Here is a 72089-nt window from a genome sequence, read left to right as displayed (position 1 = left end):
CATAGTCAGCAGTCAAAGGTATGGTCAGTATAGCCAAAGTATTAGTCCAGGCAGCAGGAAAGAACATGGTCCATAAAGTCCTGGCAGAGATATGGTCAGCACAGCCAAAGTATTAGTCCAGGCAACAGGCATAAATATCAAACTTAGGACCTGTTTCAGAAAAGAATGGGACAGGAGTAGAGGCTTATCCCACCCAATTCTCTTTGAAGCCTCCGGGCTTCAGACCCTGATCTGGGAATTGCAAATCTCATAGAAAACCAAAAACAGTTTTTCTCTACTTAGAACACTATTTTGAAGCCCTTCACATATGTGAGACCCCTGTGTGAAACTGTCCCCATCTTGGAAGCAGAGGAAAACTGTTGTGACAAAACATCAGCACTTACATTCTTAGTACCGGGTAAGAACGAGACTGCGTAATTGAAGCTTGACAAACAAATAACCCATTGCGCCCTTCTAGGAGAGAGGTGTTTATCCTCAGACAAAAATGTGAGATTCCATGGAAAAAGAACTGGCAAAGTGGTCCCTTTGGGGAGATGATTCCATCCCCTAAAGGCTAAAATGATCGCTAACAACTCTGTCCCCAATCTCATAATTGCATTACACAGGAAAAAGTCTGTTGGAAAAGTAGCCACAAGGATGCATAGCGCTCCAACTCCAATCTCAGATGCATCAACCTCACACACAGGAGTAGAAACAAAGGCAGCCTTGAGACTCTCAAAGGCATTAATGGAATTCAGGGACCAATTCTTTGGGTTACCGTCATTTCTGGTCATATCAGTCAGGAGTTTGACCAGAGATGAGAAGTTACAAAGAAACATAATAATAATTGGCAAAGCCTAGAAAATGTTGCAATGAACGTAAAACCAAAGGTCACCTACCAAGAAAATTCCTTTTGCAATTGTATCAGATCCCACCAACTGTGTGACTCATAGAGGATTAAACATCCTTCTACTAAGAAATTCACTTTTTACTCCATGGCCCATAAAATGTATTCCCATTAGACCATTTTTTTCACCTCGGCCCCACGTATCCCCTACATTGTTGAATCTGACATCTCTCCCATCCCATGGTCTGATCATGCCCCTATCATACCCCATCATCTTGTCCCAGACCCCCTCCAGGACATGTCGTTGGTGCCTTAATGACCACATCCTACAATCTCAGATCATCCGAACCAAATTAGCTGCAGATTTAAAGGAATTTTTCCAACTCAATGTAGGATCGGTTCAGGATTATTCTACACTGTGGGAGTCACACAAGGAATACTTCTGTGGTGCTTGCATAAGGATAGAAACAGACTTCTGCAGTCCCTAAAGGCTGACTTACTGGCAGCGGAGCGTCAGCTTCTGTGTAAACCCACAGTGTTGAAACTACACAGGAATATAAATAAAATCCTTAAACTTTAGCAAGGCAGCCAAATACATATTATGGGCAAAACAAATTTTTTATAAATTTTCTAACAAGCCCCACAGGATGTTAGTCAACAAATTACGCCCACATCCATTGCACTCCTTTCCTGATTTCCTTCATCAGGCTGATGGAACTAGGACTCACTGCCCCCTTGCGATGTCCAATATCTTTGCTACCTTCTACCATAATCTATACAGCTGTCTAACCCCCGAAAGCCACTTTAACTTCACTCAAGATAACTTTGACAAGTTATTTTCCGACCTAGTGTTACCAAAACTGTCCTCCTCAGATCTAGTCAAACTGAACACAGCTATAACTGAAGAGGAACTTTCAAACACAATCAAGGAGCTTCCAGTCCATAAGTCGCCAGGTCCCGATGGATTAACTTATTTCTATTACAAAACGTTCCTAGATATTTTGACCCCTCATATGTTAATTCTTTATGGTACTCTTTTTAAAGGACAACCCCCCGAACCCCCAGTTTTCACACTCCTATATTTCCATTATTCCTAAATATGGTAAAGACCTCTCCATTCCAGATAATTATAGACCCATAGCTCTATTAAGTTTGGACTACAAAATATTCACCAAAATACTTGCGTCTAGATTATGCAAATTCATCCCTAAATGAATTAACAAAGACCTAGTGGGTTTTGTCCTGACTAGGCACGCGGGGGACAACACACGCCGCAAAATAAATTTGATTGACCTCCTCCTTAATCAGACCTCCTTCCCGCTCAGAAATTGCCCTAAGCCTGGATGCACAAAAAGCTTTCAACAGGTTAAGTTGGCCGTACATGTTCTCCATCCTGTCAACATTTGGTTTTCGAGGCACTTGTTTTAAAGCATTAGAAGCATTCACAAGTTACAGCCCAGGTTCAGATGCCTTCCTTTCTGTCGCCTCGCTTCCCCATGACTAATGGCACCTGGCAGGGATGTCCACTTTCTCCATTGATTTTTATAGTATGCCTTGAACCCCTCGCTGAGGACATTTGTGGGGTGGTGATGCGACAGAGGGAATGCAAGTTATCACTGTTTGTAGATGACATATTGCTAACCATCACTAACCCACTGTTATGCCTCCCCTACCTACTTTCCTCTTTTGGTGCCATATCAGGATATAAGGTTAACACAACAAAAACTGAGGCCCTACCTTTGCACATTCCACCAGCTCTCCTGGCCCAGCTTACAAAATCCAACCCCTAGTGATGGTGCTCCACTTCCCTCAAATATTTGGGAATACATCTGACCCCCACTTATTCTTCTATCTACTCTGAAAAATAGCCCCCCCGATCCTAGATATCAATAGATCCCTTCAAATATGGGCAAAATACCCCCTGTCTCTTCTAGGTAGAATCAATGTCCTGAAAATGTCCATTTTACCTAGGCTACTTTATTTTTTCGAAACCTTAACTGTCGCCATACCTCTAGCCCAACTCAAAGCCATTCAAGGGGTTTTCTAAAATTCATCTGGAATGGAGTCCTCTAAATGCATAGTGTAGAGGGAGACATTCATTAAAATTCTTATGCTCTGGTACAAGACCCCTGAGGTTATTCATAAATGTAATCCCTCAAGCTTAGCGATATGTTGGCACTGCAGGCTCAATATAGGTTTGTTGCTCCATATCTTCTGGCAATGCTCTCTGATACAACCCTTCTGACATGAAGTGATGCTATTAATTCAGAAAGTGGTTGATGTGTCCCTTCTGCTTGACCCAATACACTACTTATTGGGCCTCCCCTTTACTGGTATTGCTAAAAATGTTAAACAGTTGATGTCTTACATCCTTTTAGCTGCTAAGAGAGTTATCCCACTGTGCTATTCTCCCTTCTTGGCCCAGATTCCTCCAACTCATAGCTGATATCCGAAGAATGGAATACCTAACGGCTACTGTACATGATAATATCCCAAGATTCAATAACATTTGGGAGCCATGGAATCAATCGGGAATATGGGACACCTCTACCAGACCCTATATCTTAAGGCAGGGGTGCCCAACCTTTTGAAGAGCGAGGGCCACTTAAGCGACTTGGTAACCAGTCGCGGGCCACAATGAGCGGAGTGGGCAAATGGCAGCCCACTCTACTCCATAGAGCCCACACTTTAATTTATTTTTTCAGATCAGATTGGAGGTAGGCGTTTGTAAATGGACACAAGACCATTTACATCTGCTATTTCTTAGAGGTGAATGGAGGGTCCAATTGGGTCTGACTGACCGTGTCAAAGGGGCTTATGGCTCAGTGCAGGTAACCCACAGGTGCATTGCTCTGCACCTGCCGATCAGTTTGAAAGCATCCCAGTAACCACTGCAGAACAGATATGCCCATATATACACTGTGATTTTAGTAATAAACTTACCTTTAACAACAGTATTTTATTCTATTCCATCCCAGAGCAGGAGGTTGCGGGCCACATCAGAGGGCTCCACGGGCGACATGTGGCCCGCCCGGGCCACTGGTTAGGCACCCCTGTCTTAAGGTATACAATTAATTACCTCCAAGCCTTCCTACAGGTCTCCCTTCTAAGGCCATACTATATGGTACCACTTAAGAGCTCCCTGATTCTACTTGTTCATTGCATAGAACATTTTGTATGTATGACCTCTGTATTACTAATCAGCTTGTGTTGTAACAGATCACAGCACAGTCAGGGAGGCGGTCACCTGTGCGCGTTCCACCTATTCAGAAGCCCAGATCACAAATCAGATATATTTGTGTGGGGTGGTCGGCAAATGGTTAAAGTTTGTGTGTTTTCTGGAGTGAAAATGAGGTGAATGACTGAGGAAAATTAGAGATTTGGAGAGGAGGTAGGTGCATATTAACACCTCTCTGCCACTGCCTCTGGCCCTATAGGAGAATCTGAAAGCCAGGAAGTGGAAACAGGCTTCCTGATTATATGACCACTGTGGCAATGAATTATAGGAAGCTACTAATTATAAACAATGATCAGACTGTGGTGGGAACAGAAAGCATTTTCCAATGGATATAAAGGTGCAGTGGCTCAGTTTTATGGCCTACCTGCCCAAGCCCTGCATATATACAGTGACCAGTTGGGGTCTTGTAGCTCCCAGTGGTAGTGCCAAAACAGTGAGTTTACTCCATGCCAGAAGTAGTTTTTAGGGCTTTCCTGCCCACTTTTATTTAAAAGAAAGTCAATGTTCCTACAGGTATTTCTTCCCATGCAGGGGGTTCTCAACATCAATTCAGCCTCCTGGCTCTCTTGGTAGCTTTACTGCTTCAATTAGTACCTTTTAGTCTTCCTGACCATCATACACGTCTCAGTGTTCGTGAATGGAAGCTGTACCTCAGCTATATGTCTTTCCTTGCAGCTTCCTGCTGCTCTAGCCCTCATGGACTCTCTCTCAGGCTCGGGTTTTGGTCTGTCCTAACCTGGACAGCATGGTTCAGACAAGCACCTCTCACAGCTCCCCTTATACACTGACCCTCTTGGAAGGGTGGGGCACTGAACTCTTTGGCTCTAATATGAAGGCAGCACACACTTCCATCATTAATGTACATGCTTCCTACAAAATCTGGCCTAGACTGCTATATTAAACAGTGGCACAGGCTCACCTTGCCACAATACTTACAGCCATCAAGAATAGGTTAACATGGAATATGTCCTCTTAGATTCCAATGTACCTTTAATATTTATCATTATTATTATTATTATTATTATTATTAATTGAATATTTGCATTATTTTTATATGCTTTACATGCACAAAAAGGATGCTATAATAATGGTCAAATAATATGTAGAGAAATAAATGATGAACATATGGTTTTCTTTCCTCTATAATAAGAAAACATTATTAATCAGAACATGCCGATTGTTGTATGTTCCAAGAATTATATCTCCAAAACAGCCTCAAACTAAATTTAATATTTGTAATGAATTATGAGATGAATCTCATTAAATATTTCCTCTTATTTCTTGTACATATATGACTAAAATGATGATGAGATTTTAAAACAGTTTTGGATATACAATATAGCTGGGTTGCATATGATGGGTGAGGTTGTATTTCTTAACATAACCCTTTAAAAAAAGAAGCAATAGGGTTTGATCAATCTTGTTTGAAATGCTTGAACCTGTGTTCAATGTGTAGCAGGTGCCATAGGTATTGGACCATAAGCAATGTATTTTAGGTATATTGGATGAACTGGCTCCACAAGATCATACTAGAGAGACGTTTTCCAGGGATCTTTTTTAAGTTTGCAAACTTATTTTATTCTATAGGGCTTCTGGTAAAAAAATATAAATAGTGTTTGGGGGTTCAGAAGTGTCAGAAGTTGTCCGGTTGGCAAGTGGGTAAATATGCATTCTCAATTTAAAAAAGTACCTTGTTGTTCTCAGTATCCTCCAAATATCTAAATTCCTTTTTGCTTTCTTTTAGCTTCTGTGATTTGACTTCCTGTTGAACGTGGACATGTTGGTTCTCCATGGTCCCACTTGGAACATAGCCACTCTCTCTTGCTGGAATTTGAAGTGTGCATAGAACAGTGCATTTGACTCCAACTAACTTCCACCAACAAACCAGCAAAAGGGAAGGGGAAAATGTATGGAATGTGTTAATACAAAAGCAACGTAGTAAAATTTGCAAAACATTGGAAATATCAAGAAATTGTCAAAGTACATACCCATATGCAGCAAAGAGAAAGCCCCATATGCAGCAAATGCCACCCCTTATATCCAGCAAGAGACACCCCTTACCCAGAAAGAGACATCCTCTCTTATCAAGCAAGAGACATCCCCCTTATTACCAGCAAGAGACATCCCATATCCAGCAAGAGACATCCCATGTCCAGCAAAGAGAAATCCAGGCAGCCCAATATCTAAGCAGCGTTAATAGACAGCCCCCGTCCAGCAACACTGAATAATTAACTTACCAAAAAAGCAATGTCTCCACAAAGTAGACTAGCACATTATACCGCAGCTTTTCCTAACAGCTGCGACTGGCGCCAAAAAGGAGCAAGCAATCCTCTCCTACAGAGAGAGGAGAAGTGCAGATGATTTCACTAACTACGCCTTCCACTCTGTAAGGGCTTCAGCTGGCACTACAGAAGCTGTTTTAGCTTATGCGGCCACCAGCTTACCTCCGCGGCTGGCGACCTAGTAAAGTGAATGATATAGAAAAAATGGGGGACAACAGCCATGCAGACCAATTTGAAACAGTGTGCGGTGTATGGTTTGAGCACTGACAGGCTGAACCCCCACCCTTTCAACCTCTGCAACAATGCTGGCAGCACTCGTACGTCTATTCTCCATTGAGCCTTACAATAAAGTACCAACTTTTAAAGGAGATAACGCACATGCTGCTTATTTTCTCATACCCTTTATGACCTATGGACTGGCATTCGGTGGACTAGATGCTACCACTTCCATTACTTGTCTCAGAGGAGGATTTTCCGTGGAGATTCTGAGGAGCTTGGAGGTCGGAGGATCCAGCATAACCCCTGCAGAGGTTTATATCTGCAAAGGCAATTTTAGACCTTACATTCTGAGGTCCTACGGTTCTGACTGGCATTCGGTGGACTAGATGCTACCACTTCCATTACTTGTCTCAGAGGAGGATTTTCCGTGGAGACCCTGAGGAGCTTGGAGGTCGGAGGATCCAGCATAACCCCTGCAGAGGTTTATATCTGCAAAGGCGATTTTAGACCTTACATTCTGAGGTCCTACGGTTCTGGTAAGGGTCCCCCCTTTACTACTCTGGAGAATATTTCATCGCTGTGGTGGTGGATGACAGCTTCATTTCTTGTCCTAGACACATCTATCAGTTTATGCTTGAAGTTCTGACGCTTTCTCCTTCTTATTGGACTGTTTTTTGCTCTGTCTATCCGGAACAATCCCTATGTGTGGGTACACTCTGATCTGTTTAGATACACTGGTTGTCCTGTATTGGACATTTATTATCACTAATTATCTATTTTAGCACTCATGTGCTAAAATATCTCTTGATATAGATGTATGCTCATTGAATTATCTGCTTTTTGAGTTTATTCACTGTTTTTACTCATTGAATGAATGAAAAACTTATATAGCGCGACGCATGCAAACTGAATCGCCTCTGGGCGCTAGTTGTTGCTGTCTTTCCAGAGCATCAAAAAAGCAGAGTTTTGATCCGTCTTCTGAAGGTCAGGTGGTTTTCCTCCAACCTAATGCTGGTTGGTAAAGCGCTCCATAGTTTAGGACCTTGTACCGCAAATCTTCTTTCTCCCTTGGATTTGTATCTGGCTTTACGTATCTGGACCAGATTTTGGTCGGTGGATCACAAGACGCGATTGGCGTTGTGGCCTTTTATCTTTTCGCATAGATATTGCGGCGCCTTTCCGTGGATGCACTTATGTGTCAGACAAAGTGCTTTAAAAGCAACCCTGTCCTTTACTGGCAACCAATGAAGGATTCTCAGCGAAGGTGAGATTGATTCCCATGTTTTTTTTCCCAGTCACCAGTCTGGTGGCCGTGTTTTGAACGACCTGCAGACGAGCGATTTGGTACTTTGGGAGCCCGAGGTAAAGGGCATTTGCATAGTCCAGTCTGGAGTTCACAATTGTTCCCACCACGACTGCTATGTCTTCTTTAGGAATAAATGGAATAAGTCTGCGTAGTAGGCGCAGCAGATGATGAGATTTGCTGACTACTGATCCTATTTGTGTGTCCATTGTCATGTGGGAGTCGAAGATGACACCGAGACTTTTGACTTTGGAGCTAGGGGTGATGGTTTTGCCCAGAATGGGCGGCGGTATCCAGGTTGTTGCTAGTTGATTCTTCCGACTGGCGTGAAACAGAAGAAGTTCTGTTTTGGAACTATTGAGTTTGAGATAACTCTTTGTCATCCAGTTTTCTATCGAAGAGAGACATTTCTCTAAACTGAGATGATGATCCTTTGTGTTGCAGATGCGAAAATACAATTGCGTATCGTCTGCATATGAGTGATATAGTAGTTTTTCGCTACTAATGATTTCAAAGAGAGGGCGAAGATAGATATTGAAGAGCACCGGTGACAGGGGGATCCCTGAGGGACTCCGCATGATACCGTGCGTTTTTCAGAAGTGAAAGGTCCCAATTTCACTGTTTGTGATCGGTTTTCTAAAAAGGAGGAGAACCATGATAACTCACCTTCTGCGACTCCGGCTACCTCATCCAACTGTGTCAGTAACAGTTTGTGGTCTACCGTGTCGAAGGCTGCACTAAGGTCCAACAGAACCAGGAGACAAGATTCTCCTTCGTCTGCGGCCTCAAGGGCGTCGTCCCATATTTTGAGCAATGCTGTCTCTGTCCCGTGTCCGGGACGGAAACCTGATTGAAATGGATCAAGTAGATTATAGGTATCCAGATGCTGTTGCAGCTGTTGTACCACTACTTTCTCCATTACCTTGGAGAGAGCGTTGAGGGCTGTTATGGGACGGCGATGAGTTGGGTCCTTGGGGTCAAGGGTAGGTTTCTTCAAGATGGGCTGGATTGTGCCCTCTTTTAGCTGGGAGGGCACTATGCCTTCCTTAAATGACTTGTTTATAAGCTGCGTGATGGACGGTGCCAGGATGTCGGCACATTCCTTCAGCAGTTTAGTGGGGATGATATCATTAGGCGCTGTGCTGTTTCGCAAAGTACCAATGGTATTTTTTGTGGCATCGATGGAGATGGGGTTCAGAGTGAACTTTGTTGGTTGTAGAGCATTTCTTTGGGTGCTGAGTGAAAAATCGAGGGGGGTATTGTTTTGCTGAATGCTTTCCCAGATTTTCTCAATTTTATTGATGAAGAAATCCGACAATTCACTGCAAAATTCTTGGGTGTCTGAAATGGGGGCTTCAAGACACCCTGGATTCATGGTCTGAGTGACCAGCTTGAAGAGTTCGCGGGGGCGGTTAAGGGAGCTGTCGATAGCCTTAGAAAAGTAGTATTTCTTGGCTTTGAAAATTTCTTTATAGTATTTTATTGTTATTTCCTTGTAGATGATGAGGTTCATCTCTGTGACGCTTCTTTTCCAGGCGGCTTCTGCCCTTCTGCGCTCTTGCTTCAGCACCGACAGCTGGTTGTTGAACCAGCTTGATTTATTTTTCCGGATGTGGGCTTTGCGTTTTGGTGCTACTATGTCGGCTGACTGTAGTAGGGCTGTATTTATGGCCTCCAGTGTTTCTGTGGCAGTTAGGAGTGGTTGTATTTGCTTGCAGTTGCAGAGTAAGGGTTTCCATGAATGGAAGAGGATTTTGAAAGGCTGTTTTGGTAATTGCAAGGTGAGTCTTGTGGATCACCGCTAGGCCTCCTCCTCTATGCCCTATTCTGTTTTCAGTTATAATACAGTAGTTTTCTGGCACCAATTCTCCCAGAATGGTGTTACAGTCGGCTGTAAGCCAGCTCTCTGTAATGAAGAGGCAGTCTAAATCGTATTGTAGTATGAAATCGTGGATTTCTAATCGGTGTTTTACTGCCGATCTTGTATTGATCAAAGCTTAGGTTGGGATGGGTGGTTGAATTCTTTGACAGTCGATCGACGATCGACTCTCAAAAGTTGCTCAATTCTTAGGGCCTTTTTGGTGACGGTTGGTAGTGTTGTGGCAAATCGCCTCAAATCCCGAATGGTTTTTGCCGAGTAATGCAGATGCTCCATGGTCCACCGTCACCAGGGGGGGACGGCGGTCGGATGGTGGTGGAAGGAAGAGTCAGTGAATCCTCTCTTCCGACTTGATCCAGAGGAAGGCAAAAAAAACCTGACCAAGCTATGCCAATGTGCTGGGCAGGGAAAAAAATTCCTTCCTGATCCCTAAAGGCGATCGGTACAAACCCTGGATCAAGTGATTATTGATTATGAGGGAATGGAGGTGAGAGATATCTCTGTTACTGGGTATGTATCAGGAGGGTGTACCAAGATGGCCGCCGACACAGGTAAAAAACCCAGGCAGGGGGGCTATCTGCTGGGTGGAATTAATACCAGAGAGGCAGCTGGTATGATTAAGTAGAGTTTGGAGGTGGATGGGGTCTTCCAGGTGTGAGGGGGGTATGGTGGGCAGTTCTGGGGATGTTTCTAGGTGTATCTGCGGAGCGGCGCTAGGCCGCGGATGAAGCCGCGGTCTTTCCTACGGCGTGGCTGCCGCGAATCAAGCGCGGCTGGCACGGAACAACAGAAAAGCGGGGAAGCAGCGGCGAGGGGGGGCGGCGAAGGGGGGATGCCTCGATTGAGGTCGGGGATGCGGTTGGAAATGTGGGGGTGAGCAAGAGGGGGAGAGCCGCAGTGTTTTGCTGATCCGGCGGCTTGTCCTGAAAAGGACGGCCGCCAAACGGCTCAGGGGAGGTGGATGGCCCTGAGAAACAGAGGCCTACCTGTTTAGTCTGTGGAGAAGAAGGGCCCAAGGGGGAGGAAGCAAGCTGTTAATCCTGGGTTCCTGGGAAGCTGGAGGCTGGAAGCAGGAGGCTGGTGTAGTTGATCCTGCAGGAAAAATAAGCACCTGCCTGCCTGCCTAGCTGTGTGCTGTGCGGGGTGGTTAGTACTGGAGGTCAGGTGAGAGGAGCTCTCAGGCACACGTCCGTCTGCTAGACCAATGTGCCTGCTGACTGTCTACAGGTTATCAATGTCATTTACACTTATCCAATTTTTCATTTTATTTGGTACCACTTAGCACAACTATTTGTTCATTTAATGCTTTTTTTCATGATTATCACATGTTTATGTTGCTGCTTTGGTTTTGTCAATATATGTTCATCAATATTGTTTTTAGCTAGATCAGCGCAGGAGTAAACCCCCTTTTCGTCTATTCTCCAAAGACAACCTCTGGATATGCCGCTGAGCACGTGCACTCAGCCTCTTTGGTCGACCATGGCGAGGCAAGTTCTGAGTGGAACCTGTCCTGTTAAACGGCTGTATGGTCTTCAAATAAGAATAGAAGGGCTCTTGCGCTATCGATACTGGACACTAGGGGGCACTGCTGCGATCACCTGATAATCTGTCCTCGCCAGAAAAATGGAAACGTGAATGGGTGATGGTGATGCGCTGTGTAACTAAAATAAACAAGGGAGTGATGCAAGACCCACCAACTGGGTAAATGACCCCTTGGTGCAATATTACATATTACATATACCGTATTTATCGGGGTATAGCACGCTCCCGCGTATAGCGTGCACCCCTAAAGTTGCCCGAATTCCTGTGGAAAAAAAGATGTTTTGTACTTACAGTTTTGGTGTCTTGCGCGGCGTCCATCGGCGGCCTCGGGTGTCCTCTTTGTCGGGTCCGGCGTCCTTCTGCGGCGTCCTCGCGTCCTCCCCGCTTGTTTCCCGCGCCGAGTTTGAATACTGCACCGACATATACCGAGTGCAGTACACTCGTGTATCATCGGGCAGGCTCGGCAACTGTCGCGCTGACGTCCTGTACGCTCAGGACGTCAGTGCGAGAGGCACCGAGACTGCCCGAAGATACACAAGTGTTACTGCGCTCGGTATATGCCGGCGCAGTATTCAAACTCGTGGCGGGAAAGCGGGTATCGGCGTATATCGCGCACCCACGATTTTGCCCTGATTTTCAGGGCAAAATAGTGCGTGGTATACGCCGATAAATACGGTAAATGAATGGGGGTGAGGGTGTACCAAAATATAGCAACAATGTGAACTAATGCAATGGTGTAAATACACAAACAAGCATATAAATGAGTAAAATAAAGTGAAAAATCCACTGAGAACACAAAAAACGTGAAAAAGCAACACACTTGTAAATAAAGTTCAATAAAGTCTAATAAATAGTGATTCCAAGAAAAAACAAAAAGTCCAGTGTTTGGGAGGGCAAACTTCAGTGCAGACACCTCTTGTGGTACTAAAATGCTCACCTCAGAGCTATAGCACGGATAGCCCAAAGTACCACAGGTGTAGCCTCAAAGCTGCAGTAAGAGTTGTATGTAGCTGGGAAGGGACTCCACATTAGATTGGCATAGAACAAGGAAAAAATAAAGGGATAATAGCATGATCCTGTAGGAGTACTTTGAAAAAAGATGATAGATCACATATACATGCACTCACATGGAGGCCATGGATAGTGGGCCTATCTCCAACGAACACTGAGTTCGTATACTGGTCCTGTCTGTATTCTTAGGAGTTCCTGAGTGTGTATAGAGTGTCACTCTTCTGGTTCTTACACCTCTTGCCTTGTCCCGTAGTGTCTGGTGTAATACTCAAAGGGTATGGGTGAAAGGAAAGAGAGGGAGACCCATGGTGCAGTACCATATATTAAAATATATTACAGGATAAGAATAAAAATAAAACTCACATTTAAAATGAAGGGACAATTCCAAAAACCAACGAGCGGCGAGCTCATCTCCCTGCCATCAGAGCGTGTCGGATCACGTGCACTCAGCCTCTTTGGTCGACCATGGCGAGGCAAGTTCTGAGTGGAACCTGTCCTGTTAAACGGCTGTATGGTCTTGTCCAGAGTGCTGCAGCTCAGTTTAAGGGTCTTGGCAATCTTATTATAGCCTAGGCCATCTTTATGTAGAGCAACAGTTCTTTTTTTCAGATCCTCAGAGTTCTAAGGTGCCATGTTAAACTTCCAGGGACCAGTATGCTCCCCATTCCCACCTGAGACCTTGTAACACTAGCGAGTCACATGACACCGAGAAGGGAAAATGGCTAATTGCAATATTTTTTACTTTTTGCTATAATAAATATCCCCCAAAAATATATAAAAAAACTTTTTTTCCCTCAGTTTAGGCCGATACGTATTCTTCTACCTATTTTTGTTAAAAAAAATCGCAATAAGCGTTTATCGGTTGGTTTGCGCAAAATTTATAGCGTTTACAAAATTGGGGATAGTTTTATTGCATTTTTATTAATTATTTTTTTTCGTGACTGCGACATTATGGCGGACACTTCGGACAATTTTGACACATTTTTGGGACCATTGTCATTTTCACAGCAAAAAATGCATTTAAAATGCATTGTTTATTGTGAAAATGACAATTGCAGTTTGGGAGCTAACCACAAGGGGGCGCTGAAGGGGTTATGTATGACCTAATATGTGTTTCTAACTGTAGGAGGGTGTGGCTGTAGGTGTCACATCATCGATTGTGTATCCCTATAAAAGGGATCACACGATCGATGACGCCGCCACAATGAAGAACCGGGACTCCAGCGGCGATCGGGTCCACGGGTCCTGCGGTCCCAGTCACGGAGCTTCAGACTGGGTCACGGGCACGCACCCGTGACCCACGGCTGGGCACTAGCACAGGACGTACCTGTACGTGCATGTGCCCAGCCGTGCCATTCTGCCGACGTAAATGTGTGTTGCATTATTTTGAGTGGACAGCAAATTTACACTGATCACGGCTGTAATGAATTGTCGGGTCCCAACAAAATTGCTAATTTTAAAATCTTATATGCAAGTTATTGTTATAAAAAAGTGTTTGGGGACCTGGGTACTGCCCCAGGGGACATGTATCAATGCATTTTTTTTAAATGCCCCGTTTTTTTTGGAAGCAGTGATTTTAATAATGCTTAAAGTGAATAAATAAAAGTGAAATATTTCTTTAAATTTCATACCTGTGGGGTGTCTATAGTATGACTGTAAAGTGGTGCATTTTTCCCATGTTTAGAACAGTCCCTGCAGCAAAATGACATTTCTAAAAGAAAAAAAAATGTAAAACTACTCGTGGCTATAATGAATTGTCGGGTCCCGCAATACAGAGAAAAGTCATTAAAAAAATGGCATGGGTTGCCCCCCAGTTCATTACCAGGCCCTCAAATCATATAAAAAAAACAAGGGGGGGTCCCCCCAAAATTCCATACCAGGCCCTACAGGTATGGTATGGATATTAAAGGGAACCCTGCGCCAAATGAAAAAAAATCCATACCAGACCCTTATCCGAGCACGCATAATATGCAATTTATTGTCCTAAAAAGTGTTTGGGGACCTGGGTCCTGTCCCAGGAAACATGTATCAATGCAAAAAAAGTTTTAAAAACGGCCGTTTTTCAGGAGCAGTGAATTTAATAATGCTAAAGAGAGGAGCTGCCTGCTGCGCTCTGGACGGGTGGATCTTCTCATCGCTGGACCGGACCACTGATCACCCGTCGCTGGAGAGATCATCTGTCGCTGGATAGAAGACCACGTTGGAGCGGGGGGCCGTGCCGAGAGTGGATTCACATCGCTGGATTTTTTTTTTATTAATAAAGGATTTTTTTCTACGGTGTCTGTGTGTTTTTTTTAACTATTTACACTTCCTTCGTGAAATGGTAGAGATACAGTGTACCCCATTACCAATTCACATAGGGGGGGGCAGGATCTGGGGGTCCCCTTTGTTAAAGGGGTCTTCCCGATTCTGATAAGCACCCCGCCCGCAGACCCCCACAACCACCGGGCAAGGGTTGTGGGGATGAGGCCCTTGTCCCCATCAACATGGGGACATCCTCCCCATGTTGAGGGCATGTAGCCTGGTGCGGTTCAGGAGAGGGGGGGGCCGCACTCTGCCCCCCCTCTTTTCTGCGGCCGGCCAGGTTAACGTGCTCGGATAAGGGTCTGGTGTGGATTTTTGGGGGAACTCCACACCATTTTTTAAAAAAAATTTGGGGTGGAGTTCCCCTTAAAATCCACACCAGACCTGAAGGGTCTGGTATGGATATTTGGGGTGAACCCTACGTCATTTTTTTTTTAAATTGACGGCGGGGTTCCCCTTAATATACATATCAGACCTGAAGGGCCTGTTAATGGAATTTGGGGGGACCCCCAGCTTTTTTATTTTTATTTTTTATGAATGAATCATCTCTGAATTGCCAGAGCCGACAATTCATTAGAGCCGCAAAGCCGGTTTTAAATGCCTTTTTTTCTTTCAGAAATGACACTTTGTGCAGGGACAGTTCTATGTACGGGAAACATGCGCTTTTTCAAATGCTGACTTTACAACCCCCTAGGTACGAAATTTAAAGTAATATTACACTTCTATTGTTTCACTTTTAGCATTATTAAATTCACTGCTCCTGAAAAAACAGCAGTTTTTAAAACTTTTTTTTGCATTGATACATGTTTCCTGGGACAGGACCCAGGTCCCCAAACACTTTTTAGGACAATAACTTGCATATTAGCCTTTAAAATTAACACTTTAGATTTCAAATGTTCGAGTCCCATAGACTTTAACGGGGTTCTAAAGTTCACACTAACACTTGGTGTGTTCGCAAGTTCTGATGCGAACCGAACAGGGGGGTGTTCGGCTCATCCTTAATCAGAAGTTAAGGTTTACAGAAGATAATGTACATAAGGCAAACAAGTATGAAAAAGATATAATAAAAAACAAAGCTTTCCAAAGCACCAAAAAAAGGGTTTCTCGCATTGGTACGTGTGGAAATCTGTCATTTTAACAAGTTATTTTTCACATGCAGCTTGGGTATACTTACAAGTACACCCCAAAAAACATTCTGCTGTGCCTCCCGAGTGTGGCAATACTAGATACATGAGACTGTTTCACAGCCAAGCCACCCAGAGGGATCCACAATCCAAGGAGCACCTTTAGGCTTTCTGGGGGGTATAAATTACACTTCTAATTTCCTGACTATCTATTACATTTTTAAGGCCCTTGTGGAAACACAGATAAAATTACCACATTTTGGAGAGTAAGCACCCCAAGGTATTTTAAGAGGCATGGTGAGTCTTTTGAAAACCTAATTTTTTTGCCAAAAGTTTTTTAAAAATGCAGAAAGATTTATTTTTCTTTACATGAAATTAGCAATTCCATAAGATATTGCTCACACACTGAATATGTACACGCTGAGTGTTACATATGTTTAATTTGTTTTAACATATGTCCTACATGTTTTATATTTGATTGACTGATCACTATTTCTTAATACTAGTTATACTCACTAAGGGCCAGATTCACAGCGGAGATACTCTGTCGTATCTCTCAGAGTATCTATGCGACTGATTCATAGAATCAGTTACGCATAGATAGCCCTAAGATCCGACAGGTGTAATTGTTTTACACTGTCGGATCTTAGGATGCAGTACTGCGGCTGGTACTGCAAATTAGGAGTTACGGGGATCCAAGACGGTTTTTCGCGTTCGCTACGTCGCTGCTAGTCTAGTTTCCCGTTGCAAATTTAGTCGTCGTTTTGGGTGCCCTAACTTTACACAGAACACTTATGTGCTGAATAAAGTATGGCCATCGTTCCCGCGTCGAAATTTAAAAATTCACGTCGTTTGCATAAGACGTCCGGGAATACGGAAGTACACTACGCACGTCGCCGTTCGAAAAAATGACGTCACTTCGCGCTAAGCACGGCGGGAATTTTGAAACGGAGCATGCGCAGTAGGTCCGGCGCGGGAGCGCGCCTAATTTAAATGGCACGCGCCCATTTAAATTACGCAGGCTTACGCCGGAGGCTGCCAGCGTAGGTTTTTATTGCAAGTGCTTTGTGAATCAGGCACTTGCGATGAAAACTTGCGGCGGTGTAACGTATACGATACGTTACGCCGCCACTAGTCTACGTGAATCTGGCCCTTAGTCCCTTTCCCACTTACCCTATACAGTGCAGCATTACCCCCCTTCTGTGACACAAATCAACCCGTTTTGTCAAAACCAATGTACTGTAATGGTCACCTCTGTACGAGTGATCATGGAATATAGCTTAGTATATCATCACCTATAGTAGTCCCATTTGCTATAAGCCAAGCAAGCCTAGCCTATTGGCACATGACTGCCCCCAGGAATGCCATGTTCACTGGCCAGGAATTACAGGAGGCTGAAGAAAGAAAGAAAGGAGTTATTTTGGTTCCAGAAGTGCAGTTGTCCAAAGGGGGTGGCTAGGACAAGTTTCCCAGCGGGAGGTGAATGGTCACAGAGATGACGCAGTAGAAAACAAATCTGCCAGGAAACTATATATTGTTTACTATTGTTCATGTGATTGGTAATTATCTACAACGATCACAAAATATCAGGGCCGCTCACAACACTGCTGGGCACTCCCAGGGAGTGCACACAAGCTGTGCATGTGGGGGGATGTACGGATAAGTCCACCAATATTGACACTGATCCCATGCAGCTGTTTATGTACTTATGTACTATGGCCAGATGGAAAGTGGTTAAAGTACAATCAACCAATTTTCTTTCAGGTAATCATCTATGGACTAAATTGTTGCTTATCTGCTCTTATTGTATGAAACACAATAAGGTAAGTTTTTATTTTTTTTCTCTATCATGCTTGCCTCTTATCAACTCCCTTGCAAGACATTGATTACATTGCTTTTAATAATAATTGTTTCACTGGAGCAATTTGAAGGCTCGTTCACATTGGATGTGGTGCTGTGCATGTTTGCTAAATTCTTTGGCATGAGCAAAATTCAAGGACAAGAGAATATTTAATTGGTTTCACATTAATATGTTTGATTGTTGTGCATTAGAAAATTGTCCTGTATGCTGAACATTGGGTGTCTTTATCTGCATTATGTCCTTTAGAGTATTGCCATTATTATGAAAACAAAAAGAAGCACAAGGCATCTGAATTGCATGTCAATGTACACCAAGCAACACATGCTCTTATTATGGGGGTATTAGCCCTAGCTGTAATATTTCCTTGTCAAAGTATCTTTATTGAGTTGATAAAGAATTGTACAAGCATAGTGAAGAGAACAAGTTACAAGGAGAAGAAACTCTTTAACAAACAAACATAGTCATTGTACATTGCAAAAGTCACTTATTTCAGTCATCCTAACAATGTATACAGTAGCAATAGTGACTGAATAACTGGCTACCTAGGTTCACTTTGCATTACTTCTTTTAGCCATTGTACGCTAAACTGGGCCTAGGGCCATGTCCCAATGTACAGTCTTTTGATGCAATCGTTGGGAGTTTCAACGATATTCAACATTGTGATAGTAGTTGCGAAAACAACATTGTTAAGCTAAGAACATGTTTCTGAAGAGGGGGGGGAGAAGGGAGGCAGAGAAGAGAGGGGTTGAGGAAGAGGGGGTCTGCAGGAGCAATCTGAGTTCTGAAGTCATTGCAGTAGGTTGTTAAATTGGCTGGGCTACCATGGCTGTAAAACATTGTTATTCATTGCATTACAGTAGGCATTACATATGTGAACCAAGGCTTCCATATTTTCTCGAATCTGGTGATCGTATCCATATTGATTGCCATCATTTTGGCGTGAGACATTGCGTTGTTCATTCTATTTGTCACTTCATTTAGTGATAAATTAGGTGACTTCCAAGCCTTCGCGAGTGTCTGTTTCGCGGCTGTAAGAAGCTGCAGAATTAGTTTAAATTGCATATTCGACACATTGTCAGGTTTTAGGTTTAGTAGCGCCATTTTGGGATCTAGGAGAATTGTCTTTTCGAAGAGGATGCTGATAATATGGAAAATTTCTGACCAAAATGATAGTGCTTTTGAGCTGTAATATTTCCAATGTGCATTTACAAAAACAGACTCTATTTTTCTATGAGAAGATAGTTATTTAGGCTCTGATATTTAAGGCACATATAACTTACCAAAACACTGTTTGCGAAGATTTTCATTTTAATATATGTATATATTGTGTGATGTGATTTTAATATGAATATAACATTTCTCAGCTTGAGAAAATTATTACTGATACTTCCCTGATGTGCCCTATATAATGTTATCATATTTGCAATTCTCAAAACTTGGCATACAACTCTTGTTGAGAGAAATGAATCTGTAAAACTTACAGTTTTCAAATTCCAGGTTATATGCCATCTAAAGAAATTGCTTTGTTAACTTCCACCTTGGAGAGTTCTGATAGAACATCCATTTCAGTTAATAGACATGTGTCCTCTGTGTCCACTACACAGTTACAGTACTTTTAATTCATATTAGAGCTGAAGCCAACAATGTATTAAATGTGTGACACTTGGGATGCTTGTAGTTGTGTCCTGCCAACCAGGATCACATTAATATAAAAACTAAGAATGAGTGAAATTTCACTCAAGTGTTAAAGTACAGATATTATAAATGTAGGGGGTGGCACTGCTAGAAGTTAACCTCATCCTAGTCCTTGTACATGTCAAGTAGAATATTATAGAATATTAAGAACTTTTGTGACTGTCAGCTCATTTTTGAAGGTTACAAACTGACACTTGCATTAATAAATTAATATGGAACTGAAGAGTACTGACAATATAAATCATGACTTGGTTCTCTATTAAATTTTCACCTACTCCTCTAATAGCAGTTTATTATTCTTAAAAACTCTACACTGAATGTAAATGTTGCCTGATGCAAACTGGTAGATCAGGAATATAAATAAACATGCTAATTGAATTTAATAGTTTGTGAATAAAGATTAATAGGATTAAAGCACTGACTATTTATTTATTGTACAATAGGGTGATACAGCAGGCAAGACTGTGTTCTCAAAAGTTTCAAAATGCCATTTTTTATATCAACCTTTTCTAAAAAAAATTGTAGTTACCATACTGAAGAGAATTTAAAATGGTTTTGAACACATTTTCTTTATTAATAATGGTCATTACTAGGATTTTAAAATGTCTTTTTGTTTTGTTAAAGTGTTTTTTGGGCTGTTTTTAACCTTTTTAACCTCTTCCCGCTGGCTGAACATATACATGTCACCTTTCGGCGATTGGGCTTTAACACCAAGAGGCCACATATATGCATCCCAAATGCAGATGAGATGGTGTTATCTGCACGCTTTCAATGCGGTTGTCCTATCATGATCCAGCACTGTCCCCAGCTGCAGCAGTGTTGCTCTTTCTTCCTGGTTTCACATCAGACTATGAAAGCATGTGGTGCCATTGGCTCCTGCCAGTGAAATACTGTGAGGAGGGAGCAGGGAAACATGGAGGTGGGCCATGTGTGTCTATGGAGGAGGGAGTATCCGCACAGGTGCCCTCTTAGCACACAACTTGCTGGACAGGCATCTGCAGGAAAGAAGGAGTGGACAGAATCCGTGGGGGTCTCTAGAAGAGGAGTAAGGGGACACTCTGTGCAATTTTGTTGCACAGAGCAGGTAAGTTTAACCTCTTTACATTAAAAAACAAAATGTCTGTCTGAATTTTCAATCACAGGCATACAATATATATATATATATATATATATATATATATATATATATATATATATATATATATATATATATATATATATATATATATATATAATTTCAAATGACAGCTGTTGCTGACATACAGCCAGTAAAGTATGTTTAAGGGCTCCTTGGCCACTTTTATTTAAAAGAACGGAATGTGGAACTCAACAGTCACCCTCACAAGAGTTATTCAGAATACCTCTGCCAAAACAATCATTTGTGTTGCCCTTTTGTTGTAGCACTTGCTGCTCTAAATTTCAGCCTTAGGGCCCCTGTCTGTTCCTACACAGGCAGTCCTCTATAAGTGGTTTAAAGTGATTAAAAATGCGTAACCCAAAAACAACAGAAATAAGCAATAAGTGAATAATTTAACGTAATAATAGGCAAAAATGACTTAACACAATTTGTTACACACAGATACACATAATTGAATTGTCATCATATGCGAAGCTTGATGACACATTAGTCCAAATAAATAAATAATTGTGAACTGAAGTGTGAGTGCCACCATAAAAAATGAATATAGAAGATGTTGCTAGGAAGATGTGGTGATATCAAACAATGCATCACTGAACCGTTGATAGATGTCAAACAATGCTTTCCTTATATAAATGAATGACTGGCCGCTTACCAGATAAAATGTAGTAAAGTGCTCACCCCTGGGCCGACCTGCCCTTTCGATGTCCCATACACGGATCAATACTGGATTCCAAAGCCGGACACTGTGGTGATGGTTCTCAAACAGCTAGGGATATTTCCAAGGCTCGTCGGACACAGGGATAAGTGGAGTGTTATCATCAGTGAGATGCTGCCAAGCTGAGAATGGCAGTTTCCTTTAGACACCAACTTCCTCTGACACTCCTATTGCTATGGAAACCTGACTGAAACCTATTACATCGCTTGTGCAGCAATGAGCATGTGCGAGATCTGCAAGGCTGAAATCCTGGAAGTCATACAGTCTGGCTTCATGAGGCCCACACTTAAGATGGCCACGGTATATTTCTAGATTATAAACTAACTAAATGCTCTAACAACTTAACAAAACGGACCTTAGTTTACAGACTAACTTTACTAGACTATATTAAGCTTGTGTATTACAGGGGTATTTATATTTAAAACGTGAAATTGTGGGTGGAACTCCCCTTTAAGTAGCGCAGATTTTTCACTTTAACCAGTCCTCTATAAGTACTGTGACTCTGATTTGCATTAGAAATGAAAAACCCATCTATCATAACTTGTATATGCAATCTTTCTGAATACTCAATTTGTGGCAGATATGTAGAGAGCAAAATATCATATAACATGAGAAACATACACTGTATATACATGAAGTGCATTGTGTGTCTAGTTGTAAGAAATTCCAATGTCAAGTTAAATCACATTATAAAATGAAGCCCTGCAGAATTCAGCTTTTATATAGCTTTACTTTGTTAAACAACAAATGCATAAACAAATATGAAATCTGTTTTAGAGTAATTGGGCCTATGTTCTTTTTTCAATGACAGTATACTAAACTGCATTCATCTGCATGCTTGTTAAACTCAACTAAATTATTTACACCCTTCAAGCCTATCACAACGATAACAAATACTTGATAAAACAAACAACCAGTAAGAAAGTTTAATCCTTCTATGTGTGCCATGCTATCCATAAGGCTAATGTGTTAAATGTTAGTTTTTGGCTTATTTTCATTTTCAAGGTATTGAATTATATTTTTTTGCAAATAGCTTTAAACATAACAGGAAGCACTGCTACATCTTTCTATTTGTGAGCCAGAAATTAAACTTGCCAGAATTCAAAGGAAGAAAAAAAAATAACCAAAGGGGTTTTCAAAAATGTAAAACTCCATCATGCATAAATGGAGCCTCATCAGAGAAAGTAATTTCCCTGAAGAAAATACTCCATCTTTTGTTTTATGTAAGTTATCAACATGAATATTTTATCCATTCTGAAACTGCCATTTCCCAGTTTCATAGTTAGCTCAGTGTCTGAGATAAAAAAAAAACTCTTTAAATAATGCTAAAGCCTAGATTTGGAACGTTATCTTCAAAAAATATATGATACTTCCTGTCATTAAACAATACATGCAAGTCTCCTGAAGTCATTTGAATCATTTTCAAAAGAACAACCTGTTTTTTTTTTTTTTTTTTTATTAGGGTGGGTGGCTAGTTGTACATTATAAAAAACAAAAAAAACTGTTTTATTTTGTTTAATGAAACTCAGAAAACAAGCTGCTTTCAGCATACTACAGGTTGAAATTGTATTTAACTACTTGCCGGCCAGCTGCCGCAGTTATACGGCGGCGGCTGGTCCTGTCAGGGGGAGAAATGACTGTTCGCTGTTCATACAATGTATGAACAGCGATCAGTCATTTCCCCAAGTCAGTCCCACCCCCCCTTCAGTTAGAACACACTTAGGGAACATACTTGACCCCTTCCTCGCCCCCTAGTGTTAACCCCTTCCCTGCCAGTGTCATTTTTATAGTAATCATTGCCTTTTTTATAGAACTGATCGCTATAAAAATGCCAATGGTCCCAAAAATGTGTCAAAAGTGTCCAAAGTGTCCGCCATAATGTCGCAGTACTGATAAAAATCGCTGATCGCCGCCATTACTAGTAAATTATTTTTTTTATAAAAATGCTATAAAACGATGTCCTATTTTGTAGATGCTATAACTTTTGCGCAAACCAATCAATAAATGCTTATTGTTTTTTTTTATATGTAGAAGAATACGTATCGGCCTAAACTGAGGAAAAAAAACGTTTTTTTATATATTTTTGGGAATATTTATTACAGCAAAAAGTAAAAAATATTCTTTTTTTTCAAAATTGTCGCTCTGTTTTTGTTTATAGCGCAAAAAATAAAAACCGCAGAGGTGATAAAATACCACCAAAAGAAAGCTCTATTTGTGGGGAAAAAAAGGACACCAATTTTGTTTGGGAGCCATGTCGCACGACCGTGCAATTGTCAGTTAAAGCGACGCAGTGCAGAATCGCAAAAAGTGGCCTGGTCTTTGACCAGCAATATGGTCCGGGGCTGAAGTGGTTAAGGAGTGCTTGCGAAAGCCTTCTGTATGTTTGGCTCTGAGTTTGCAGTCACCTCCCATGCCTCCTGGTACTGAGTCTACCAGTGAAGTCTAACCCATATAGTTGGGCTTCACACATCTCTCTGCGGATGAGAGGGCCTTTAGGAGGAGGGAGAGATTGTGTCTTTATTGTGGCCAGGCAGGTTACTTGTTGAAGTTTTGTGCTACCCGTCTGGGAAACGCTTGCACCTGAGGTCCTGTAGGGCACAGACCTTAGGTGCTGTTGTTATGTCCCCAGGTACCTTGAAGGATAATCCTCTAGTTCCAGTTACCATTTTGTGGTCTGAGTCGTCCATCGATTCACAGGTGCTAATCGAATCTGGGGCTGCAGGCCTGGGAATAGACAGTGCCTTTGTGTCTAAGCACTCGTGCCACTCCATTTGCCATTGAGGCTACTGATGGAACACAACTCACATTTTTATATGCAATAGCCCTGGTGCATACAGGTAATACGTTCTGTACATTGGAGATTGGACCCCTGAGATCAAAAAAGGATCTGCAAGTCCTCGGCCCTGCTTCCCTTGTGGGTGACTGTGTACTGCCTTATAGTGTGCCATGATGTCACAAGCTCCGTCCCCGCTTGTGACGCCATTGCAATAGTGCCGAATAGCAATAAATGCAGTGGTCATGAATGGGGTGTAGCCTCCATCTGACTTTTTTTCTCGGAAGTACGACATGCCTTACATAGAGAACCTGTTCTCTTTCTTTCTGTCGGATTTCCGATGGACTTACGGTGGACTTTTGCGCGGTCAAAAGTCTGACCGTGTTTACGAGGCATAAGAGGCTCTTTGATCTGATGCAAATTGAATAGATTGTTCAAGTGAATCATCTTATTCCATAATTTTGGTAACTCTAATAAATCTAAGAAATTTTACAGAGATTGTAAAATCAGATTGCATACGGCATGGCCAGCTTTATACAAGTACATAGTAGGGAGTGAATTAAGACACTCAGCTGTCAGGTCCCGTTCACAAAACTTTTTTCTGATTGGAGCATGATATGTTCTTTACCACACTTTTTGGTGTGTTTCAAGTGCATTTGTCAAATGGGCGCCTGCTACCTGCGCTTGGGGGGGCATTTGATGGCAACGCAAGCGTGATGTGTGTTTGAGGCGCATTTCCAAAGTGTACATTTTCTGTGCAGTTTGCTGTGCATTCATAAACATGTACCTGAGTGGAGCCTCATTGTTCGTATGTGAAAAAAAAGGATTTCACATTCAGGCCCCAGTCACACCTAGCGTAATTGGAGCACATGATTTTTGGCTTGGTTTTTCCTGTGAAATGCATAGAGAAGCTCATTGATTTCAATAGGCTGTCCTACACATGACAAAGTAGCTCATGGGACACTTTGCACATTTTTTAAACACTTAAACCTTGGACCATTTGGCTGGCCAAGGCCAGAGCCCTTTTTGCGATTCGGTACTGCGTCACTTCGATGTGGCTCCCAAAAAAATAGACATCCTTTTTTTCCCCACAAATAGAGATTTCTTTTGGTGGTATTTGATCACCTCTGCGGTTTTTATTTTTTGCGCTCTAAACAAATTTGAAAAAAAAACAATATTTTTTACTTTTTGCTATAATAAATATCCCCCAAAAATATCTAAAAATATATATTTTTTCCTCAGTTTAGGCCGATATGTATTCTTCTACATATTTTTGTTAAAAAAATCGCAATAAGTGTTCATTGATTGGTTTGCGCAAAAGTTATAGGGCCAGATTCAGGTAGAAGTGCGGCGGCGTAACGTATATTGTAGATACATTACACCGCCGCAAGTTTTCATCGCAAGTGCCTGATTCACAAAGCACTTGCGATGAAAACTACGCCGGTGGCCTCTGGCGTAAGCCCGCGTAATTTAAATGGGTGTGTGCCATTTAAATTAGGCACGCTCCCGCGCCGGACCTACTGCGCATGCTCCGTTTCGAAATTCCCGCCATGCTTTGCGCGCAGTGACGTCATTTTTTTGAACGGCGACGCGCGTAGCGTAATTCCGTATTCCCGGACGGCTTACGCAAACGACGTTAATTTTTAAATTTCGACGCGGGAACGACGGCCATACTTTATACAGCAATACGATTGCTGTGTAAAGTTAAGGCACCAAAAACGACGACTAACTTTGCGACGGGAAACTAGACTAGCGGCGACGTAGCGAACGTGAAAATCTGTCGTGGATCGCTGTAACTCCTAATTTGCATACCCGACGCTGGTTTACAACGCGAACTCCCCCCAGCGGCGGCCGCGGTACTGCATCCTAAGATCCGACAGTGTAAAACAATTACACCTGTCGGATCTTAGGGATATCTATGCATAACTGATTCTATGAATCAGTCGCATACATACTCTGAGAGATACGACGGAGTATCTGAGATACTCCGTCGTATCTGAGATACTCCGTCGTATCTCCTTTGTGAATCTGGCCCATAGCATCTACAAAATAGGGGATAGTTTTATGGCATTTTTATTAATACATATTTTTTTTACTGGTAATGGTGGAGATCAGCGATTTTTATTGTGACTGCGACATTATGGTGGACACATCGGACACTTTTCTGTTTCAATATTATTTTTTTTATTAAGGCATTTTCAATCTCCACACAACAAAATAGAACGAATATAATCGTATAAGTAAGCCATATTATCAAGAGCAGTATAAAACATACATAGAATGTATCCTCAACTGTAATGTATATGGTGGTAGTCTACGTATACAATGTAGAATTCCCAGTAGATTTCACCATTCGGCATACACAGTAGTATGCCAATCAATCAGAAGTCAGTTAACAAAACTTATGTCAAGGCCAACGAAATCCAAGGCAGTCATCGAACAATTAAATGCGTGGAAAGACAGAACAGTATTATCATCAATAAAAATGAATAAAATAAAACAAATTTCAGAGGCCCAACACCATTCCCAATATACAGAATATCAGGCTTGGTATTGGGACAGCGTGTCTAAGATACAGGTATCTCAAACCTTTTACTATAAGTTAAGCAAAGAAAATAAACGTAGTAAATCAAAAGAAGAGAAAAAAAACAAAACATAAATGGTATGCGGGGGGAAGTATCTCCGTGCCAGCCAATGAAACATCCGATATCTAGATCAGAAGAGACCTAGGATCATATGATAAGTAATTGATCCATGGATCCCAGACAGCTTTGAAGAAATCTAGTTTGTCATGAAGGATAGCAGTCATATGTTCGTTGAGCATGATCCAGGAGAGTTTATTTTTAAGGTGGTCGAATGGGACACTTTTGACTCCATTTTGGGACCATTGTCATTGATACAGTGATCAGTGCTATAAAAATGACACTGGCAGTGAAGAGGTTAACCAGTAGGGGTGCTGAAGGGGTTAAGTGTGTCCTAGGGATGTGTTCTAACTGTGGGGGAGATGGGTTATGGCTACGTGTGCATGTACATCCATCTGCCCAGCCGTGCCATTGTGCCGACGTATATCGTTGTATGCTGGTCCTTAAGCGGTTAAAGAGCGTTTTGCTGCTTTTTTCTATCCTTTTTTTAATCAGCAAAATTTGTGTTTGCTTCTTCATTTGGGGTAGCTAGTGTAGTGGGAGCCCACTTTTTTGGTCCTTTTTTCCCACTACACACATAGGCCCGGATTCACAAAGACTTACGCCGACGTATCTAATGATACGCCGCGTAAGTCCACGTATGTGCCGTCGTATCTATGCGTACAAGATATGCCTGAATTTTGGCTTCCTATGACCGACGTAAGTCTCCTACGCCGTCGTATCTTGGGTGCACATTTACGCTGGCCGCTAGGGGCACTTCCATTGATTTACGCGTCAAATATGTAAATGAGCGAGATACGCCGATTCACGAACGTACTTGCACCCATCGCAGTAAGCTACGCCGTTTACGTAAGGCGTACGTCCGGCGTAAGTCATGTTAGGGTCGGATACTACGTCGGATACTACGTTTACGTAAGTCGTACTTGAATGGGGCTGGGCGTAGGTTACGTTCACGTTGTTGCCATTGAGCCGTCGTATCTTAGGGTGTAAATTCAACGTGATTCCGAGCATGCGCGTGCATGCGCCGTTCGTTCGGGAATTCATTTACATGGGGTCACGGCTAATTTTAATACAACACGCCCACTACCTTCCTAATTTTAATACGATTAAAAAAATACGTTACACCGCCGCAAGTTTTCATCGCAAGTGCCTGATTCACAAAGCACTTGCAATGAAAACCTACGCCGGCGGCCTCCGGCGTAAGCCCGCGTAATTCAAAGGGGCGTGTGCCATTTAAATTAGGCGCGCTCCCGCGCCGGACCTACTGCGCATGCTCCGTTTAGAAATTCCCGCCGTGCTTTGCGCGAAGTGACGTCATTTTTTCGAACGGCAACGTGCGTAGCGTACTTCCGTATTCCCGGACGTCTTACGCAAGAAAAAAAAAATTGAATTTCGACACGGGAACGACGGCCATACTTTAACATGTGTAAAGGTAGGGCAGCTAAAACGACGACTAACTTTGCGACGGGAAACTAGACTAGCAGCGACGCAGCAAATGCAAAAAACCGTCATGGATCGCCGTAAGTACTAATTTGCATACCCGATGCTGGTTTACGATGCAAACTCCCCCCAGTGGCGGCCGCGGTATTGCATCCTAAGATACGACAGTGTAAAACAATTACACCTGTCGGATCTTAGGGCAAACTATGCGTAACTGATTCTATGAATCAGTCGCATAGTTAGGAAGCCCCTAAAACAGAGATATGACGTATCTCTTTTGTGAATCTGGCCCAGTATTCTCAAAGCACTTGCTCCCTAAGTTACGGCGGCGTAGAGTAAATGGGCCGGCGTAAGCCCGCCTAATTCAAATTCAAATTAGGAAGGTAGTGGGCGTGTTGTATTAAAATGAACAGTGACCTCATGTAAATGAATGGCCGAACGAGCGGCGCATGCGCGCGCATGCTCAGAATCACGTCGCATATACTCCCTAAGATCCCTAAGATACGACGGCTCAATGTGTACGACGTGAACGTAACCTACGCCCAGCCCCATTCACGTACGACTTACGTAATCGATTTAAAATCCGACGGCAGTTCCGACGTCCATACCCTAACATGACTTAGACCAGCTATTTGGTGGTTTATCTTTACGCCGGACGTACGCCTTACATAAACGGCGTAGCTTACTGCGACAGGCGCACGTACGTTCGTGAATCGGCGTATCTCGCTCATTTACATATTCAAGGTGTAAATCAATGGAAGCACCCCTAGCAGCCAGCATAGATATGCACCCAAGAAACAACGGCGTAGGGGACTTACGTCGGTCGTAGGAAGCCAAAATTCTGGCGTATCTTGTACTGTGAATTAGGCGCATAGATACGACGGCGCATCCGTGGACTTACGCGGCGTATCATAAGATATGTCGGCGTAAGTCTTTGTGAATCCGGGCCTTAGATTGTATTGTGTATGCTGAGCTTTACAGACTTCCAATACTAGAGCTCTGCTCCACATTGGCTATTATGTAATCGCTCAGCTCCTGCACACTCAAATGAGTGATTGGTGCAAGAAGAAGATAAAGTGCCAAACAAGGAGGTCTATGGCTGTGTATTCATAGAAAATTATGTTCATTGACATTGATAGTATGCGAGGAGAGAAGGGAATGGAGCAATCTCCTGGAGGGGGAGGGCAGGTGTATGGAATGTGTTAATAAGGTCAGCTACTGCAGTGGTCATCAACCCTGTCCTCAGGGCCAACTAACAGGCCAGGTTTGCAAGATCACAGGTGATATAATTTGCTGCTCAGTGATTGCAGTATTCTGGTCTGCATCGCCCCAATGTAATACATAAAACCTGGCCTGTTAGTGGGCTCTGAGGACAGGGTTGATGACCACTGAGCTACTAAACTACTTCCTTCCAATGTTTTTTTTTTTTTTCCCAAATACCAAATTTCAGGATGGGTAAGGGAGTTGGTTTCTACGGGAAACTGGAGACTGTCCTAAAAAAACAGAAAATGTTTGTTTTTTTTCTGCAACAAAGTACACTCATGGTATATTGGTACATTGAGAAGCTGAAATTTAGAAAAAAAGGTGAACTTAGCCTTTAAGGATTGGTAAGCTGCATTATAATAAATGTATGCCTTTAAATGGTGTAAATATAAATTAGAATTTAATTTGATATTGCTTATGTATTTTTTTATATAGGACACAGGCTTTTTTATTTCCTGGAACATTACTATTTATTTGATCCTTTTGTGATTCTTTATGGATTCTAAAACAGAAAACACAATTGATAAATTTACTTTCAGGCATAACGCAAGAATGATGATGAAAGCTTAGGAGGGTTGCTTATTAGTTTCATTATATGCCATGACAATTTTAAAAACCTTGAGGTTATTATTCAAATATCTGGTAGGCTTAAACATATTCATAAAAATGAAATCTGTCTCATTATGGGTAGCATTCAGCTGAATTGCTAAGACTCCTGCATAATTTCCACAATCCTATATGTATTTTTTCTGCACACTTTATAATTGTTCTCTAATTTACCTCACAGATTTCTTGTTTTAACCACTTGCCGACCACGTGCCATTTGACGGCGGCAGAATGGCTCCCCTGTGCGAATCGCCGTAGCTGTACGGCGGCCGCTTTAAAGAGTATAGGGGGCGTGCGTGCCTCCACCGCATCACTGAGGAGCTAATGCACGTGCCCGGCGGCTGCGATGTCAGTCGGGCACCCGCAAACGAGCCTGACAGAGCCAGAACGGGGATGTGTAAACACACATCTCTGTTCTGGCAGGGGAGAGGAGACAGATTGTGTGTTCCTAGTATATGGGAACAACAATCGGTCTCCTCCCCGAGGCAGTCCCATCCCCCCTACAGGTAGAACTTGCTGAGTGAACACATTTAACCCCTTTTTAGCTCTGATCGCTGTATACATGTCAGCGTTACCAAAGAAGTGTCAAAAGTGGCCGATCTGTTTGCCGCAATGTCGCAGTCCCAATACAAAATTGCAGATGAGTGCCTTTACTAGTAAAAAATAAATAAATAATAAAAATGCCATAAATCTATTCCTGTTTGGTAGACACTTTAACTTTTGCACAAACCAATCAATATAGGCTGTATCTCAAAAAAATGACCCGGTCAGCAAGGGGGTAAATTCTTCCGGGGCTGAAGTGGTTAAAACAACATTTAAATTTGGTTATTACATTTATTAAAAATAAATTAACAAACTAAGATCGTGACCAATATTTTATTTTCATAGCTTTGTTGGCAGAATTGAATTTAACGTTTAGCTGCACACTGGATACTTTAACCACTTCAGCTCCAAAAGGTTTTACCCCCTTCCTGACCAGGCGATACTGCACTGTACTGCTTTAAATGACAATTGCACGGCCATGTGACAGTGTACCCCCAAAACAATTATATCCTTTTTTTCCCCATAAATAGAGCTTTCTTTTTGTGGTATGTGATCACTTCTGCGGTTTTTTATTTTTGCGCTATAAACCAAAAAAGACAAACAATTAAAAAAAAAATTATATATATATATATATTTATATATATATATATATATATATATATATATATATATATATATATATATATATATATATATATATATATATATATATATATATATATATATATTTACTTTCTGCTAAGGAACACATCTAATATAAAAATCAAATTTCTTCATCAATTTAGGACAATATGTATTCTGCTACATGTTTTTGGTAAAAAAAAAAAAGCACAATAAGCATATATTGATTGGTTTGTGAAGTTATAGCATCTGCAAACTATGGATAGATCTATGATAGATTTATTGTTTTTACTTATAATGGCGGTGATAATCGATTTTAGCTGGACTGCTACAATGCGGATGACAAATACTTTTTGTGAACCAGTGACACCAATACAGTGATCAGTGCTAAAAAAAATGCACTGTCAATGTTTGATGCCTGGCAGGGAAGGAGTTAGCATCAAGAGTGATCGAAGGGTTAAGTGTGCTCCTAGGGTGTGCTTTCTATCTGTGGGGGGAATGCTGTGACTGGTGGAAAACAGAGATCCGTCCTTCTGCTTAGCAGAAACAAAAGACCTCCATCTTCCTTCCTCACAGAACAGCAGTCTGCCTTGTTTACATAGGCAAACCGCCATTCTGCCTCTCCTGTGAATGACCAGTGGGTCCCAGCGGCCATCGCAGCTGCCTGTCTCGCTGATTGGCTCCAGATGTGTCCAATCACAATGGGGCTCTATTGGTGTGTGCGCGCACCCCAGAGCCATTCAAAGGTATCACGTATAGATTTTGCGCTTAAGGGCCGCCCTGCCACAGTATATGTATATGGGGTGGTCCTTAAGTGGTTAAAGCGGAGTTCCAGCCACAATTTCACTTTTTAAATATAAATACCCCTGTAATACACAAGCTTAATGTATTCTAGTAAAGTTAGGGCCAGATTTACAAAGCACTTACGCCGACGTATCTAGAGATGCGCGGCATAATTGAAAAATGCGCCACACGTATTTTTGCGCCTGATCCTCAAAACCAAAACCAGTTTTTTCCGTTCTACATAAAACGGTTACACCGGCGCATCTTAGAGCGCAAAATACGCTAGACACACCATTGTTTTGATAGGCAAAGATGCAAATGAGGGAGATAAGGCAATCCACAACATTAAGTGTGTGCGGCGTAGGCTACGCCCTGTGCGCATCTGTTAGTTTCCCGGCGGGAAGTTACACTTTATAAAAGGTGCCCTAACTTTGCTCCAGCCGTGTAAAGGTCAGCTAAAGCAACACCATTAAGGAAGAGCTGAGCACACACACTTGCCGGACTACAATCTGTCTGCCAACATGCCAGGGGCATCCATGCTCATAGCTATACTAGTGACTTTAGAGGCGCAAATAAGGAGGAGGAAACGGAGGAGGAGGAGGGCACAGGAGAGGGTATACCGCAGACGCCTAGATGTCTTTGGCATGACTGCTTCTGAGGTGTATCGCACCTTCAGATTCAGCCATGAAGCCATCCTGGAATTAACCACAATCCTGCAGGATGACCTCACCAGCCCAACACACCGCTCACATGCAGTGCAGCCACTGATCAAGGACCTGGCAACACTCCATTTCCTGGCCACTGGCTCTTTTCAGCGCACAAGTGGAGGTGTGGCTGGGATGTCACAATCCTCCATTAGCAGATGTGTGCACCAGGTTGTCCCTGCAATCCTGAGACGCATGGCCAACCAAATCATCAAACCCACCCAGGAGGTCCAGCGAATGAACACAATGACAGATTTTTACAAAATTGCCAGATTCCCACGCAGCATCGGGGCCATTGATTGCACACATGTGGCACTAAAGCCCCCCTGTGAGACAGAGCACATGTACCGCAATAGGAAGCATTGGCATTCAATCAATGTCCAGGTGATAGTGGATGCCCAATGCCTCATATGGCACGTCAGTGCCAAACACCCAGGATCCAGCCATGACAGCTTCATATACCGTCAGAGCAACATCTCAAGAGAATTCGAACAGAATGTGTATGGGGACAGCTGGCTGGTTGGTGAGTGACATGGGTGTCAGGTATGACTGTCCCCCCCCCATGATGCAGACATCACAAGGGGCACATGCATGACTAACTTCCTCCTGTCTTTTCCCTTCCAGGTGACTCTGCATATGCACTGGGACCCCATCTCATGACTCCATTTCGGAACCCCCAAACCCCAGGAGAGGAAAGATACAATGCTGCACACATACTTACCCGTGGAAAGGTGGAAGGCACCTTTGGCCTCCTGAAGTCCCGTTTCCGATGCCTGGATAAGTCTGGGGGTACCCTGTTGTATTCCCCAGACTTTGTGTGTCAGATCATCGGTGCATGTTGCATGCTGCACAACTTTGCAGTGAGAAGGGGCCTGCAGATTGACACACGTGATGACATGACCCCTGAACCAGACATTCCCCCCTAACCCAGGGTACCCCGTCTTCTGAGGGAAGAGCAGCCAGGAGACGCCTCGCAGAAGGCATCTTTGCACGTTAAACACACACATTAAACATGGCACAATGAGAATGTATGCATGCACACCCACTGTGGTCCCTAGCACACACACCCCACATGCAAATCGAATTGGATTAGACCCAAGAAAACCACATGGCATTAGGGAGCAGCAACGCCACGCACGGCTCCAATTATGTCACTGTGCATTCATACACCATTCACATGGACCTGGGATCACTTCTCTCTGGTCCTGGGGATCCCTACTCCACCACAAATGAGGGTGACACCCTTTTTCACCAGGAATGTCACCCCCACATTCACACATCATTCACACACATAAAACAAATCATAATCACACTAGAAAATCATATAAAAAAAATACCAAAAGAACATCCCAACATATCAATGGCGACGTGAGCTATGCCTGGGATGGCCACGGGCACGGCCACGGCCCCTCAGGGGAGACACATGGGGGGGAGCAGGGGAAGGAGGAGCCTCCCCGGGTGGCTGCCCACCTGCTGGCCTGCCCTCCAAGGCCACGGCGATCCTGTTGAGGCCCAGAGTGAGGTCTGCCGTATTGGCCTGGACAGCCTGAGTGTTGTCCTGGACAGCCTGGGTCAGGGCAGTCACCTCAATGGCCACGCCTGTTGTGGCGGCCTGCAGCTCACAAAAACAATTGATGAGTGCTACAGTATTTGTGCCCACGTCACTGACTGACTCCTTGATGGAGGCCAGGCTCTCCTCCAACTGGGCCAAAGTCCGGCTGACCTGACCCAGATGTTGTGTCTGACGGGCCTGGTCCCTCTGCAGATTTGCAGGCAGGAACTCGCACACCCCCCTGGTCTTCTGGGTGGCCTTCCTGCCTGCAGTTGAGTCTTGTGGCCTGGGAGCAGGGGAGCCCCCTGGGGGGGCCTGTTAGGGGAGGAGTGGGAGGGACTACCCATGATGGTGGCCTGACTGCCTCCAGATGAGGCTTGTGGCCTGGGAGGAGGGGAGCCCCCTGGGGGGGCAGCCCTGTTGGGGGAGTAGTGGGAGGGACTACCCCTGATGGTGGCCTGACTGCTATCAGCCACAAGGGAATCCTGATCCCTACACTCCATAACTTCTCGGGCAAGGTCCATCCGGTCATCCACAACCTCCCCCCCTCATTCTCCTCCCCCTGAACCTCCTCATTAGGGGAGTTGTGGCCACTCCCCTGCCCTGGGGACTCCGGCCTTTCTGGTGGCTCCTCAGCAGCCTGTTGTCCTGGGGGTGGTGCAGCCTGGCCTGATGGCCCAGCAACCTCCTGGCCATCTGTGGAGGACACAAAACATACACAGGTTGGAGGATCCACACACTTGGCACATATTCCCTTCCCCCACCCACACATGCTATTCACCAGATGGAAATAAAAAAAAAAACTTACCTGTCCTCACAGGATCATCAGATTCAAAGCCAGGCAGGCCCACCACTTGCTGGCTATGGAATCACCGGGCCAACGCAAGTTCCTCCTCAGTCCACCTTACGGTGCAGGGTGGGCCTCCTCCAGTGCCCCTGGCATGGGCTGTTTGCTTGGCCAGCTTCTCACGGACCAGGCTCCTAAGATCATTGATCTTCTTGGAAATCCCACTGGGGGTCCTTGTCTCCCCCCCCCCTCCACATTGATCCGATTAGTAATCTCCTGTATGATCGCCCTCTTCCTGGTCGGGGTGATGTCCCGGCTGTCAGGGCCATGCAAAAATCGCCCATATTGGGTGATAGCCCTGGCCAGTAAGTGCTTCTCACATACTGAGAAGTTCAGCTTCCTTCTCTTAGGTGCCATCTCACCACACAGCACTCAAACAGACACTAAATTCAAACAGAACAAACAAACAAACACAAAAACACACAGAACAAACAGACAAAAAGACACAGAACAAACACAAAAAGACACAGAACAAACACACACAAAAATCAGACAGCAAAAACCAAACACCAAAAAAAAAACACAAGCAGACAGCTAATACAAATTCAGACAAAAAACACAGAAGAAACAGACACAAAAAACACTCAGAAAATACACACAGCTACTACAACCTCCTACTACAATAAATCTTTAATCCAACAATACTACACTAACCAACAAACAGCCACAAACAACAGAACAAAAGCACCTTACTTTAGGAAGGGGAACACAGGGATGTACTTTTGCAATGGAAGTGCGTTTGTCTGGGGCTATTTAAGCACAGGGCGATTCTCACACTAAGTATGCTTGGCCTTTTTCCTATCTCACTGATTGCGCCGAGCCGAGTTCTGCACATGCCCAGTGAGGTGCAGATTCGTGCGCGCATGCGCAGTACGGCCGGCCCTTCATTTGCATGGGGTCACGGCTCATTTCAATGGAGCACGCCCACTTCCTTCCCACTTGCAATAACCCTGCCTTACGCCTCGGTATTTACGTCGCGCTGGCGTACATTTGGGCGCAAATGCTCTGTGGATACGGCACTTACGTCACAAAATTCAGCCGCCTTAACTTAACTGACATACGTTAGGACAAACTAAATTTTATGTGAATCTGGCCCTTAGTCTGTAAACTAAGGTCCGTTTTGTTAGGTTGTTACAGCATTTAGACACTTTATAAAATATAAATTGACTGGGGCCATCCTAAGTGTGGGCATCATGAAGCCAGACTGTATGACTTCCTGGATTTCAGCCTTGCAGATCTCGCACTTGCTCAGTGCTGCACAAGCAGTGTAATAGGTTTCAGATCAGGTTTCAGCACCTGTACTGACCAAGTCTCATGATTCTTCGAGACTGGGGAGTGCACAGACTCCTGGAAAGTTACACCCACTACATTCCCAGGAGTCTGTGCGGTGTAGGTTAGGAAGCTTAAGCACCTAGGTGCAGGAAGAGGGAAGATTAACTATTCTGCCTAGCAACAACACTTTGAAGGCATCTAAAAAAAAAAAAAATTCTTAAATTACATTTTTTTAAAACTACTGATGTAATGTTATATTTATGGGTGAAACTCCACTTTAATGATGCATAAAATATTTCAGATTTTAAAACATATGTAAACCCTAACTGGATTGCATTTAGTTTGCTGAAGCACTGTATATCATAAACAATTTTTTTCCACCGTAAACATTTTTTTGCTTAGATTCTTGTTTAACCTTAGTTTCATTCTTTTTGTTTACATATTGATGCTGATGATTTCCTGCATCTTTTTGAGACTACTTCCTGTCTACATGTATGTATGTCAGCAACTGCAGCATGACATTTTAAGGGGAGGGTTTCCTCAAGGTTGGCAATACTACAAACATACACTATAGAAGCCCATGTGACAGGGTTACAATGCAGTAGAACAATTGATAGATAGTGGAGAGACCACTGGCATTTATCTATGATTTGTGTTATAATGCTTTACCAAATAAAGGCTTCAGACCTTGTTGTGTAAGTTTTTAAAAAAGATCAAGAAATATTTTCACAACATTTAAACACGTGCCCCAACTTTTTTTTTAGTTTGGCGCATGCATAGATGTGCCCAAGGGCTCTACCCAGGCTTTGGGTTCTGGCAGAGCCTTTTTGGCACACTTTTTGGGCATGCCCACAGACATGACAAGTGTTGGAATTTCCATACTGGTGCTGTCTATACAGGACTAACATCATTCTCGCCTAGGCCAGAACGACCAGAAGTGTTAAAACATGTATAAAGTTAAAACATGTATAAAGTATATCCTGTGAGAGAGGGAGGGGGAGGAGGCAGGGAAAAACAAGCATTTCCTTAGGGTGAAGGTTCACTTTAAGCATAATAATATAAAAGGACCCCCCCCACCCAGTGATCATTGTCTTAAATTCAACTCTGGGAAAGGTAAAAAAAAAAACTGCATTTAAAACTGCATTTTTTTTTATTTTGTACAGTAAATATCAGTAAGTTGTATGCATCGTACAGATATGGCACTTTACAGGAATTTAGCATTTTCAATTTTGTTTTTAACCACTTAAGGACTGCCTAACACTGATATATGTCGGCAGAATGGCACGGCTGGGCACAATCACGTACCTGTACGTCCTCTTTAAGTGCCCAGCCATGGGGCGCGCGGGACCCGCAGACGTGATCGCCGCCGGAGTCCCGCGATCGGTCACAGGAGCTGAAGAATGGGGAGAGGTGTGTGTAAACACACCTTCCCCGTTCTTCACAGAAGTCACACTTAACCCCTACAGTGCCCCCTAGTGGTTAACTCCTAAACTGCAATTGTCATTTTCACAGTAATTAATGCATTTTTATAGCACTTTTTGCTGTGAAAATGACAATGGTCCCAAAAATGTGTCAAAATTGTCTGATGTGTCTGCCATAATGTCGCAGTCATGAAATAAATCGCTGATCGCCGCCATTAGTAGTAAAAAAAAATATATTAATAAAAATGCCATTAAACTATTCCCTATTTTGTAAACGCTATAAATTTTGCGCAAACCAATTGTTAAATGCTTATTGCGATCTGTTTACCAAAAATAGGTAGAAGAATACGTATCGGCCTAAACTGAGAGAAAAAAAAATCATCTATATCTTTTCTGGGGATATTTATTATAGCAAAAAGTAAAAAATATTGAATTTTTTTTCAAAAATAAAAACCGCAGTGGTGATCAAATACCACCAAAAGGAAGCTCTATTTGTGGGGAAAAAAGGACGCCAATTTTATTTGGGAACCACGTTGCACGACCTCGCAATTGTCAGTTAAAGCGATGCAGTGCCGAATAGCAAAAAGGGGCCTGGTCCTTTACCTGCATATTGGTCCGGGTCTTAGGTGGTTAAGTAATACTAAATTCTCTGCTCTCCACCAAACTGAATCATTCAACTTTTTTCATTTGGTACTTGTCCCCCAGGACAATGCATAGAACCCCATGTCATTTGTAAGATCATCCCTTGCCTAGGTCTAGAAAATTGATAATTATAATTTTTTAAGTCCCATTGACTACAGTGGGGCTCAGATTTGGCATCAGCGATCCCTCGATAAACTGAAGCCAGGTATCTTTAACTTCTCACTAGTGAGAAAGAACTTGCATTGAGAGAAGAAAAAACATGGTAAAACACAGTAGGGATGTTTAGAAGTTGTTTCGATTTGCTGTTCAATCTGTGGTTTCTTGGAAGTTTTGCTTGTCTCCTCATGTTTCATCCATCATGAAGTTTCAATCAAGCATGTATATTTTCTCACTACAAGATGCAATTCAGGATGAAAAGTTAAAGTGTATGCATTTGCAATTTTTCTTTTTTTGCTTTGCATAAAAATTATTAAAACCCCTTATGGGTTATTGCATTAGGATATCATATAGTAACAAATGTAGTAGTAAGCCTTTGTATTTGAATAGTAAATTATGTATTATGCATTATATTTGGCAAAAATCATGCATTTCATGGTATTGTCAAACTGTTGTTTAGATGCTACTGTCCCTGGTGATGTAGTTTTGACTGTGAAATGTGTCGGCACAAACAAGAAGGATGTGTTAGCATCTAGTCTATTAATTCATTTGCACAAATATTTAACTGACAATTGTGCGGTCGTGCGACGTGGCTCCCAAACAAAATTGACGTCCTTTTTTTTCCCCACAAATAGAGCTTTATTTTTTTTATTTTGCGTTTTTTTTCTTCAGTTTAGGCCAATACATATTCTTCTACATATTTTTGGTTAAAAAAAATCGCAATAAGCGTTTATTGATCGGTTTGCGCAAAATTTATAGCATCTACAAAATAGGGGATAGTTTTATGGCATTTTTATTATTATTTTTTTACTAGTAATGGCGGCGATCAGCATTTTTTTTCGTGACTGTGACATTATGGCAGACATATCGGACACTTTTGACACATTTTTGGGACCATTGTAATTTTTACAGCGATCAGTGCTATAAAGATGCACTGATTACTGTGAAAATTACACTGGCAGTGAAGGGGTTAACCACTAGGTGGCACTGTAGGGGTTAAGTGTGCCCTAGTGAGTGATTCGTACTGTAGGGGGATGGGCTACTTGTGACAAGACAGTGATCACCGCTTCCGATTACAGGAAGCGGTGATCAGTCATTGTCACTAGGCAGAGCGGGGAGATGCTTGTTTACATCAGCATCTCCCTGTTCCTTCTCACTGTGAGACGATCACGGGTATACCCATGGCGATCGAGTCCGTGGGACTCGGGATCAGGCTCACGGAGCTCGCGGCGGGCGGTGCACGTGCACCCACAATGTCGCAATTTAAAGGGGACGTATATAAATACATTCTTTTGCCTGTCCATACCATGGTGCCGATGTATATAGTCGTGCGCTGGTCGGCAAGCAGTTAATGTTTATGTGGTAATTGGGGTCTTCCTCCGCCTCTTTTTAATGTGTCAAAATAAATCATTGTTTTACTTACAATGTGTCATTGGTCATAGTACGGTGCCTTCAAAGTCCTGTACCTTTTGACTTTGAAATGACTTTGCTAATGTTTCTTACATCAGTGCTGAAAGTAGCCTTCATTGAAATAAAATAAAGATTTTCCCAAAGCTTTTTTTGTGTTAAGCCCAGAAAACAAAGGAATTTGGAAAATAATCTTGTGCATCTAAAGTTTTACTTGAACTTAGGCACAGATTTTCCATTTTTCCAATAAAATACCGTTCTGAAAGTTAAAACCATGATTATTATTTGCTGCATAGTTAAATAATACATGTGCCACAATGCTCAAGTGACATTTGAAAATATAGTTAGGTAGTAATAATTTAGTTACTGAACTGGTGTAAATCTGTTCTTCCACTTCTTGTCAAGCAATTAATCATTTTGATTAACAACCCAAACAGTAAGATTAATGAGAATATAAAAAAAACATGAGTATGACATACTAATTAGAAATTTTCTTACACCTATAATCTGCTTATTATAATGTACCATATTCAATTAACTATACAGTCTATCTGATCACATTTGAGCAACATTTTATTTTCATTCAGTGAGTAACAGACATTTATTGTTCGGATAACATATTAATTGAAGTCAACATTTTATTGCTTCAAACTCAATCTAAATGCCACTAGAGTTTTATTTGGTCTATATTCATTAGGAATCTATACGAGATACACTATTGTTTGCTGATAAATGGGAAATTATTGTCCACTCAGCAAAGTATTAATGTGACCAACTTTACATTTATTTTGAAGCGCAATATAATAAAAGGATAATATATTTTTCAAAACTTTAAATATCAATTCAAAATTGCCTTGGGCAAACTATTGTTGTAGAGTTATTTTGCTTTCAAGATGTTATTTTCTGGAAATTCTACTAAATTATATAGATTCATAGCATTTTGTATGTGTATTTTTAGGTATGTGGAAATTTGACACCTTTAAAAACGATTTAAAATGATGTCCATTTTTGGGTGCAACTTTTGAAGTTTTTACCTGAAACTGAATAGGCATACTGGCTGGTATCTGCATTGTAGGGATCTCCCACAATCACAGCCCCCTGCCATTTGGACACTACCACTTAGGGCACGTACACACAAAACCGTCAAAACCGTCGCGGACCTCCTCTAACTGATTGTGGGGGACACAGATATAGTCTATACTCGAGTAGATCTTGTGAGGGGACGAGGGAAAAGGTAAAATCTCGCTCTCCATGATGGTGTAATCGCCAGACATCAATCAACTGGGCGTCGTATAGATCCCGAGATATACGTTTGTGTATGCCCGCACCCAAGGATGAGGTGTCCGAGGATGTGTCCACTGCTGGCGCAAGTGGAATGTTCATGTCCCCCCCCCCCCATTACAAGAATACCCTCCTTAAAGTCTACCAACAAATTCAGCACATGGTGAATAAAAGTGTCTTGTCGGTCATTGGGAACATATACCGTGGCCAACGTCACTTTCACTTCTCCAATTAGCCCCTTAACAAGCGCAAATCTCCCGTCAGGGTCTAGTAAGCTATCTGAACACTTCCACGGCATCGTTCCCGCTATGAGTACGGAGACCCCTTTAGATTTGGCTACAGCATTCGTGGCATGATACACATGTGGGAAAAAACGGTTCCTAAGGTAAGTGGGATTGCCTGTCCTGAAATGCGTTTCCTGAATGAACGCCACGCCCGTGCATTCCCTCTTAAGGTCACTCAGAAGCATACGCCGTTTTTCGGGTATGTTGAGCCCCTTCGCATTCAGCGAAAAGAAATTGATGTGGTCCATCATCCCCCAGGTCTAAGAAGTGGGATAAGAGAGCTACAGAGGGATGTGATAAGAAGATGGGAGTAGAGGAAAAGAGAGGAAAAAAAGGAAAAAGAGATAAGAAAATTTGTGCCGACAAATATGCCGGCCCCTAGACAGATAAACCTGACCGTCCATAAGCTAAAAGTACAAACAATCCGGTTGTGTAAAAGCACTCCTTAGTAACCCCAGGGTGTATGCTTCGTCCTAATTGGGAAGAGGCTGGACTAGGCCACGGATAGAGTACCCCAGTCCACCCCGCCCCCCCATGGCTGAAGAACATATAATAGTAATCTACATGTAAGATATATATATGCAAAACTCTATGGCAAACAACAGTGGCGTTTAGGCAGGAAGGAACATATGAACATTAACAAGATAAACGTATATGCAGACCCATCTGTTGTGGTGAGTGAGTGAGTGAGTGAGTGAGTGAGTGAGTGAGTGAAAAACTTATATAGCGCAGCACATGCAAACTGAATCGCCTCTGGGCGCTGTAACCATTCCCTGGGAAAAACCCTTTGACCTCAGAAGAGATGAGTTTTAATATTTCTCCTGAAGGCCAAGTGGTCCAACTCCAATCGGATGGTGGTTGGCAAAGCGTTCCACAGCCGAGGTCCCTGGACTGCAAATCTTCGATCTCCTTTGGACTTGTATCTGGCTTTGGGTATTTGGAGTAGGTTTTGATTGGTGGATCGCAGAATGCGATTGGGGTTGTGGGCTTTTATTTTTTCGCATAGATATTGGGGGGCGATTCCTTGAATACACTTATGCATTAGGCAGAGTGCCTTGAAAGTGATTCTGTCTTTTACTGGCAACCAATGAAGTGATCTCAGTGAAGGTGAGATTGATTCCCATGTTTTTTTGCCAGTCACTAATCGGCCGTATTTTGAGCGACTTGCAGACGAGTGATTTGGTATTTGGGGAGTCCGAGATGGAGGGCATTTGCATAGTCAAGTCTGGAATTAATGATTGTTTCCACCACGACTGCAATGTCTTCTTTCGGGATAAAGGGGGTGAGTCTGCGTAGTAGGCGCAGCAGACGGTGCGATCCGCTGACTACTGACCCTATTTGTGCATCCATTGTCATGTTGGTGTCGAAAATGACTCAGCTACATCAGAACGATCAAACATGATGTCGTTCATAAAGCCTCCAAAAACGCACAGACCAATTTGGGACCTATGGACTTTTCAGCATTGAAATCCCTCAAGAATGACAGAAACATCATAATTAAGCCCGCCGATAAAGGCGGGGGGGTGGTTATCATGGACTATAGTGATTACAGGGAGGGAATGCTTTCCATGTTGGCTGACACGTCTAGTTATTTATTATTGGGGAGTGATCCCCTATTGAGTACCAAGAATGGTTTGGCGAGACTGATCGGTATCGGTCGGACCAATGGCTGGTTGACAGACGAGGTTGCTGATTTTTTGTACAACGAATTTCCTCGTACACCTGTTATATATGGACTGCCTAAGATCCATAAGGGCATCACGCCCCTTAAATTTCGGCCTATAGTTTCCGGCACTGGTTCTGTCACCCAGCCATTGGCCCAGGTTGTAGACTATTATCTACAACCGGTAGTCAAGGATTTACCAGCATACATCCGTGATACGGGTGATTTCCTTGACAAACTTGGTCCCTCCTCCACATGTGATGACGGTTGGAAGCTTGCCACAATGGACATTTCCTCACTATACACCTGCATACCCAATGAGGCTGGTCTTCAGGCTGTTGATCATTTCTTGTCTAAACGAGGTTCCCTTGAGTTACCAAGGGCTTTTGTTATTGAATGTCTTGAATTTATTTTGGTGAACAATCATTTCAGATTTGAAGGAACGATGTATACACAGATTAGAGGGACAGCTATGGGGAGCTCCGCAGCTCCCTCTTTTGCTAACCTGTTTGTAGGCTATCTGGAAGAGGTGTATATCTATCCATCTCCTTTGTTTCATCAATATGTAAAAAAATGGATGAGATATATAGACGACATCTTTTTTATATGGACGGGGAGTGAGACGGACTTTGTGAAATTTGTGGAGTATATTAACAGCATTTTCCCAGGGATCGTGTTCAACCCAGAGATTTCGGGTGAATGTATTCCATTCCTCGATGTACTTATCACCATCACTGGTGGTAGTATGACCACATCCCTATATACTAAGCCCACCGATAGAAACACTCTGCTACACTTTCAGAGTGCACATCCAACGCATTTACGCCACAATTTGCCGATCTCACAGTTTGTACGGGTCTTACGGATCTGCTCAGATGAGCAAGATAAAAAGAAAGAACTTGATATCATGTACCAGAAATTTCTCGAACGTGGTTATCCCAGACCAATTCTGGATCAAGCTCTAGATAAGGCATTAACTGGTAGTAGCAAAAGCTCTAGGGCTAGTTCGTGCCCTATGCTAGTTCACACGTACAACCAAGAGTCAGGCACAATCAAATGCGCCACGGAACGCAATTTGAAAATATTGCAGTCAGATAGATCTTTGAGTCCTACAATCAAGACCAAACCAATGATGGCGTACAAACGCGGAAAAACGCTACGAGACCATCTAGTACAGGCTGACCCACGACACAAGTACGCGAAGACGGCAACTAAGATATCCCTCAAAACCGGATGTTTTAGATGCTATAACTGTAATATATGCAACTCCCTTATTTGTGGTGAATATTTTTCACATCCACATATGGGAGGTCGCTATCCTATACGCGAATATTTAAACTGCAACACCGACTTCTGTGTCTATATTCTAAAATGTCCCTGTACATTGGTATATGTTGGAAAGACTATAGGCCCATTTAAGAAGCGTTTCCAAAAACATAGGAGCGACATTAGGGTAGCCCTAACTAAGACCGCCAAGGGGGAACAGGTAGACTTCAACAAACCTGTGGCTTTACATTTCGTGACAGTCAAACACCAGATCCACGAACTCCGGGGTATGGTTATTGAACACGTTAAAGCACCCTATAGGGGTGGTGATCGGAATCGAGCACTACTTTGCCGTGAGGCCTATTGGATACACACATTAGGGACAGTGCAACCTGGTGGGTTGAACGCGAATTTGTCACTGACGTGCTTTATAGATGATCGCTGATTGATCGCTGTGACTTCCATTAAGCTCCCCTATGCAATGCCTTATGGCCTTTGATTGGGCTTATCTATCTAGTGTTCTTCTTCAATCGCATATTATTCTTGCGCCATCGTATTTATTTAAAGTTATTCTCTGATCTTATCTTGCCATTGTATATTAGAAATGACATCCCATATGGTATTTTTTATACCATCGTTTTTTTTCAAGCCCCCGTGGGCTTCTTTTAACTGTATTTTGTTTTCTTTTTTCATGGTTGACATTGTAGACATTTTTACATTTGACTATGTATGGACGATGACCCTATCAACTTAGACCTTTAGGCAGGTTTGATATAGGATGTACATCGATATGGCTCGTTTTTGAGTGACCATTTGTCTGTTGGTGTTCTCACCCGGACCGTTAGCCCTCTGTATTGTGTCTACATGTCATATCTCACACTTTTTTAGCAGTCTGTTCACCCTGGTGCTTTCTTACCTTTTTGATTTTTGGTATTTTCTTTTGCTTTTTCTTTTCTTCTGTTTCAGTAATTTCACTTTGTTTTGTTTTTTGATTTCTGCCTTGTTTTGTTTTATTTTTGTTTTATTTTTGTTTTATATTTATTTTTATTTATCTTTATTTTTATTTGTATTTTTCTATTTTTATTTTTATTTTTATTTTTATTTGCATTTATTTATTTTTATTTTTATTTTTATTTATTTATTTTTATTTTTTATATTTATTTTCATTTTTTATATTTATTTTTATTTTTATTTATATTTATTTATATTTATTTTTATTTTTTTCTATTTATGTTTATTTATGTTAATTTACATCTATTTTTATTTTTATTTATATTCTTTATTTCTTACATTTTTTCTAGTTTATTATTGTTTAATTTTACTTTTTTTCTTTTTTTCTTTATTCTTTTTCTCCTTTTTTTCTTCCTTTTTGCCTATCTATGTAGGTGTTTGGTTCTGTATTGGTGCTTATTATTAGTCATTTTACCTTTTTTTTATAAAAAGTTTCTTCTTTTCTTCACTTATTATCTTATCCTGGGTGAATATAGCACGCTTCCTCTCTAGTACCTCCCATTGAACCATATCACAGCGGCTTGTTTTACAAGTCGCGCTGTCACATTATACATTTTTTCTGGCAATGTACAACTGAGCAGCTATGCGATCACTGTTTTGATCGTGAACACAGCTGGGGGTATGTACCCCATGTGACTCTTTGCTCATGCCTGTTTGTGATTAACTGATCACTAATAGGTGCTTGCATAACATACCTAATGTAGACTCCTGATTGGATGGGTGGGTAGAGGGAGGAGGTGTTTGGGGTGAGTGGGTTTTATTTTTCAAAGATTTTCATTGGTGACAGCTTCTTATATATTTGTTTGCTTTATTGTATTTGTATCTTTTTGCCTGACGAAGAGGTCCTGCGTGGCCTCGAAACGTTGCTCTTTTTGACATAATAGATATGCATTAAATCTTTGGACGTTATGATTCCTGGTGTGCTGGCGAGTATATATATATAGAAAATGACTCAGAGACTTTTGACTTTGGTGCTAGGGGTGATAGTTTTACCCAGAATGGGCGGGGGTGTCCATGTTGTCGCTGGGTGATTTTTTCGGTTGGCGTGAAACAGGAGAAGTTCTGTTTTCGAACCGTTGAGTTTAAGATAACTGTTTGTCATCCAGTTATCATTCAAAGTAAGGCATTTCTCTAGTCCGAGATAATGATCCTTTTTGTTGCAGATGCGGAAAAATAGTTGTGTGTCATCTGCATAGGAGTGGTAAAGTAACTTCTGGTTGCTGATGATTTCGAAGAGAGGACGGATAGATATAGATATTGAACAGTACGGGCGACAAAGGGGATCCCTGAGGGACTCCGCATGATACCGTGCGTTTTTCAGAAGTGAAACACCCCAGTTTCACCATTTGTGATTGGTTTTCCAAGAAGGAGGAGAACCAGGGTAAATCACCTTCCGCGACTCTGGCTACTTCAGCTAGCCGAGTCAGTAGTAGTCCGTGGTCTACAGTATCAAAAGCCGCGCTTAGGTCCAACAGTATCAGGAGACAAGATTCTCCTTCATCTGCAGCCTCTAGAGCGTCATCCCATATTTTTAGCAGCGCCGTTTCTGTTCCGTGACCCAGAGGGAAACCTGATTGAAACGGATCGAGTAAGTTATGGGTGTCTAAATGATGTTGCAGCTGTTGTACAACTTCTTTCTCCATTACCTTGGAGAAGACATTTAGGCCTGTTATGGGTCGACGGTTGTTTGGATCTTTGGGGTCGAGGGTGTTTTTTTTAAATTGGTTTTATTGTACCTTGTTTCAGCAAGGTGGGCACCATGCCCTCCTTAAATGATTGGTTTATGAGCTGCGTGATAGCTGGTGCCAATATATTGACACATTCTTTCAGCAGTTTAGTGGGGATGATATCATTGGGTGCTGTGCTGTTTTGCAGAGTACCGATTATGTTTTTAGTAGCATCGATGGAAATGGATTTTACAGTGAATTTTGATGATTGCGGCGGATTTATGTAGGTATTAGGTTTGTGATTTGGGGGGGGGGATTGGTGACGGTTCTATTTTGCTGAATATTTTCACAGATTTTTTTAATGAAATAATCCGATAATTTGTTGCAAAATTCTTGTGAATCAGAATTGGGGCATCTAAACAAGCAGGATTCATAGTCCGAGTGACCAGCTTGAAGAGTTCGCGAGGGCGGTTTAGGGCATTTGCGATGATGTTGGAAAAGTAATTTTTTTTGGCCATAAAGATTTCTTTGTGGTATTTCTTGGTTATTATCTTATAAATGGTGTGGTTTTCCTCTGAAGAGCTCCTTTTCCAAGCAGCTTCTGCTCTTCTACGCTCTTGCTTTAGCAACGACAGCTGGTCATTAAACCAGCTGGAGTTGTTTTCCCGGATGCAAGTTTTGTGTTTTGGTGCTACTAAGTCAGCTGACTGTAGTAGTGCCTTGTTGATGGCGTCCAGTGTTTCTGTGACTGTTTGCTGTTGTTGGATTGTTTTTATTTTGTTCCCTAGTGTTGTTTTGAAGAGTTCCGAATGGAGCTTCTTCTGAGATCTAGTCCAGTGAGTTGTCACTGGTTTTATCATTTTTTTTGGGGGGAGGGCAGCGTTTTTGGTAATTGTGAATTTAATGGCATTGTGATCAGTCCATGGTTGTGGCTCATTTTCCAGGACGTCGATTTCCAAATCTTGTTTGAAAATGAGATTGAGCGTATGACCTGAGGCATGAGTGGGCCCGTGTATTAGTTGCTGCAGACCGTCTGCTTCCGGAAAATACACAGGAAGCCTCCCACCCCCCTTGCCCCCCGAGCAGCTAGTGGCCTCAATTAGTAAGCCCCCCTCCTACGCCCGAGAAGCGCCGGGTCTCTCATCCCAGAACACAGATTCAGCACACCACACGCTGCTCCCGCCCCCTCCAAACCCCCCGCCCACAGACAATCGGTGAAATGAAATTCGCCCCCCTTCCGGCCTCCCCCCCAGGCAAGAATATACATAGTAATACATGTCAAACATAGGCAGAACGGGGTCACGCAGGGAGAGAAAAAAAAAGGGGGGCCATCCAACCACCTCCCTCCACCCGGGGGACAGCAATGAATCTGGGCAGTGAATACGATTCCGGGGGACGGCCAGAATCAGGGGGGGTAGGGAAAAACCATAATAACAAGGGAGAGATGGACCCCAGTAACAGGAAACCAAAAAAAGGGGGCAAAAGGTGGCCAAAATAAAAAATAAAAAATAAAATGACCAAGGGCAGGGTACATATAGCTCAAGGGGCAATGGAAAGCAGGAGCTCACCTCACCACCATCATTCCTTAGTCTTCTCTCACAGCTTCCGCAGATACGGAACGGGTCTGCGCCGGCTCCTCTGCGGGCCAGGGGATCTGGTCCTCCTCCCACCGGTCGTTCCTGAGCGGGCCGCAGGTTATAAGCCTGTTGAGCCTTCTTAACGGTAACAGAGATGGGGAAACCCCATCTGTATGTAATCCCCACATGTCTGCAACCTCAAATACTGGCTTTAGTAGAGCTCAACGCTGCAGCGTTGCCCGAGATAGATCAGGCATTAGGACATCAGCTGCAGGCTAATCCTGCTTTACATATACCTATTTACCGGGTCTCATCTCCATACAGGGTAAAAGATGCCTCTTTATTATCCCCAGCTACTACTTGTGTTAGGGGCTTTTACTATAACCCAATTACTACTTACCCATTTGGGTTTCACTAATGTTACATAGTTACATAGTTAGTCAGGTTGAAAAAAGACACAAGTCCATCCAGTTCAACCACAAAAAATAAAAAAACAAAATAAAAAACACAGTAAAATCCTATACACCCAACTCCATACCCACAGTTGATCCAGAGGAAGGCAAAAAACCCCAGCAGAGCATGATCCAATTTGCTACAGCAGGGGAAAAAATTTCTTCCTGATCCCCCGAGAGGCAATCGGATTTACCCTGGATCAACTTTACCTACAAATCTTAGTACTCAGTTATATTCTGTACATTTAGGAAAGAATCCAGGCCTTTCTTAAAGCAATCTACTGAGCTGGCCAGAACCACCTCTGGAGGGAGTCTGTTCCACATTTTCACAGCTCTTACTGTGAAAAAACCTTTCCGTATTTGGAGGTGAAATCTCTTTTCCTCTAGACGTAAAGAGTGCCCGATTGTTCTCAGTGTTGACCGTAAAGTGAATAACTCAACACCAAGTTCACTGTATGGACCTCTTATATATTTGTACATGTTGATCATATCCCCCCTTATTCTCCTCTTCTCAAGAGTGAATAAATTCAGTTCCTCTAATCTTTCCTCATAGCTGAGCTCCTCCATGCCTCTTATCAGTTTGGTTGCCCTTCTCTGCACTTTCTCCAGTTCTCCGATGTCCTTTTTGAGAACTGGTGCCCAAAACTGAACTGCATATTCCAGATGAGGTCTTACTAATGATTTGTACAGGGGCAAAATTATATCTCTGTCTCTGGAGTCCATACCTCTCTTAATACAAGAAAGGACTTTGCTCGCTTTGGAAACCGCAGCTTGGCATTGCATGCCATTATTGAGCTTATGATCAACTAAAACCCCCAGATCCTTCTCCACTACAGATCCCCCCAGTTTTACTCCCCCTAGTATGTATGATGCATGCATATTCTTAGCCCCCAAGTGCATAACTTTACATTTATCTACATTAAACCTCATCTGCCACTTAGTCGCCCAATTAGACAGAGCATTGAGGTCGGCTTGTAAATTGGAGACATCCTGCAAGGACGTTATTCCACTGCATAGCTTGGTGTCATCTGCAACAACAGAAATGTTACTTTTGATCTCAGACCCAATATCATTTATAAATATATTGAAAAGTAAGGGTCCCAGCACTGAACCTTGGGGTACACCACTGATAACCTTGGACGATTCAGAGTAAGAATCATTAACCACGACTCTCTGAATTCTGTCTTTCAACCAGTTTTCTATCCATTTACAAACTGATATATCCAATCCTGTAGACCTTACCTTACACATGAGCTGTGTGTGCGGAACTGTATCGAACGCTTTTGCAAAATCCAAATATATCACGTCCACAGCCACGCCTCTGTCCAGGGTTTTACTTACCTCTTCATAAAAGGAAATCAGGTTTGTTTGACAACTTCTGTCTTTCATGAATCCATGTTGTCTGCTGCTTAAATAGTTTTTTTTCCAGCAAGAACTCATCCATGTGGTCTTTTATTAAACGTTCCAGTATCTTCCCAACTATAGAAGTTAAACTAACAGGTCTATAGTTACTTGGTAAAGACTTTGTTCCCTTTTTAAATATGGGCACCACATTGGCCCTGCGCCAATCCAGTGGTACTATTCCTGTCTTTAATGAGTCCCTAAATATTAGATACAGTGGCTTTGAAATGACAGAGCTCAACTCACCTAGGATCCGTGGATGGATGCCATCAGGTTCAGGTGCTTTATCCACCTTTATTCTGTCTAAATATTTCTGGACCATATCACTTTTGAGCCATTGTGGATTTGAGGCTGTGTCACTCCCACCCCCATTTTGGACATGAGCTCCCCCATGCTCCATTGTATACACAGAGCTGAAGAAAACATTTAATAAATTTGCCTTCTCTTTGTCCCCAGTCACCCACTCTAGATTATTTTGTAAGGGGCCTACATGCTCGGACTTCACCTTTTTACTATTAATATATTTAAAGAATTTTTTGGGGTTTGTCCTACTATCTTTTGCAATCTGTCGTTCGTTTTGAATTTTTGCATCCTTGATTTCCTTTTTGCATGTCCTGTTATATTCTTTGTAACATTTAAACAACATTAGTGTTCCTTCATTTTTATATTTTTTAAAAGCTACTATCTTATTGTTTATAGCTTTTTTAACTTTGACCGTGAGCCACATAGGTTTTATTTTTAGCCTTTTAAACTTATTGCCCATGGGAACATACTTTGCAGTGAGGTTCCACACAGTCTTTTTGAAGAATTCCCATTTCTGTTCTGTGTTCAGCTGTGCCAATAGTCCCTCCCAGTCCAAGTCCTGGAGAGCAGCCCTCATCCTTGGAAAATTTGCTCTCTTAAAATTTAGTGTTTTAATATTTCCTGTATGTATTTCTTGCTTATAGTTAACATTAAATGAAATCATGTTATGATCACTGCTACCCAGGTGTTCCTTTATCTGAACATTAGTAATAAGCTCTGCATGGTTTGAGATTATCAGGTCCAACAGGGCATCATTCCTAGTTGGGGCCTCAATAAACTGCACCATACAATTGTCCTGCAATAGGTTTTTAAATTTGTGTCCTTTAACTGTCACAGAAGTGCCATTAATCCAGTTAATTTCTGGGTAGTTAAAATCCCCCATTATTATCACCGTCCCAGACCTTGCAGCCCTTTCCATCTGTGCAAGGAGCTGAGTCTCCACCTCCTCATTAACATTGGGTGGTTTATAACAAACTCCAATGAATAATTTTGAACTACGCACATCTGTAATGCAGTTCCACCCATAATGCTTCAGCCTCATCACACTCTCCATCAACCAGGTTCTCTTTCACGCTTGCTTTGAGGTCACTTCTCACATAGAGACAGACCCCTCCACCTTTCCTTTTTACCCTGTCTTTCCGAAAGAGAGCATAGCCAGGAATATTAATAGCCCAGTCATGTGAGGATTGAAGCCAAGTTTCAGCAATACCGATTACATCATAGCTCTCCTCATGCACCAGAGCTTCCAGCTCACCTGTTTTGCTTGGCAGACTTCTGGCATTGGTGAACAAACACTTAAATGTATTGTTACATTTTTCTCTGGTGTTTTTCATATAATTTATAGTAGTACAAATGGCACTATTATTTCCAATGGCTGTTTGCAACATGGGAACTTTCTTGTCACCTGCCATAACCCTTCCCCCATCTATCCCCATTCCACTCTCCATTAATGTCTGACCACTACCTGACCTGTCTGCTCGATGTAATTCTAATTCACCCTCCCCCCTCAATCCTAGTTTAAATACTCCTCCAGCATTCCCATAAACCTCTCCCCCAGCACAGCAGACCCCCTTCCATTCAAGTGCAAACCGTCTTTAGCATATAGGTTGCTCCCCAATGAAAAGTCAGCCCAGTGCTCTAGAAACCCAAATCCCTCCTTCCTACACCAGGTCTTTAGCCATGCATTCAGCTCTCTAATCTCCCCCTGCCTTTCCTGTGTTGCGCATGGCACAGGCAATATTTCAGAGAATATCACCTTGGAGGTCCTTCCCTTCATCTTGCAGCCTAGTTCTTTAAATTGATTCTTAAGGAGCCTCCACCTTCCATGTATACTGTCATTGGTTCCAACGTGGACCAAGACAGCTGGGTCATGCCCAGCCCCTCCCAGTAATTTATCCACCCGGTCCACCACATGCCGAACCCTGGCACCAGGGAGACAGCAAACCATTCGGTTGAAGCGATCCTGGCGACAAATTATTCTATCAGTCCTTCTGATTATAGAATCCCCTATTACCACCAACTGTCTAGGCCTACCTGCACTCCCCTCCCCACCTCTACTAGATGAGTTGCTCTCCCGGCTGTTAGGGGTAGCAGTAACATCTAGGGCTGCCACCTCTGTGTTTGCCACCTCCACATCATCACCCAACTTGGCAAATTTGTTTTGATGCACAAATACAGGACTGGCCTTCCCTTTCTTCACGCCCCTTCCACTCCCTCTAACTGCATTAACCCATCTCCCTATCTGATAATCCTGACTTGCCCCTCCACCCTCCACATCAACCTTACTGACCACTTGCTCAGCGAGCAGAGGACCCCTTTCAAGGTTGTCATTTCTACCCAGTGTTGCAACTTGCTCCTCCATATCTCTAATACGAGCTTCCAGAAGGGCAACCTGCTCACATCTGTCACAGCGGTATCCATCTTGGAGCTGTTGCACCAATTTTGCATACATGTGCACTGAGCAAAACCTTCAACCCTGCTAGCACTCATTTCCCAGTTACAATATAATTACTTGTATGAAGATTAAGATGATACTTACAGTTTTAGAAGACTCCTGTCTTAACTCTTGTTTTAAACTCCTGGTTTTTAACTCTTCCACTTGTAATCAAAAAATTCCACTTCTGATCAGAAATTCCACACCAGATCTCAGCAAGGAGCCAGCTCTTATGGAGTTTTTACAGACACTTATATACTCACCTATTAACAATTAGACACTCCCCTGTTAACAATTAAACACTCCCCTTAATTAGCAGAAAGGAAAAAAGAAAAAAAAAGCTGTTTAAAAAGTGTCAGAGAAAAAAAGACAAACAATTGAACACTTGCAGCAGAAACAGTTAAAAGCAGCTAAAAGCAAATCCTGGTTTTTAACTCTTCCACTTGTATTCAAAAAATTCCACTTCTGATCAGAAATTCCACACCAGATCTCAGCAAGGAGCCAGCTCTTATGTAGTTTTTACAGACACTTATATACTCACCTGTTAACAATTAGACACTCCCCTGTTAACAATTAAACACTCCCCTTAATTAGCAGAAAGGAAAAAAAGAAAAAAAAAAGCTGTTTAAAAAGTGTCAGAGAAAAAAAGACAAACAATTGAACACTTGCAGCAGAAACAGTTAAAAGCAGCTAAAAGCAAATCCTGGTTTTTAACTCTTCCACTTGTATTCAAAAAATTCCACTTCTGATCAGAAATTCCACACCAGATCTCAGCAAGGAGCCAGCTCTTATGTAGTTTTTACAGACACTTATATACTCACCTGTTAACAATTAGACACTCCCCTGTTAACAATTAAACACTCCCCTTAATTAGCAGAAAGGAAAAAAAGAAAAAAAAAGCTGTTTAAAAAGTGTCAGAGAAAAAAAGACAAACAATTGAACACTTGCAGCAGAAACAGTTAAAAGCAGCTAAAAGCAAATCCTGTTTTTTAACTCTTCCACTTGTATTAAAAAAAATCCACTTCTGATCAGAAATTCCACACCAGATCTCAGCAAGGAGCCATGTTATTAATTATCTCATTTAGATGGGAGCCCCAGTCACCTGCCAGTTGAACATACATTCATCTGTGATACATGTTTATGCTCTTGGTTTTCCCACTGGCTCTGCCTCAGTTCCCGGTTGCAGACAACCCTAGCAACCTGTGCGTTCATAGTCGCACATCCTCACATGCTGGAAATTAGTACGTTTTTTGGAGATGGCCCTTTTTCCATCTCTCTTATTGTTTCCCATTATTTGGGTGTTATGCTAAAACTTACATATTATACTTGTGTCCTTCTGCAGATCTTACCCCATTATGCACCCACCCCTGAAGATTGGCTATAATGCCATGAAAGGTGTCTTACACAGATGCTACATGTTTCAGTTTTAGGACCTACCTTGGGTTTAATGATTCTATATTTTTAAATAATGCGAGGAATAAGTTGTTATACAATGTTTATGGTTTTTGCATCATGCTTTTTATATGCACTGTCATGTATGTTTACTATTATGTAAACATTCGAAATCGCATGCTCTGGCATGTGTTTTAGACAAATAAACGCATCCATATTAGACTGTCTTATCTTTGAGTTCTCTCATGCACACCTCATTCAAAGTCCCAACCCCCTCTTCTAGAGTACAATTTAAACTGGAAGTAAACCCCCCTATTGTTTTCAGCCAAGGAAGCTGCCATCTTGGCCTCTGTTTAATCTGCAACTGCCATGATGCTGCACATGTGATCAGTTATGAAACCAGCCATTGGATGGTTTGATAGTTTGGTTGAGAGCACATCCAATGGGAGTGTTACATTTCCGGCATGTGCCGGAAATGAAATTGTTTTATGGATGGGTTTACTTCCGCTTTAAGGCAGAATCTGATTAACCTAGAAAACTGTTTTTGAATTTTGAGAAGAAACTAGTTCATTATGCGTACATCCCTACAGGAAGGGTGAGAACATAAAAAATAGGATCATTAAGCCACAGTTAAAAATAGTGAGACTCTGTTCTCAATATGCTTAAAGTGGAGGTCCACCCACCACTGCAAAAATTAAAAGCCATCAGCTACACATACTGCAGCTGCTGGCTTGTAATCATAGGACAACTTACCTGTCCTCAAATCCATTGATTCTGTCGGGTTCTGTCACCACAAGCTTTAGGCCATGAACCCTACTGCACATACACGAAGCTCCACTCTTCTCTCCTACTGTCTCTGTGACAGGGGGTCTCTGCGACAGAGGGATGTCAATAGTCGTAGCCGTGGCTCCCGGAAGTGGGAACCGGATACCTGTCAAAGAAATGTGCCAAATGTGGCACCGGAGGGGGGAAGAGACAAATGAGCGGAAGTTCCACTTTTGGGTGGAACTCTACTAAATAGAGACACTATGGAAAATATTTAAAAATAACATTTAAACAGCAAGAGCAACCTATGTGCTTGAGGGAACAAAATACAATCCTAAATGTAATTTTTAATTAAATGTGATATTCAAAGTGAAAACACACTATATATGATCATACATTTTTAACAAAATCATAGATATAATTTATGCAGGGTAATCACTTAGTGGTGTATGGCATAACATCACTGGGATTTTAAAGCTCTCTAAACAAATAAATGATTCAGGAATAATTAGAAACATATAATTCTACAGGATTGGAATTTTAGAATTTGCAAATAAGGAACATAGAAATGCGTGGTGAGGCCTTGCAGTATTTTTCTTTAAATGTGACAAAGGGGTTTTTGTTCAGATATTATTATTTTATAAATTCTTAAGCTGTACATAATGTGTTCTCATTGATACAAGTAATGAAAAATCAGTTAGTCAATGAAACAGAAAGCAAAATTTATCTGAAGATATTTGGAACTAATTAATCAGTAAGGTGATTTTAGAATGGTAAACATTGACATAATGAACTCCCTGTGACTGTTTTTTTTTTAAATATGATTTTTTTTTAAATAAGAGTTTTTTTTTTTTTTATGCAATTGTGTTCTGGGTAAACATGTTAGCAATACTATAATGGGTCATTTGTAAAAAAATCTGTATACTTTCCAATATGCCAGTGTATGTACCCTTGTACAAATTGTAATTTTAGATTTGTTGCAAAGAAGGAAAGTATTAGAGCCATTTGCATGTTTTTACTGTAGGCTGTTTTCCTGTTGGTAAGATTCTGGTATTTGTCCAGGAGAACATTCCCATTAAAGCAATTCAGACCTGATTCGCACCTGAATTGGTGCATAGGGACGCACTGGACCCCCTGCTGCATGCCACGGCTGCAGCTAGCGTGAACCCAGTCTTAGTGATGGGAAATCCATAATTCTATAATTGTCACTAGGACAAGAGTTGGGGGTTAAAACTTAGAACGGGGCCGCCAGTTGTTGTGACAAAAGTATAAGATAAGAATCATGCACACTTTATAGAGATTAAGGCTGGATTCACATCTAATACCAATGTGGCTGACAGCAAGGGTCCGGTGCGTCGCTGTTCTCTGTTTCAGGGATGAATCAGGGTCGATTTCTTGCCTGAATTTGGACTTGAAATGTAGCTTATATGCAAATTATTGTCATAAAAAGTGTTTGGAGAACAGGATCCTGCCCCGTGACATGTATCAATCTAATTTTTTTTTTTTTAAATGTCAGTTTTTTTCGGGAGCAGTAATTTTAATAATGCTTAATGTGAAACAATAAAAATTAATTATTTCTTTAAATATTGTGCCTGAGGGGTGTCTATAGTATGCCTGTAAAGTGGCACAGTTTCCCCGTGTTTAGAACAATATCACAGAAAAAAAGGAATTTAAAACTGCTTGCGGCTATAATGTATTGTCGGGTCCTGGCAATATAGATGAAAATCATTGAGAAAAACGGTATGAGTCCCCCCCAGTCCATTACTGGTATGGATTTTAAGGGTAACCCCACACCCAAATTTTAAAAAAAATGGTGTGGGGGTCCCCCAGGACCCCAGGCACTATATACTCTGTACAGCAGTATATACAGTCATGCTTGAAATTGTTGGCACCCCAGGAATTTTTCCAGAAAAAGTATTTCTCACAAAAAAGTATTGCAGTAACATATGTTTTGCTATACACATGTTTATTCCCTTTGTGTGTATTGGAACAAAACAAAAAAGGAGGAAAAAAAGCTAATTGGACATAATGGCACACAAAACTCCAAAAATGGGCTAGTCAAAATTCTTGGCACCCTTAACCTGATATTTGGTTGCACACCCTTTGGAAAAAAATAACTGAAATCAGTGGCTTCCTATAGCCATCAATAAGCTTCTTACACCTCTCACCCGGAATGTTGGACCACTCTTCCTTTGCAAACTGCTCCAGGTCTCTCTAATTGGACGGGTGCCTTTTCCCAACAGTAATTTTAAGATCTCTCCACAGTGGGACTTAGATCTGGACTCATTGCTGGCCACTTTAGAACTCTCCAGCGCTTTGTTGCATCTATTTCTGGGTGCTTTTTGACCTATGTTTGGGGTCATTGTCCTGCTGGAAGACCCAAGATCTCAGACGCAAACCCAGCTTTCTGACACTGGGCTCTACAGTGCGACCCAAAATCCTTTGGAAATCCTCATGCCGCGTACACACGATCGTTTTTCGGCATGAAAAAAAAAGTTTTTCAGCATGTCCAAAAAACAATGTTTTTCCAAATTCATCATTAAAAACAATGTTGCCCACACACCATTGTTTTTTAAAAAATTTTGAACAAAGCACGGTAACGTACAACACGTACGACGGCACTCTAAATCCAACAAAAAAAGGCCAAGACAGGGCGATTAAGTGGAATATACAACTTATCAACAGTAACCTTGACACAGAAGGAATCCAATATACTAAATGCGGGGTTAAAATGTACCACCACAAAATCAATAAATAAGTTCAATGTATACATTGACATACAGAAATACATTAGAAAAATAAACATCAAAAGATATTTTTTATCAAATAGTTTTGGTGTGAAAAGCAACAAGTACTCTGAGATGGTTGGGATAGACAGTGGTCTTAAGAATAAGTCACTCTTTAACCCACAACAAACGAATAACCATCAAGTAGAGGTTTTTAAACAGTTAGTTTTAAAAGATCTTGAAATTTTACCAGCTAAGAAAAGCCTAAATCCCAGATATATAGAGGAAGGCATAAAAGCTCTTGAACAACGTAAGGACATCATCGTCCGACCGGCTGACAAAGGAGGAGGTGTTGTCGTGATGGACAAAACGTATTACCACACACAATTAAAAGAAATGTTGGATGACCAAAACACGTACCAACTTTTAAAGAAGGACCCAATGAAACAATACAGAGTTGATCTGCATAATCTGATAGATTATGGGTATTATATGAAGGTGATAACAAAGAAAGAAAAGTTATATTTATGCCCAAGTTTCAACAGGACTCCAACGATATACACTGTCCCCAAAATACACAAACACCCAACACTACCACCAGCGAGACCTATCGTAAATGGTACAGAGTCCGTTACAGCTAGGATTGGACAATATTTAGATCACTTCATGCAAGGCAGTGTCATCACCACCAAGGCATTTTTAAAGGATACCACCAACTTTATACAGAAGATAAAAGAAGTGAGATTTCCTAAAGATTCAGAAGTGTTCCTAGTAACAGCGGATGTTGCTGCTCTTTATACCAACATTCAACACGATGATGCCCTCCTAGCCCTCAATTGGGCTATGAGTAAAAGAGAAGATTTGCCTTTTGTTCAAAAGAAATTCCTGAAAATGGCACTAGACTACTGCCTTACCCATAATTATTTCTGGTATGGGGGGCAGTTCTATACTCAGAAGATAGGTGTGGCTATGGGTGCAAAGTTTGCACCCAGCTTAGCCAACCTATTTATGAGTGAATGGGAAGACAGATGGATATATAACAATAGGAAGCAAGAGTTGATTTTTTACCAGAGATATATCGATGATCTCTTCATCATTTGGCAAGGAACGGAGGAATCACTAATTGCATACTCAGAGTGGCTTAATGGTAATAAGAATAACATCAAATTGGAATTCTCTTGGAGTAAACAGGAAATACATTACCTAGACGTTACGGTCATTAAAGGAGCAGACCATCTAACAACTAAAGCTTACTTTAAAGCAACTGATAGGAACAGCTTCATCCCAATTCAGAGTGGACACCATCCACGCTGGCTTCGAAATATACCTAAAGGCCAGTTCATGCGAATCAGGCGAAATTGCACGGAAGATGATGATTACAGAACACAATCTTCACTGATTCAACAGCGCTTTGTGGAAAAGGGATATAAAGAAGAATTGCTAGATAAGATAAGACTCCAGGTGGGAGAGAGCTCACAGGTAGCCCTTCTACAACCTAAGGAACGCCCACGTGAACAAACACATGAATGGGGCTTTATATCAAACTATCATGACCAGTACCGTGAAGTGGAAATGATTTTCAAAAAGCATTGGAACATACTAGCTATGGATAAAACACTAAAACCAATGTTACCAGAATCTCCTGTGTTCATCTACAGAAAAACAGCAACTTTTGGGGACCAAGTAGTGCATAAAGTCTTAGACCCCCCAAAAAAACTCCAAATGTTTTGGAACAAACCAGGTTTTACAGCCTGTAGAAAGTGTAAATCTTGTCGCCAGGTATCCACCCATTTGAGGGGCATAAGTAGCTTTACATCCACAGCCAATGGCAAAACTTTTGAAATTAAAGAATCAATTACGTGTGCTACAACACATGTGGTCTACGCTTTAGAATGCCCCTGTGGCTTAATGTACATAGGACGGACAAAAAGAAAATTATCCAAAAGGGTGTCTGAACACATACAATATTACTATTGGATATGAAGAGCATAGTGTTTCGCTACATTTTTTGAAGAAACATGATAAGAACCCCATAGGATTGAAATTTTGGGGGATTGACCATGTTGGCCCCAACTGGCGGGGTGCCAACATGGTCCGAGAAATCTCAAAACGCGAAACACAATGGCTGTACATGACCAACACTCTCAGTCCAAATGGCTTGAATATAGATGTGGACCTCAATTGTTTTATTAGCAACCATTAGAAAGACAGAAATCAGAATAAGATCAAGCCAATCTTGCCTTATTGTCAGAAAATGTCAGGTCCTCTATCTAACATAACATGTTTAATATTTTTAACATTTTAAATTTTTTTTAATATTTTTAACACTTTTAATATAATAATTTTTAACAAAGCAACATAACAATATTTTCAAATATTTGGAATGTAATGTTACGGTCTAGGTGTTATATTTATATTCATTTATAGAACAGCATTGGAATGATTTAGATCCATCTATCAGATAATAACAATGATTTTAGTGAGAGGATTCTTATCATTTTTTTGTGTAAAATTAGCTATGTACAATTGTTGTGGTGAAATATCAGAGATTGTACTCTAGCTATATCAATGATGGACACTGCTAATGCTATTAGATATGTATAATGGTCTCAATGTTTTTCGGCTGTCAGAAGTGTCTGCTCACACAGTAATAGGGTGACAGCCGCATATATATATATTGTCACCAAGATAAGCATATATTTATTTTTTGCATAAAATAGCTATAATATTTTAATTACTATAATAATATGTCCTTTTAAAAGAAAGCTTTCTAAACAAAATTCTTTTAAATAATCAGTTTAAACAAATATGAAATATAAATCTGTTTAAAGAGTTATTCTAAATGATCCCATTACTTCCCTCACTAGGATCAGAGACAATCGGAGAGGAAAAACAGAACCAGAGGGGTTAATAAGGAAGGATACACGCCTCCACTATTGCATAAGAATGGCTGGAGTGCCAGTATTCGTCAGCCGATTAGACACATCAGCTAATACAAGCGATGGTCAAAACGAGGGCTGGTTCTAGTGACTGGAACGCACGGCCAGCAAAGTAGGAGGACTTTCACCAAGACTGCTGACGTGTGTCCAATCAGCAAAGCAGAGGGGTGGGAACTCTGTATCCCGATCCCTCGGACCACGTGACCGCCGCGCACCAATCAGAGGTGAGCGATAGACGTCACGGAGAACGAACCCAGAGCAATGATGCACAGCTGATGGGGAGGTTCCCTACAGCCCTGTCAAATGCTGTCCAATAGGGTCCGTAGAGGGGAGGTACTCAAAGCAGAGTCCCCACTATAAATTCAATAGACTAAGACGTGTAGCCACGCCCTCTGAAGACGTGGACCTATCACGAAACGCGTCAGGGCGTGACTACACGACGATACAGCTTGCAAGGCAGCCTAGCTTCTACCCGGGACTTACGAAGGGAAATTTGAGCCTGAGCAATTTGGAGCCATATTCCTGAGTGAGCAGAGGCAGCAGCCTTCATGACAAGCGCTTTTTTTATCTTAACTTTGTGTAAGCATGAGCGGGTAGCAGGGGTTTTTACTGTTTAAATAAAAGGATTTACACTATGCAAAGTCTCTCTTGCCTCCCTGCATGACTGCCAAGCTACACAGATTGAAGAGCACACGGATCATCACCATACACCAGAGGAGGAGAACCGATGCATACAAGTGGATATATCCAATGCCTTTAAAGTACTACATTCTGGTGAGTACAAAACCTTAGGGGGAAATCACAGAGAGTCACTACCAGCATTTGAGCAGACAAATAGCTATACTGTGAAGATCACTCCTAACAAAGAACTGTACATCTGAGGAATTGCACGGACTATTATTAATGGACTCACAAAGAGTGGGAACACATGTTACATAATATTTTTTATGCGATATATATATAGTCTCAGAAATCTTTTTCTCAATGTACCATTGCAGTACATGAGTATTGGACTCATAAGCCTTTTTAAGGCTCTTTCTAGCGCTGTTAATGTTTTGTTAATAATTTTTTTAATAATACATCGTTTTTATGTCACTATTTTATTATAATAGCTGCTTTTCCACTGCATAAAACAATTATACATTTAACTTTCTTTCCATCGAGCGCTGGGATCAGAATAATCCGAAGGTTTTTTCTGATAAATTTTTTTCAAAGGGGAAGTTCTATTTGCCTTTGGGTTGCTTTTAGCTGATTCCTTGTTAGTAAAAGACGATTCACACTTTTTTGTCTGTTACAGCGAGATGAATGTGCTTACTCCATTATGAATGGTAGTTTTATAACTTGCTTCTGAGCATGCGCGGGTTTAAAACGTCGTTTTAGCCCACACACGATCATTTTTTACAACCCGAGAAATTACATTTTTAAAAACGATGTGAAAAAAATGCAGCATGTTCGAATTTTTTTTTTTCATTTTTCAGAACCCGAAAAACGATGTGAAGCCCACACTTGATCATTTTAAATGACATATTTTAAAAAACGTAATTTTTTTTCATGCCGAAAAATTATCTTGTGTATGCGGCATCAGATTTCATTATGCCTTGCACACATTCAAGGCACCCAGTGCCAGAGGCAGCAAGACAACCCCAAATCATCATTGAACCTCCACCATATTTCCCTGTAGGTACTGTGTTCTTTTCTTTGTAGGCCTCATTCCCTTTTCGGTAAACAGTAGAATGATGTGCTTTACCAAAAAGCTCTATCCTGGTCTCATCTGTCCATAAGACGTTTCCCAGAAGGATTTTGGCTTACTCAAGTACATTTTGGCAAACTGTAGTCTTACTTTTTTATGTCTCTATGTCAGCAGTGGGGTCCTCCTGGGTCTCCTACCATAGCGTTTAATTTCATTTAAATGTCAAAGGGTAGTTCGCGCTGAAACTGATGCTCCCTGAGCCTGCAGGACAGCTTGAATTTCTCTGGAACTTTTTTGGGGCTGCTTATCCACCATCCAGACTATCCTGCGTTGCAATCTTTCATCAATTTTTCTCTTCCGTCCACGCCCAGAGAGATTAGCTACAGTGCCATGGGTTGAAAACGTCTTGATAATGTTGCGCACTGTGGACAAAAGCAAATCTAGATCTCTGGAGATGAACTTGTAACCTTGAGATTGTTGATATTTTTCCAGAATTTTGGTTCTCTAGCCTCAGACAGTTCTCTTCTCCTCTTTCTGTTGTCCATGCATCCCCATCCGTCCATGCTGTCCGTTTTAATCAGATCGCTCCATAGGAGACAGTGGTGCCCGACAAGCCCCTCCCCGCTCAGTGAGCAGAGAGGAGCTTGCCATCCGTCGGCTCAGCGGACAGATCACCCGCTGAGCTGGTGGGAGCAGGCAGACTCCGTTTCGACAGAGTCTGCCTCGTGTGAATGGGGCCTAAGTGAACTTCTCTCTTTTTTATCTGCTTTCAGGTGTGATTTTTATATTGCCCACACCTGTTACTTGCCCCAGGTGAGTTTAAAGGAGCATCTCATGCTTGAAACAATCTTATTTATCCAAAATTTTTAAAGGGTGCCAAGAATTTTCATCAGCCCATTTTTTGAGTTTTGTGTGACATTATGTCCAATTTGTTTTGTTCCAATACACACAAAGGGAATTAACATGTATATAGCAAAACATGTGTTACTGCAATACTTTTCTGTGAGAAATACTTGATTTTCTGGAAAAATTCCTGGGGTGCCAACAATTTCAAGCATGACTGTATACAATACGGCCTGCCCTATATACTCTTCAGAAAATTGGGCCTTAGGTTTTGGTGGTACCAGAGCACTTTAAGCCCTCACAGTTACTCTTGGTGAGTGCAGGAACGGGCCCTGCTGTGAAATACTATATCAAAAACTGTATTTACCTGCCCTTGTTAAACAGGGGCAAAAAATGGGCCGTTGGTGGTGGTGGTGATGGTGCCACAACACTGTAAGCCCTCACAGTAACTATTGGGTGGGCACAGGAACGGGTCCTGCTGTGAAATATTATATCAATAATTGGAATTGCATTCATGTTGAACAGGGGCAGAACAAATCGGGTCTTTGGTGGTGGTGCCACAATACTGTAAGCCCTTGCAGTTTCTCTTGGTGGGTGCAGGAATGGGCCCTGCTGTGAAATATTATATAAAGATTTGTAATTACATGCTCCTGTTAATAGGGGCAGAAAAAGCAGGCATTTGGTGGTGGTGTTGTGTTGTTGGTGTGGACAGAGAGATAGCTTGATTTAGATTAAGCAGGCAGGTTATTCAGTTAGTGGCAGTATCTAATACAGTGTGTACAATTTCTACTACAATTCTGGTGGTGTACACAGTACACCATACAGTGCAGCCATAATACAGTTGCTACAGTGAAGGCAGTGTATACAAGATCTAATACAGTGTGTACAGTTTCTACTATACCTTTGTTGGTGTACACAGTACACAATACAATGCAACCATAGCACAGTTGCTAATACAGTGCAGGCGGTGTACACCGTATCAAATACAGTGTATACAGTTTGTACTACACTTCTGGTGGTGTACACAGTATCTAATACAGTGTAGTGTGGTGTTGCAAAACAAAATATACATCATGACCGGAAGGCCGCCAAGGAGAGGCAGACGCTCATAGGCCATTAAAAGAGGGCAAGTAGCCTCCGTGTCAACAGTACAGGTCGTGGACATGGTAGATCCTCTGCAGGTGGCCGTGGAGCACGCTTGTCCTTTTTTTCTGCTGCTGACCATGTTATTGAGTCAGAACATGCAGAAGAGTTGGTGGAGTAGATAACAAAGCCGTCCTCATCCTCCTCATCCTCTGTCACCAAGGCTCAGAGTAGTTGGTCTTCTAATGCAGCTGACAAAGCAGCCTATTCCACAGCTCCTTGTCTACAGTCACTCCTTCCGTAGCCCCACCATCATGCACGGAGGAGTCCCCATAATTATTTGGCCACAGTGTCGGGTACATGCTGCTGGAGAATGCGCAGCGATTTGAAGGCTCCAATGTTGGTTTCCAGGTTGAGGAAGGGAGTAATGTGAGCCCAGAGAGAGTGGGGGCCCAAGAAAGACAAGAAACTTGTAGTTATGTTCCCCCAGCTGTAGCATACTGCCAAGTTTACTCCAGTGATGAGGAGGGAGGGGGTAATGAGGTCACTGACGGTACTTGGGTGCCTGAGAGAAGAGAGGAGGAGGAAAAGGCACAAATCCAACAAGGTAGGATGTCCTCTAGGGGGAAGCCACCCTATTGCATCACACCGCAGAGCTCTGCAGGTGCAGAGCGCTGCTGACTCCCCGCTGAATTTCCTTGGTGTGGGCCTTTTTCAACACGTGTGCAGCATATCACACCGTTGCTCTTTGCAACAAATGTCTAAAGCGGATCAAGCGTGGTCAGAACAGCAGCCACTTGGGCACCACATGCTTAACCAGACATATGACAACCTGCCATGAAGTCTGTTGGCAACAGCACTTGAAGAACCCACCTCAAAGAAAAAGGCCGACTTCTCCTTGCTCCTCATCTGGGATCCCCAACCCTACTGTACCTCCAGTCCTCTCAAAAACCTGCACTGAGAGAAATTAAGGTATAACAATAGGTGTCCCAAGTACTTGCAGCCAATCTGCTAGCAGTACACCATCATCTGATTTTAGCAGGCAAATTTCCCTACCCCAGTTGCTGAACCATAAAAAATAATTTGGTCCCAGCCATTCATATGATCAGCATCTAAATTTCTCTGCCCCTGTTTAACAGGGTCATGTACTTACAATTCTTGATATAATATTTCATCACAGGGCCCATTCCAGCACCCAATAAGAGTAACTGTGAGGGGTTACAGTGCTGGGCACCACCACCACCACCAAAGGCCCAATTTTTCTGCCCCTGTTTAACAGGAGCATGTAATTACAATTCTTGATATAATATTTCACAGCAAGACCCATTCCTGTGCCCTGTGAGGACTTACAGTGTTGTGGCACCAACACCCAAGGCCCAATTTTTCTGCCCCTGTTTAACAGGGGCATGTAATTACAATGTTTTATATAATATTTTACAGCAGGGCCTGTTCCTGCAGCCAACAAGAGTAACTGTGAGGGCTTACAGTGTTGTGGCACCACCAATTACAATTCCTGATATAGTATGTCACAGCAGGGCGCATTCCTGCGCTCAGTAACAGTAACTGTGTGGGCTTACAGTGTTCTGGTACCACCAACACCTAAGGCCCAATTTTCTGCAGAGTTAATAGGGCAGGCCATATAGTATATATACTTCTGTTCAGAGTATATAGTTCCTGGGGGATCCCCACGCCATTTTTTATTTTGGGTGTGGGGTTCCCCTTAATATCCATACCAGACCCAAATGGCCTGGTAATGAACTGTTTTTTTTTTTAAATCATTTTAATTTATATTGCCGGGACCCGACAATATATTACAGCTGCGAGTCATTTTAATTTACAAGTTTTTCTTTAGAAATTGTATTTTGCTGTGGTATTGTTCTAAACATGAGAAAATGTGGCTACTTTACAGGCATGCTAAGGACACCCCCCAGGCATGATATTTAAAGGAATATTTCATTTTTGTGTTTCACTTTAAGCATTATTAAAATCACTGCTCCCAAAAAAACTGCAGTTAAAAAAAAATGCATTGATATATGTCCCCTGGAGCAAACACTTTTTATGGCAATAACTTGCATATAAGCCTTTAAAATTAGCACTTATGATTTTTCACGTTCGTGTCCCATAGACTTTAACGGTGTTTGCATGTTTTTTGCCTGTTTGCATGTTCTGCTGTGAACCGAACCGGCAGGGTGTTCGGCTCATCCCTAATAAGCAACGGTAAGCCAGAGGGCCTTTCAACTTCTGTGCTGTCAGTATAATTTCCTAGACAGCCATTATGCAGAGAATAATAAATAATTGATAATTTTTTGACCGTCGAACATTATTTAACATTTAAATATTATTTCATTTCAATACTGAATATTCACTATTTATTTAATAGCTTCAAACAGAACGTGTATTCATTTATTTGCTTTAAAAACTTGTTTTATGTGTTAATTACTATTTTCTTTTCTCTGTTGGTTCCTTGGGTGAGACTTTCAGCTCAATATCTATCCGTTACATTATAAATACCTTTCAAATTGTTAGAAGAGACCATGGATGTAGTTGAGGCCAAATCAAAAACATGTCATCAGAGAACCATGTGCAGATACTAGACATGTGCATTCGTTTTCATCCGAATGCATTTTTGTCTGAATTTTGGGTATTTTTGTTATCGTTTTAACAAATCCGAAATCCGAAAGATCCGACATAAAAAATGCTTTATTTTCGTTTTCGTTGCTACAACAGTTCGATATAGATAGGAGATTCAACATGACGCTGACAATAGCAATCTGTGTCTATCGAACCTGCGGTCGAATGTGCATTACCCTTAACTCTATTAGTCCAGGATTATTCTACATAGAGAGAAAAGATTTGACATTATAGAGAAGGTGTTGGGGTAGACCATTCGACATGAACGATGAAGATTCGACGATGCAGCGAAAAACATACAAATGTCGAATCTGTCATTGAAGGTTTATGGTGTCAGTCGAAAGTTCTAAGAAAATTCGACAAGCAGCTAAACTGTACGACGCCGCAATCGTACATTTCCGGTCAAATGCTCAGCCCATAGGTTGACTAGTAATAATAATTTATAAATACAATTATTACTAGTCATACAACATTAGAATTATTCTATAGCTTGTAGGCGGAAATGTACGATTTGACGTACAGTTTAGCTGCTCCGTCGAATCTTCTTAGAACATTCGACAGACACCATAAGCCTTTAACCACTTCCCGCCCGGCCTATGGCCGATTTACGTCCGGGAAGTGGTTATGAAATCCTGACAGGACGTTCTAGAACGTCCTGCAGGATTTCATGCCGCGCGCGCCCGTGGGGGCGCGCATCGCGGCGATCGGTGATGCGGGGTGTCAGTCTGACACCCTGCATCTCCGATCTCGGTAAAGAGCCTCCGGCGGAGACTCTTTACCACGTGATCAGCCGTGTCCAACCACGGCTGATCACGATGTAAACAGGAAGAGCCGTCGATGGCTCTTCCTCACTCGCGTCTGACAGACGCGAGTAGAGGATAGCCGATCGGCGGCTCTCCTGACAGGGGGGGTTAGCGCTGATTGTTTATCAGCGCAGCCCCCCCTCGGATCGCCACACTGGACCACCAGGGATGCCCACCCTGGAGCACCAGGGTGGGCAAAAAAAAAAAATGACAGGAAAAAAAAAAAAAAAATGACAGAAAAATTAAAAAAAAAAAAGCATAAAGAAAAAAAAAAGATGCCAGTCAGTGCCCACAAATGGGCACTGACTGGCAACCTGGCTAAAATCAGTGCTGCCACCCCAGTGTCCATCAGCGCCACCCCAGTGTCCATCAGCGCCACCCCAGTGTCCATCAGTGCCACCCCACAGTGCCCATCCATGCCCAGTGCCCACCTATCAGTGCCCATCTGTGCCACCCATAAGTATCCATCAGTGCCGCCCATGAGTGCCCATCTGTGCCGCCTATGAGTGCCCAGTGCCGCCCATGAGTGCCCATCAGTGCCGCCTATGTGTGCCCATCAGTGCCGCCTATGTGTGCCCATCAGTGCCGCCTATGTGTGCCCATCAGTGCCGCCTATGTGTGCCCATCAGTGCCGCCTATGTGTGCCCATCAGTGTCGCATACCAGCGCCGCCAATCAGTGCCACCTCATCTGTGCCCGTCAGTACTACCTCATCGATGTCCATCAGTGCCATCTCATCGGTGCCCATTAGTGCCGCCATATCAGTGCCCGTAATTGAAAGAGAAAACGTATTTACAAAAAAATTAACATAAAAAAATAAAAACGTAATTTTTTTTCCAAATTTTCAGCCTTTTTTTAGTTGTTGCGCAAAAAAAAAAAATCGCAGAGGTGATCGAATACCACCAAAAGAAAGCTCTATTTGTGGGGAAAAAAGGACGCCAATTTTGTTTGGGTACAGTGTAGCATGACCGCGCAATTGCCATTCAAAGTGCGACAGTGCTGAAAGCTGAAAATTGGCTTGGGCGGGAAGCTGCGTAAGTACCTGGTATGGAAGTGGTTAATGACAGATTCGACCTGAATTAATTAGGATTTTTGGACGAATGCATTTTTTACCGAAACAAAATAAATAAAAACAAATTTCGGGAGTAACTAAATACATTTATTTTTCGGACAAAAACGAAGTTCCGAAACAAAATATTTCAGTGTGCACGTGTCTAGCAGATACCACCAAATCTAGCAGATACCACCAAAATAACTCCTTTGTGGACCAGATTCTGACAACCTTATCATGAAATAATTCATGCAAAATTAAAACAAAAAACTTTAAGGATGGTGCCTTGGAACAGTCCAATCCTGACTAATACAATTTCTAGCAAATCAAAAATGTCTAAAGAAAAGTGTCAGACACAGAATATATATTTTTCTTTTCAATGTTTTTGTTTTTAACACAGGAAAGCAGTTGTTACAAACAAGGCCAGCTTGAGATGCTTGCAGTCAGAAGACATAATAGCAAAAGTCCATCTTACAAAACATAGGGCCAGATTCACGTAGAATCGCAGCGGCGTAACGTATCCTAGATACGTTACACCGCCGCAATTTTTCATCGGAAGTGCCTGATTCACCAAGCACTTGCGATGAAAACGTACGCCGGCGGCCTCCGGCGCAAGGCGGGCCAATTCAAATGGGCGTGTGCCATTTAAATTAGGCGCGCACCCGCCCTGGACCTACCGTGCATGCTCCGTTTCCGAACTCCCGCCGTGCTTTGCGCGAAGTGACATAATTTTTTTGAACAGCGACGCACATAGCGTAATTCCGTATTCCCGGACGGCTTACGCAAACGACGTTATTTTTTAAATTTCGACGCGGGAACGACGGCCATACTTTACACAGCAATCGTATTGCTGTGTAAAGTTAAGGCACCAAGATAAGATCCGACAGTGGAAAACAATTACACCTGTCGGATCTTATGGCTATCTATGCGTAACTGATTCTATGAATCAGTCGCATAGATAGAAACAGAGATACGATGGCGTATCAGGAGATACGCCGTTGTATCTCATTTGTGAATCTGGCCCATAGTTGTGAGATTATACATCCAGAATACAACCAAACCCAAGGAAACACATTAACCTCAGGAACCATCCATTACCTAGGCCTCTGGAGGTCCAGAATAAATTTGGACCATTCCAGACCCTTATTCTTAGGGTTAAGGTGGTCAAGCCCAAGAACTATCAGCTTATATGAGAGTAATGGTGTATTGCCTGGTGTTCAAATGTCCATCATGTGCTCATAGAGTGTGAAAGCTGGCATAACGTGATAAGAATATAGAAAAAGTAGAGAGAAAGAAAAGAGGGAAGAGCAGCAAAAATGAATAAGAGAAGGAAGGAGAAATGAGAATTGGGAGTCATCCCTCCTCAGCGAAAGGTCCAGCCTGCAGTCGTCGTCCCCCCCTCCATTCAGTCAGGTGATAGCAGATAGCATAACCAGGGATTCCAGATCTTTTCACACTTAGTATGTTTGTCTTTGAGAAGGCTAACCATTTTTTCATCCAGCATTATCCAAAAAATATGTTTAAAGGAGTGATATAACATACTGTACATCTCTTCCTAACATTCCCCCATCTTTGGTAGTAGTAGTTTTATCCTCTAAAAATGTCACTCTATTTTGGACATGCACATACAACTGCCCTTGATCCCCACATCAACACCGTAGTATGTCTGTGAGTGTTTGTGTCACTATCCATGGCTCTAAAACCATTGTATCTTGCAATCTCTATGCTCCTCACTCTCATCTCAGCAGTTCTTGTCCCTGGAAAACTATTTTCTTCCATCACTAATTTAGCAAAATAACAATGGCCCTTTACCCAAATGTATTAGTGCAATTTCTACAGAAATGTGACTCTTCCTCCTATAACAGCTCAGATTCCACTGAATTCAGTACTGATTTTAGTGTTATATATTAGCGCTGCACTGTGTATAATATATATTGTATTATCGCATTTTGGGGAAGTGTGGGGAGTGCAGGCAGCTGATAATAGACTAAAGTCCTGTACACAAGATCGGTTTGTCCAATGAAAACAAACCGATGGTGTGTGGGCCCCATCGGTTTGTTTTCCATCGGTGAAAAAAATAGAACATGTTTTAAATTTTTCCTATGGATAAAAAACCAATAGAAAAAATAACGATTGTCTGTGTGGAAGTCCATTGGTCAAAAATCCACGCATGCTCAGAATCAAGTCGACGCATGCTCGGAAGCATTGAACTTTATTTTTCTCAGCACCTCGTAGTTTTTTACATCACCGTGTTTGGACACGGTCAGATTTTTGACCGATGGTGTGTCGGCAAGATTGATAAAAGTCAGCTTCATCAGACAAAAAATTCCATCGGATTAGATTCCTTCAGATATCCGATTGTGAGTACAGGGCATAAGTTCAATTAGGTGTTTTAGGTGTAGTGGGGCAGCACACAAGGTTTTTTCTTATTTTTAATTTCCACTTAGTTATTTTTTAATACAGGCTAAGCAAAGGACTACAGCGCTACTAAAACCCCAAATGACAGCCGAGCAAGGTAGGGGAGAGGACGATCAGAGGTGGATGTTTAGGATATGGGTAATGCCGCGTACACACGATCGGTTTGTCTGATAAAAACGGTCTGATGGACCATTTTCATCAGACTAACCGATCGTGTGTGGGCCCCATCGGTTTTTTATCCATCGGTTAAAAAACTAGGAACTTGTTTTAAAATTATCTGATGGTTAACTAACCGATAGGAAAAAAAAGATCGCCTGTAGGCACGTCCATCGGTTAAAAATCCACGCATGCTCAGACTAAATTAGGGGACGGGAGTGCTCGTTCTGGTAAAACTAGCGTTTGTTATGGAGATAGCACATTCATCATGCTGTAACAGACAGAAAAGCGCAAATCGTCTTTTACTAACGCGAAATCAGCTAAAGCAGCCCCAAGGGTGGCGCCATTGGATTTGAACTTCCCCTTTATAGTGCCGTCGTACGTGGTTTACGTGACCGCGTTCTGACATGATTGCTTTTTAACTGATGGTGTGTAGGCACGA

This window comes from Rana temporaria, chromosome 1 (assembly GCF_905171775.1).
Source record: "Rana temporaria chromosome 1, aRanTem1.1, whole genome shotgun sequence".
Classification (NCBI taxonomy): Eukaryota; Metazoa; Chordata; class Amphibia; order Anura; family Ranidae; genus Rana; species Rana temporaria.
Note: the sequence above shows the minus strand (reverse complement) of the source record.